General features: G+C 39.5%; 1 long non-coding RNA gene across 1 annotated transcript; it reads left to right on the top strand.

Annotated features, from left to right (window-relative positions):
• Nucleotides 1-25,266: 25,266 nt before the first annotated feature.
• LOC110483455 (uncharacterized) lies at nucleotides 25,267-58,070 on the top strand. Its single transcript, XR_002467573.2, has 5 exons — nucleotides 25,267-28,355; nucleotides 44,366-44,435; nucleotides 45,555-45,771; nucleotides 45,872-46,215; nucleotides 51,453-58,070. It is a non-coding gene; the product is annotated as an uncharacterized LOC110483455 (long non-coding RNA).
• The last annotated feature ends 14,019 nt before the right edge of the window (nucleotides 58,071-72,089 follow it).

Here is a 72,089-nt window from a genome sequence, read left to right as displayed (position 1 = left end):
TTTTTGTTGGTTTTTTTTTTGCTCAGTTAGTTGGTTGATTTTAAGTTTGGTTTGTTTTTTTTTTTTTTCCTACTGATATGTTACACATACACTTAGAAGATTGTTCTTTGCAGAAGACTTGACTCTAGCCCAGTCAAGATGTGGTCTGAAGTAGATGAGGTTTTGGCCTGTAGAAATCAAGACATACTACAGGCCATACATATGGCCTGTAGCAAACTGGCATACTGAATTATCAGCCCCATTTAAAAATAGATACTATGCATCCTAAGAACTCTTGTAAAGTAACATTTATGAACATGTAATTAAATGTATAATCAAATAGCACTTAGAAACCCAGGTAAGGATAGTTTCAGCTACTTCTTTCTGTTTTGTTTTTGCATCAGCTTAGAACTATCATCTCTCTTCTCCCCTTCCCTGGGGAAGCAAACTGTTGTAAAGTGTCTGTACAGCTGCAGGATAGGCTCTGCTCTTAAGCTGTGGAAACACGGGTGTGCTGGATCCATGCTCAGGACACTGATCCTCTTGTGGTCTCTGAGTAACTCCAGACTGGTCTGCCCACCTAGATCCTCACCTATCCTGTGTCATGCCACATTTGTCCTGCTCCTTAACTCTCCTGTTTCTTCTTTTGCTGTGGAGCATGAATCCTAACGGGGGGAAAAATCCAAGAATTCATAACAAAACATGGGGTAAAAAGACCATCTTCACTAAAGTTAATAATCAGCAGGGTCCAAATTACCTCTTATTAGCATTTATTTTACAAAATAGGCAGGGTATAATTTCACGATAGATTCAGATTTGGAGAGGGACTATAATCAGCCTCCTGAAGAGCTCTGCCTGAAGTACATGGCTGCTTATTTCTTTTCCAAATTGCACCGCTCTCTTTCCCCATCTCGCGCTTACCCCTCCCGCCCCGTTCTCTTTCTTGATCTCTTTGAATAATGCAATCACTTTGAATAGCCCAGACAGGCCTGAAGATTAGGGAGCCTGTTTGTGGAGCGGGGGGCCAGCTGAATAGGCGCAGGAGGCTGGCTCCCCGGGAAAACAAGGCGCTGGGAACTAGGCCAACTGTGAAGAGCATGTGCTGGGAGGGACTGAATAGGCAAGCAGCCGGCCAGCCCATATGTCAGGCTGTGCCACAAAGACTTCTCTGCACATCTACCATGACAAACAGGATTACCGAAGACAATTAATCTGGCACGCTTTATCAAAATCAAGCGCTGACCCCCAACCTCTCCCCCCAGCATGCAGCAGATGCCACGCTCCAATTCAATGGAGCTCAAGTGTTCCCTTTTTCGCTGCTGAAAGGCATCCAAAGCCTGAATAAGGTTGGCGTGGACTAATTGCAAACACTGTCTGATGGCGACAGTCCTAATCAAATGAGATGAGCTCACCTTTTCTGTAAACTTCTAATGGGAAGGCTGGTGGCAACTCCCCATCAGCTGCTGGCAGAAACGTATGGGGATGAAGGGTTTTTCTCCTTCCTTTCTCCCCCTTCCTTCTCACTGCCTGATGGAGGAAGAGAACAGCCACATGCATCCTTTCCTCTTGAGCCTTTTAGGTGCTGCATCATGAGAGGGATGGAGAAGGGAAAGCGTTGGAACCACCTTTGTGCAGTAGCTCTGCAGGTGCCACAGAGTGGCCAAAAGGCAGTGTGCTGACACTTACTGCCATGTTAGAAACCAGGCTTAACATCCATGCTGAGCCCTCAGCTGATGACTGTGGAGCTGTAAACATCCCCCTCAGTATCTGCCCCTGCCTGTGGGATGTTCCTGTTGGCTCTGCAGTACAGAGTATAAGTAATTTCTTTTCATGTCCCTCCTTGTTTTATTTTATTTACATTTCAACATATAGGAGTTTCAGAAAGCCTGCCCAGCTGACCTTAATAGAAAATGAAAAGTGAAGTTCAATAAGAAAGGGGGGGAAAGCAGTGAAAAACGAATAGTATTTTATCTTATTGCTTTTGTATTTACCTTACTGCTGTTCAAATAAGCAGCCCAGATTCTTGCTGCTCACCCTCGTATGCATAGGCATCTGTACTACAGAAATGCCTCATGGGCAGTCTTATCCTCACAAAAACTGTTTGTCCTCTTAGTCTCACTCAGATTAGAGCCAAGTGCCTGTGTTTCTATATTGGCATCCTCTTGCTTGTTAGTGTGGATGGAGTGAAGGTTTGCATAGGCATGGATGAATGGTTCTTTCAAGTATTTTTTCCCCCAAGTATTCAAATGAAAGTTCTACTTGTTCAAGTAAAAATTTGGTAGAACCTCTTCAGTTTTATTAGTTAAAACCTACTCATAAACAAATAAAAAAGGTAGTAGCAAGTTTTACAACACAGAACACATGTTTCACAATAGCCTTTCATTTTGTAAAATGTGCACACCTAAAACAATAATTAAGTTTAAAATATGCTTTGTAACAATTTTTCTTTCAAGAAAGAAAGAATTGGCAATGTGGAGAGCATTTTGGCCTGAATGGTAACCCTGTTATAAGGCATTTCTCTTCTGTTTTCCATCAGAAAGTTGACATCTAGATGTTACTTCCCAACCTACTTTCATGGCTATCCTGATGCTTCAGTATTTTGAATGATTTTAACTTTTATCTTAAAGAAGGGTAGTAAGGGACTGACACATTCCATGAGCAGAAAAGGCACTGAGGAGCAAGAGATTGTTGATTATCTTGATTTCTGAAAAGAAGCTGTGTAGGGTTGGGAACAACATGGTTCCCATTTTGGCTTTGGCCATGAGATTATCTCCTTCTGCACGCAAACCTGTGATGGTGGCTTCAGATTCACACATGTCCAGCAACTGCAGAGGTCAGTGCTGAGTGGTGCTCTCTGTGTATCTAGTTTCTAGAAGCCATGGTAACTTTGATTTACATCTTTCCTAAGTATGAATTCTCAGCACAGTGTGTCCTAATTAAAAAAAACCAAAACACCAGAGCTGAAATAACTATGTGGGCTGAGACCTGTAGAAGCCAGGGCTGTGGGAAGGGACCTCTCACTGGAGCAGTGCTTTCCCACCTCTAGCTGCAATATGCAAGGCATTCTTATCAGCTGTGCATTGCAATGATGCCCCTCAAATCTGCCAATGTTTCTTCCTCTTGCATTGTGAGAATGGGATGTTTAAATGATAGTTGCATATGGAGGAGCAGCTGATTTTGGTATTACAATGTTTACACTCTAGCAACATGTTCCAGGATTTGAGAAATGCAGCACTCAAAGAGTCTCCAAATGGGAAATCAGAAAACAGAGCTAATATTTCTCAAGGCACTGAGCAAAGGGCAGCAGTTCATTGTGTTAGTACTCTGACAACACTTTCCAGAAATCAAAGGCCAGGTTGTATTTTTATTCAGAGTGCTAAAGTTGATTTCTAAAAAATCTCTGGTAATGAAGTGATATATGGAGCTAGGAGAGAGCTAAACTGAAGGCAATTGGTGCTGTGCTAAAAATACTAATTAAAAAAAAAAAAAAAAGAAAATAGAAAGGAATGAAAAAGCACAACCACCCAGAAAATTCACTACAGGTTAAAGTAGCAACAGGTGAATGAAGTGACAAGGTATTGATCTGAACTACCTGGTGAAGAGAAGTTATTTGTGCCTCCACATTGTGAAAACAGCAACTGCCTGAAGGATGTGAACTCCTCTGTGGAGTCTTGCTGAGGGGTGATGGGCAAGAAAGCACCCCTGAAGCAGTCAGAGGCTGGCTGGCATCCCAGCTCAAAATGGTCACAAAGCCCTGGTGATACCTCTCTTTCTGTCTAGTTCAGACTGATCACTGGTAAGGTAGAGAATAATATAACATGGCTAGATTAAGAAAGAGAAAGACTGTAATCCTTTTGACTGTAGTTAATTAAAGCATTTCTCTAAAACCCAGGGGTATTTCTTGTATAATTTTTGCACTAGTTTTGGAGTAGCTCTGTAGGTCACAGCACCATATATCACTTCCAGAAGTACCAAGATGGCTAAGGGTCTGGAAGGTGGAGCTGATATGATAATACTAAGTGACATGGATGGGAATTTCTCTCAGCCATTAGCAGAAGGAGGAACTTACTCTTAAAAGAAAGACTTGTGTCAAATTGTATTTTTTAAAAATATGTCATCAGATTTGCAGTAGAATATCCACCGTTTTTCTAAAACACACAGTTTGCACAATTGAAGTGTAATTCAGAAATTATTTAGTATTGACAAAGAAAGGGTCTCTCCTTCTCCACTGACCCCAAGGAATTGCCATAGCCTGCAGAGAGCAGTAGAAATCTTGACCTACTTTATCATGCCTACTCATTGCTGTCAAGATGTTTCTTATATCTGTGAAACAGTAATCACTTACTTTTATTTTGAACAAATAATTACACAGTGATTTGGATCAGGATACAGAAGTTCCTACATTCTCCAATTCTCATACCATGATAAGATCAAATTTTTTGAAGTCCAAGTAAATATGTCTCACTTATTTTCTTTCATCTTTTTCTCTTGGACTCAAACAGGTGCCTTCATTTCAGGTGACACAACGTCTCTTAGAATGTATCAGAGAGTTTTTCTTCCTCTCTAGTTCTCTGTAGCTGCTGTCAGGTCTCCTGCTCAGTTCTTGCTGAAAGCTTTTCCTCCAGGCCAGAATATGGAGTCTAATTCAGATAACTCACATGTAGAAAAATAATTCTGTGTTGCACTGCCATTAAGTGTGGAGTTTTGCTCACTGTGGTGTACTTTTAATGTGGCCAAACAAATATAGCCAATATATGAAGTTTTATTGTCTTTTGCTCATAATTCTGTTAATACCTCACTACTTAGGAAAATGAACCACGAGTGCCTTGAAGAAAGGATCAGTTTTTTATCAGTTTTTATCATTTTTTTCAGTTTTTATCATTTTTATCAGTTTTTTATCATTTTATCAGTTTTATCAGTTTAATCGAGTAGTGAAATTAATTTTAGCATCACCATCATTAGAGTAATGTTTATGGTAGAGGAAAGAAAGTGTTCAGTTTCTGGAGGAGTGGAATGTTCATGTATGAATGCATAAAGACACCCTGGCAGAGTTTGGTGCTGTGAGCTTTGTTTAACTCGCATGTTTTTTCTCCACCAGAAACACTTTCCAACATGAAATGAAACTGAATTTCTTGTCTTAAATATCAAAGTGATTGGCATATATCGTAATAAGTAGCTCAGGCCAGTAATCTGCCACTCCTTTTGATTTATGGGCCCCTAAATATAGAGGTGTAGATCCTGCCTAAGTAACTTAAGCCAAATGACATGGGACTTGCCCTCCTCTTTGGGTTTGACAAACCTCTTAGCATCAGCTTAAGGAACACTACAAGTCCACATTCCAGTTTCTGGTTTAGCCCCTTGTCCCCAGCACACAGCTTTCAGGCACCATGCTGCTCGTGACACCTCCTGTCTTTATCTTTGGCCATGTCATACTAACCATAGAGGGCACACAATGGTGTTGCTTCCATCATGTTTCTGGGTTTGGGGATGTTTTACTTTGAAGCCACTAATTGCTGATACTTTCTGGCTAAGGTACTTTTGAGTGCTCAGTAGGAAACAAGTTTTTTCGGTTCAGCTGGAGTTTCAGAAAGCAAAAATAAGATGAGGATTTCAGCTTAACTGAAAAAAAAAAAAAACTTTCTGAATTTTTAATAATTTTTGAAAATTAAGATAATTAAGATTAGCAAATAATTGTGGATTGGCAAATCAAAGCCTTAGATTTAAAAAATGCCCAAAATATTCTGATTACTACAATTATAATAATTTGATGAATAATTTGATGAAATTTACAAGAGTTTGCAAAACATCTTAGTTGACTCAAATCCTTATCTCCTAAATTACACACTACAGCTAGAAAAGTTTACTTAGATGCAAGTACTTGGTCACATAAATAAGCAGAAGGATCTTTTTGTCAATTTTATATTTGAGAATGGTCTTAGGACAGTCTTGGCATTGCAACCAGAGGTGATTTATGGTCTACAGAAATAGAGTGATGGAAAATATGTTCTGCTCTGCTAAGCATAAAGCTGCAAACAAGGAGTAAGTGATGCTTTCTTGAGATGGGGCTTTGCGCCGTATCACTGCAGCAGTCATGCAACTTTTGATTTCGTATCTTCTAAAGAGGTCCAGAGAGCAGGACACAGGCCTTTCAGAGAGGCAGATAGGAAACTCAGATCTATTCCTCACTGGTTCACTTTTGAAGCCACTGCCTTGAAGATCCCACACAAGCTATCTCTGAGAAGATACAACTATAGGTGGATTTTTGAAGACATAAGATCTTGATCACAAATGACAAAAAATAAATGTGATCTACACCTATGTTAATTATCAGTCCACTGATATGTGTATGCTCTGAAATGCATTTGGAGCAAGTACAGAATGGATCTAAAATTCACAGAAAAATAATTCCACTTTTCTGTAGTTGGAACAAAACCAGGTTTTCTTTTATTTCTTTTTATTCCCCATCTTTTTAATCTTTAAATTGTTATAACACCAAGTGAACATTGAGATAAACTGCTGTTCAGATAATTCACTGTCAAAAATATTGAGCATACTTTAGTTGGATGGCAGCAGTAATGGTCTTTTCAAGTGCCGCTGCACAAAAGCTGAGCCTATCAAGATTTTTTGGCAGGCACTGCGTTTAACTTGTCATGTTATATATTGCAGCAATGCAGTTTAGGATCAGTATAAATCAACTTACAAGTCTGGAGGAAATGGGGAAATGTGCTTCTGCAGCCCACTGGCAGCTCACGTGTCTATCAGAAGGTGGCAGCATCTCAACATCATTCAGTCCAGTAGGGAAAAAAAACCCAAAAAAAACCAAAAAAACAAAAAACCACCAAAAAAACCCACAAAAAAACCAAACCAAAAAACCCCTCTCAATCTACATGTCCAGAAAGCTGAAAGCTCTTTACATTCAGACAGGATGTACACACTGCTGCCTTGAATTTATGGGTTTGATGAATTTATGTGGTTATGGACAGGCAGGAAGGGGAAGTTTTGATAACTCTTCAGTCTTCTTAATGTAAAAGTGGGAAGTAGGCTAAGTAGGTGCTAGAAGGAAGGGAAGTGAAAAATAAATTAGAAAATATGTCTGCCCAAAGGGTCAGAAACAACCCACCCCCAACTAGAGGAAAATTTTGTGGTAGCTGTGTTAGACATACTGAGCAACAAAACATGTAGTCTCTAGTAAATTTTTGGGATTTTATCTCCTACCAGTGTGACAGAGAATAACTTTCTTTTTTCAGAGCTATCACACTCTGTATTGTCAGATGTCATGATGTCATCACATCACAGGCTTTGTGGCATTCGTTGTTGTTTTGTTTTTTTTTTTTTAACCCAGCCTTTGAAACTGGGCAACTGGATAGGATGCCCAGTTTTCACTTAACCACCACAATAACCAAAAATAGCATGATTTGAACCCTTGTGGTTACTGGGAAAGTCAAAAAACATGTGCAAAATGCTCTCAGAATGTTCAAAAACCAGAAGGCAGGGGAAAAAAATAACAGAATTTAAAGTAGAAAAAATAAAAATGGCATTTCATAAGGTTAGCAAAAAGTCATAATGCAAGTCAGAATGCACTGATTGACAATAGAGTGTTGCTGATGGGAAGCCTGGACCCAGCACATAAAGCCAGGCATGTCAGTGTGTACTCTGATAGGGGTGGAATCAAGTGCCTGGCTTAGTGCATAACCATGAGCACAAAATGGTGTTCACTTCAGTGAGATTATTTGCTGATTTACCACTCAAATAATTGCTGAACTTATCTCTTTACTTGCTTAAGGATTAATCCAGTGCCCAGTGCAGTTTGATGGTAAAAATCTCAAAATGAGGTCATCAGTGTCCTTGTACAATGTTTTGGATTTTTTAAAATGTGGAACTGCCTCAGCTAGCACTTCATCTACCCTGTAAGATTATGGAGTACAACAAGAAATATTATACTAATGGTCACTGCAAGGACTCCACATGTTGCCAGAAATTACTACCCTAATACTCAGAGAACCATGGCATGTTATTTTCAGTCTTTCTATTTGTGGTGGGTTGATCCTGGCTGGACAGCAGGTGCCCACCATCACCACATTGTCATTCCCCTCTCCACTGGGCAAGGGAGAGAAAATACAATTAAAAGCTTGTGGGTTGAAAGAAGGACAGGGGGAGATCACTCATCAATTACTGTCATAGGTAATTGACCGGGGGAAAATTAATTTAGTTTATTACCAATGAAATCAGAGTGGGATTAAGGTAACTAAAACCAAATCTGAAAAGGCTTTTCCTGCACCCATTCCTTTTTCCCAAGCACAGCTTCACTCCCAAATTTTCTTCCTCCTCTGGCAGCCGGTTCATCACATCATCTGTGCTGCTCACTCTCTCTCAGGGCAGGACTCCTCACATTGCTCCATTGTTCCAGCATGGGGTCCCTCCCACAGGAATCAGTCCTTCCCAAACTCCCCCAACAGGCTGCAGCTCTTCACAAACTGCTCCAGTGTGGGTCCCTTCTACAGGGTGTATTCTCTCCGGAACAGGCTGCTCCAGTGTGAATTCCACACAGAGTCACAAGGGGAACTTCCAGCGGCTTCTCACAGAAGCCACCCCTGTAGCACCCCTCCTGCTACCAAAACCTTACCACAAAAACCCAGTTACTTGACTCCAATGAGCTTGTCTATGAAATCAAGTAAAAAGTGGCAAAACATCTCTGTGCAGTTTAATGTGGAGCAGTTTTAATTTACAGGTTTTACATATGAAAGATAAATGCTAATTTTGAAGATACCTCCCACTGAATTCACCTTGGATGCATATCTGCAGTGCAAGTGAAGCAGTGAGTGGATTACGAGGTAGTGACCAATTATGAACAGGGATTTCATCTTCAGAGGGGATCTGAAACCTTGCAAAAACAGATTTTGAGGGCTTAGCACAGAAAACTCTGGGCCCAGGCACAGTCATACTGTCAAAAATGGCATCAGAGATTGAGCCCCAGAAAGACTGAATGCCTTTCTGGACGTGCCAGTGAATTGATAGCATAAATAAGGATAGGATTGTGGCACCTTCCATTCTCAGATCGAGGGAGAATTTTGTCATACCACAATTTCACATCTCATACTGAACACAGAGCTACTATACTTGGTAGACTTGGCCAAATACACACAGGTCAGGAAGAGACCTGGCAGGCAGATTTAATTTTGTTTGGCTTTTTGATGTGCCTTCCTGGAGTTCCTATTTGCTCTGTTGTGGGTTAAATACTTAAACAGGAAATCAGCTTGGAGGACCAACTGACCATTTCAACCTTGTGGAAACATTTGTCCTTGCCTGCTTCCCAGAACAATTCAAAGAATGCCTTGTTTCTGATACACACAGCCAAAGTAAAAAAAATTCTGTGGAGAATAATTTATGGACAGAATGATTCAGTGGGCTGACAGCACTTACTCAAAGACCATGGAGTAAAGATCAGTAGAGATAGCTGCACACCTAAAGGCGGGAAGTTCTGCCTAATTTTTATTTTGTACTGTAGACAGTCCTCTGAGAGACTATTGTGCCTGAATGGTTATATGAATCTATTAGCTAATCATCCATTAGAGTGATGCTCTCAAGATTAATCTAGCCAAAACTTGACATAAATGATCTAGAATGACAACAATTATAAAAATCACTTTACAAAAGAATGACCTTTAACAGAAGAAAAAGCAAATTTAGACTAAATTTATTAAAATGGAAAACAGGCTATCAAGGAGGGATATTTTTCTTCTTGGTGTTGCAATAAAATTATTGCAATGCCATAGTTCATTCAGACTTACAAATGCCATGTTTCCTATTTTTGCCAAGGTTTTTAATTATTTCTGCTGTTAGTCCATGCATAAGGAATAAAACTTTATGCATGACTTCTAATGTCATTCTTAAGATCTTTATTAAAATGCATTCTAAAATGCATTTTATTAAAATGCATATTAAAATTCTTCTAATGTCATTCTTAAGATCTTTATTAAAATGCATTCTTTCATTGCAGATGCATTTTAATTGCCACTTCTTTCAGTTGTGCAGCACTGTTTATATTGCTTTAAATTAAACTCCTTCCCACTAATGGTAAGATCTGTTAGTCCTCTAAAAGGCAATGCATGAAAAATAGCAGGATTTATGAATTAGATGGAAACGAAATCAGAACTCAACAAAGGCAGAAGTATTTCATCAGGTCTTGAAGATGTGGTTTATTTCATGCCCCCCATATTTTAAAAGTCAAATAATTTTGATTAAAATTTCTAGTGATTTCAGGATAGATATTTATCTGAGAACGGACTGTGTGATCCCTTCAGGATTTTGTCTGAAAATAATTGCGTCAATGAGTGATAGACATTTCCCTTCAAATTTAACTATCAGGGATCTGACCTGCACTGAGTTAAATCTGCATTTTGGTTGCTTGCAGGCATCAATTGCTGTAGCTGTACATTTTCTAAATCTAAATCATGTCACTAAGGACAATCATTAGATGGGGCAACCCTCATTTCAAACATCATGATCCTCTGTGTATTTTCTGAAAGGCTTGCAAAATTTCTATCAGGTATCTATGGCTGATGCCAAGGAAAAACCCTGTAGAAAAAAAAGCCTCTGGTGATTTGTCCTCATGGGTCTAGAGTGAATCTGTATCTTTTGGTTTTTTGTTTATTTTTCAAATACTTGATGCTTTCCCCAGGAACTCTGAGGACTTCCCTTATTATCTTAGCTTTTGCACTTCCCTTGGCAGCCAGTTTGAGTTTCATAATTCAGATAATTTTAAATGAGGTGTGACTTGGGTAGACTTTCCTGACAGAATACACAAAGAGCCATTTCTCTGTCACTGGGGGAAAAGAACTAAAACATCACCCTCCTCTTTGAGCATAGGCCTTTTAGCTCTCATGTACTCTGCTGACACAAGAGAAGCAAATTGTTGCATTTTACTTGTGTTATGAGTTGATTTATTTAGCTTTAAGTCAAAAGCAAATATTTAAAAGTTATGGGCCTATTTTGAAAAATGGAACTCCTCAGACTTGCACAGGAAGCTGGGGTGTGAAGATCACAGTTTTATAGCCTGAAGGAGGTAAAAGAAGCACAGGCAGTGCACATTAATATGAGCAGAGCCATCCCATCTGTTAATCAGACTCATACTCAGGGAATGGACAATGCTGCAGCAACTGCAAACATTTTTTACAATTTTAGTACATATTTTTGAAAATCTGATTCTAAGGTCTGACAAATATTGCAAAGGTCATTGCTAGTCAGTGGCAGGGAAAAAAAAAAGATATGTTTGTCAAGAGGTACAGGGAAGAAAGACTCTCAAAGGAGTGCTTCTAAAGCCTGTGTGGGTTTTGTTTGGTTTTAAATGCATGCATTATGTACCTATGGATCTATCACAGGAGATGTGCTCTTGGATTTACATCCCCAGTGACTGTTAAAGTGCCTCTACAAGAGCACCAGTACATGATCCTACCTAATGAGCACCATAAAACTCACAGAATCTAGTTTAGGGCCATGAAGGCTGAACTCAGCATCACCAAAGGCAGTGGCAGAATGTTCTGGATGGTGTAGAAGAGAGGGACTTGAATGTGAATGCTGAACAGTTGCATTATCTATGCCCTTTAGTGGTGCACTGAAATGAAAGCCAGCCTAGGCCCCCTCCAGGGTGCCCTGGTGGGCAGCTTTGACGGAGATGGCTTTGCACAGCCTTCCTCAGCTCCTGTCATAGCTGCTGCAGGTGAGGGGTTGTTTTATTTCACTTCACTTGGGGTTTAAAAAGAGGGCTTCCACACACTCTGAAATGTAGCCGGAAATGACAGCAAGGCTTTCCTCAAGAGCTTGGCATGCCCTCAAAAGGGGCTGTGTTTCCTGCCAGGTGTGCCCTGGGCTGCAGGAAAGATTGCTTGAAGGCGCATCTTCAATATCATTGCAGGTTGTAACTTCCACAAAGTCCTTCATTTTGAATCAATGTATACAACAATGACCTTATTATCCTTCATCTCTGGATAGAAATGTGACTAACATCCACCAGGACAACGTATCATGAAAAAGCTGTTCTTGTTCTCCAAATATTTATTGACAAATCTAATTCTGAAGCTATTTTCTGCATGCCTAATCTTGTAAGTATATTAATATTCTGCCTAATGTGTTGTTTATAAGCAAACAAATCCGTTTTTTACAAAAGGGCATGAGAGTGGTAAATCTATAAACTGAAGATGCCTTTTTAACCTGGGCAGTAATACTTCTTAAAGCTTCTCACAAGTTTCTTTTCTACTGCATCTGGCTTTCACTTGGATAAAGAAATTTTTTGGCAGAGCTGTGGCTAGTATTCATGAGGACAAGTAAAATGCAGTGAACACCTACTGTGTTCACTGGATGGAATTGATAAACAGTAAGATTTTGGAAGGAAATAAGTAAATTTAACTATTCTAGGCTGCATGCCTTAGCACAAGAAGTACAGGAGGGACACAGGATAGCTTCATTCAACAACCAGTTTTGTCATACTTAGGTTGGCCCTTGGCTAATGATGTCCAAGAGTTGTGCCTCTAATCTCCCTCAGTAACTAATATGAGAGTAAACCTCCTTATTTCCATGGCAAAGTGCTGCTGAATGATAAATTTAACTTAAGCAAGGTGAGATCCCCACATTGTAGCCCCATCTGCACTGCAAAGGAGTAATGATACACAGGTTTCAGGTAAGGTTTTGGTAGGTCTGCGTATTCTCTGATTAAAAGTGACTGGGTGGAGCTGCTGGCAAATTTGCAAGGCTTTCTGCCTGCTGTGTCAGGAGAAGTCAGAGGCCATCCACAGCCAAAGACCATCCCCCCAGAAAGGGCAGTGTAAGCTTCAGCACATAATTCCATTTGCACACATTGAGACAGCTGGCAGATTTGCCATAGCATGGGAAGCATTACTGTAAGCAGTGTTTCCCACCCACTGGGAGAAAGATCATGAAATATGGGGGACTGAAAAGCCAACAGTTTCTTTACAGAAGTTGGAATCTATCTGTAACAATACTGGTGGGATTTGCTCAAATTTATTTTTAGAAGTTCATATTCAATCAACTCAATATTTCCATTAGGAGAACACAAAGCAGAGTAAATCTGATTTTTTTTTTCCTTTCTTTTGGCAGTGGATCCATACACTCATTATGATTTAGTAGGCAGGGATTTTATTTCCCATATAGATGAGTGGACTACTCACCCCTCTTTTACAAATTCCATGTCTGCTGTGTTTTTTCTAGGTAGTCCACCTCTGTGAGCTGAGAGGATAAAAGTAATAACTCAATAAAGTGGGCAGCAGCAATGTGGTTAGCTCCACAGATATTCCCCTTCTTTGAGGGGAAAAAAACCCCTCTTGATCTGTCTGAGATACAGAAGAACCAAGTGTCTGTAACAGTAAAGAAAGGCAGTATATATAAATATAGTATGTGTATATACTTTATATACACTGTGCTATATTAAATGTGTATATGTCTGTCTATATTAATTGAGGCAACTGAGCAAAGCCAGGACTCTAGACTGGTTTCTGTATTACAACAAGTTAACTATAACAGCAATCAATGAACTGTTCAGTGCATTACAGAAGTCCTAAACAGGATCATACAAACCTCAATTAAACTGTTCTTTGTGAACAATCCTGTGGAACTCTCTGAGGTACAAAAATACCTGGTGACAGACTTGCATAAGGAGTTTGGTTGTCCCATCACAGCTGCCCATTTAAGTGTGCTACAAGAGAGAGTGAGGCATGTCTTTCTCCAGGCACATGGCGAGTGGCTCAGCACCGTGCTCCAAAATTGCAAGGATTTTATTTGAGAAGGGATGTTTTGGATTAATGAAACTGCTGGTGTGGGGAATATAGCATCCTGTAAAGGGAGAAAAGGGAGCTTTATTCTTGCTTAAGTAGCAGCGCTTTCAGGGTGCCTGGGGCCATCTGGCGGATGGCTTCAGACAGAGCTTGAGAGATCATTGCAGATGTAAACTTGCAAACAGTAAGGAGTAGGTAACCATAATGATGTTGCTGTTATCAATTTGTGGATGGAATAACTTCCAGAATCAAGGTTTGGGTTAGGCACTTTGGCCAGGAGGGGTTGCATATCAGTTCTGGTCTGCTTGAAGGAGGCCAGAATAGCTGGAGAAGTGGTGTATAACGCCTGGGAAGCTGTTGTGTCTTCATGAGGCACAAAGTACAACATACTGTCAATGCTCTCTCCTTCTGGGCCCTGGTTCTGCCTTCTCTGAGTCACTCTCGGGGCTGTATGTATTTGTTGTAAGTCATCTTTGTCCTTCATGTCTTAGGAATGTTGTTTTTAACATCTGGAAAGGCTCCATGCAAGATTTCTGGATGACAGGCCCCCTTGCGAGAATTATGTTTTATTTACAACCACTCCCAAGAGTGGGAATAGTTTTAAACAGATTACCTACCTCACAACAAACACAAGCTTGTTATGTTTTAATAGCAACAAATCAATGTCCTAGGAATAAGCTTTCAAGGAGTTCCTAGAAGAAGACATTAGCAGCTGTCAGAAAGCAGTTTAACCTTTTGAAAGTTAAGATGCAGCTTAAAATTTCTCCCAGGAGTAGAGAAAGGATTTGCTGAGGGAAAACACCAAATCACCACATGAAGTGGTTTCCCAAATGAAGGCCTGGTTTTTGTGGGCTCTCAGACCTCACAACAACATTGTGAAGGTCATAAGGTTTTATGCTTAGTTCTCTTCACACATGCAGATGAGTTTGGGGGAAAGGGAAAACTGCCCAAACTAAGACCACAAGACAGTAGCTTTCAACCAACAGATTAAGGTTTCTGCTTGCACCTTTCCACCTTCACATTTTATTAGTTCATCACAAAGTGCTGTATCTTCAGGATGCCTAAAGTACAGTACATTTGGACACATGATTAGATGTTAAGGTGCTTCATATCACTGGCATTCAGAAAATGAAAACTTATTTCTAAAGGGATTAAAACTATTCCCATAGATTATTTATGAGTAAATTGAGGAAATAAGTTCTTCTAAGAGATTTTTCTCTGTGTGGGTAAGATCTTGCACATTGGAAATGGTAATGTAAATGTTAGAAGTGGTGTTTCTGCTCATTGTACCACTTTCTCCACATTCACTGATGCCATAGGGCTCAATACAGCCCCTCTGTCCTGTTGTACTCCCCCTGTTTCCAAGCCACATGACGCTGCTTGTTGTGGGCATTGCACACTGAGCAGCAGCAATGTTGATCTGATGGCATGACTGGCTTTAGTTTAGTCTCTTTGTGGTCCTGCTGTGTGCATTCCTCTTCATGTGCTCTTTCTCTGTCAGACTGGATTCTTCACGGTCATAGCCAAGCCTCCAAGCAAGCAGATATGGCACTAGTCTGATTTCAGCATCACAAGCTAAATAAGATTTTTATCTTTTCTTCAGTTGTCTGTCTCTTCACAAGCAGTAACAGCAGACTATTCTTTTCTGATCAGTTGTTGCATTCCTGACAGTTTCTTTCCCCTTTGATTAACTGGAGCAAGTATCTCAAGTTACTGTGGAATAAACAGTTACCATTTGTCATAAGGGCTGTCATAATAGGTCTTGTGTGTCATGATGACTTAAGATGATGCATTTTACCTTGCAACAGAGGCAGATTAACTGCATGGGCTGGACAACTTTACCAGGTCTGTTGACTGACCAAATTTTGTTAAGGAGCTGTAACTGAGATATAGCTCAGTCATGTGGCATAGTCCTCAACTCCACTGTGAGTGTCCACAGATGGTTAGCAGCAGATAATTTTGTTCAGAGAAAGCATCTCTTTTTATATGTGTGTAGATGCTGTAGTTCCTTCCACAAAGTTAACATAGAAAGAAGAGGGTTGAAATACTATTATTATTATTATTTTTGTTATTTTAACTGGATTGGGGAGAGGGTGAAGACTGACAATAAGGAAGGAAAGTAACAAAAGTAGAATCAGTAAAATAATTATACACCTGCCAATTCTTTTCTTTCTTGTTAAAGACTCACCCATCCTTTTGTCTGTGAAAAGTTCATTTAAATCTGTCTTTCCTATGCAATAGGAAAAAACCAGTTCATTCAACAGTATAATACAAATCCCAGAATGTTTTCAAATTTCCCTCTTTTGTGTGTTTTAAGATTGACAGCTATGTAATTAAGCATAACAAAGAGAGAAAGGATTTACAAGATTTAGCACAACTTGAGCTACTTGGGGCAGCAGAGATAAAGAAAGTCAAGAACAGATGCTAAATGAGTCTGTGGAGTCACTCAAAAGAGGTGTGCAGACTCAGTTTTAAGCACTATTTTAAGAAAGAAAATTATCACAGCTATATGAACAAAGCATGGCCAGCAATCAGATGCTGATGACGAGATCCAAAAAGTGATAGTGAGTGGAGGAGTCAGTCTGGTGATCCCGATTTGCAGAGACGTGTGCAACCCCTCTTCCTGCAGTTGTAGCAGAAAGCTCCAGAGCTTTCTGCTTGGTGCTTCCAGAAGCATTTTGGCAGTGGCTGCTCCATCTTTGTCTTTCCTAAGCCCCAAGGTGTGTAGAGATAGATTGAAAATGTATTCTGCTACATTATATTCTGGCCTGTGTTCTAAACTATGCTTTCCATCTTGAGTGTAGAGAGTGTACTCATCCCACAGGTCATATCAAGACCCAGCTCCAGATAAATCGAGTGAAAAACCTCTTTCATGAACTTGCTTTAGAGAAGAAAGGAAAAAAAATCACTTGTCTTCTTGCAGCTGTTTAATTCCCTTCACAGCCTCAGGCAGGTGATTAAACAAATTTGGTACATATTCAGTCCTTTCACTTGTCTAAAAATAAAATGTGTAGGGATTTGTGACAAAAAATATAAATATGTAAATAAGAATAAAGTTTTTAATTATTAGAAATCAATCTTTATGTTTTCTGACTAGACTAAGTATTCTCTTCCAAAGGTGTTTTGTCTGTTCAGTGTTTATTAAAAGAGAAAAATTGTGAACCCAAATAAAAGTGTGTTTCCAGCTTCTTTGTGGGAAATTTCAAACTATTATTTTGCTATCTGGATGTCCCATTGAGTTCATAGATGTAGTTAAATCCTGTCTAGACAAATTTCCATTGCTCTAAATTCCATTTGAGCTTAATTCAGTTTCTAATGATGTTGAAATACAATAGGAAAAGCACAGATGAAAACAGGTAGCATATCTTTACCTCTGTGAAAACATCTGAAGCATACAAGACAGTGGAAATTCTGAGTTTATCTGGATATCCATGGATGTTGTCCAGAGTCAGCAATTTTTGTTTATTTTCTTATTTTCATTGTCAGGCACTGATCCCACCTTAGAGTTGTTGTAGTATTTTCCCTCTTCCTTTCTTGTTCCTTTCACACTGCTGCCCTCCTAACTTTATATCATTATACTTTTTGATGTCCTTCCTATGTACCTCAGAATCAGACACCTATTTAATCCTCCTTACAATTGCTCCTACAAAAATTCCTGTGCATGGAATGCACAGATGGCTATGTGCTGCCAGGATGAATGGGCTGAATAACATGCAATTGTCATCCCATGTTGTTCTTGGGAGCTCTCCATGTAGTATGACAGCACTGGCTTCTTGCCAATGCTCAGCCAACATTACAAAGCAGGTTTCTCTCTCTCTCTCTCTCTCTTTAGGATATTTTACTTGCCACTTTTGCCATTCATCCTGGGACTTAAACAATGATGGGACAGATCTGCTCACCCATGGTTCCACTGCTCTGAGGCTGCAGCTGCTTTGGTCTCTGGTTAGAGAAAGCAGCTATGCCTGTGGCATAGCTTCATCCCTCACCTACTGCAGGCTCTGCAGTGAAATGACTGAAGGAAAAGCTGGCTCCACTGGCTTTGCACCAGTGCACCAGCACTTGGAATGCTGAATCCAAGCAGCTGCAAATGGATTTGAGACCTTTTTTCTACAATGACCCTGTTACTGTGCCTGTTACATACAACTGATGTAGGCAGACATCTCCAGGAGATTTTTGGCTTTATCATTTAACTTGAATATGAAGTTGATTTTGCAAATTTACATTAAAAAACATTAATGAATATTAACATTTTGCAAGTATGCTTTATTAAGATCATTATATCTTATAGCAGGCCAAATACTCCATTAAAAAAGGAAATCCTTTTCAAATGACCCAACGAATTCCTCAACATAATTAATGTTTCATTTGAGACTAGCCCAAAATATTTCCAGTACTTAACATTTCCATAAAAAAAGGAAAAAGAAAAATTAAAAAAAGAAGAAAATTTGTGCATGTAGCCACAACTGCCAAGCACTGGACTAATTAATTCTATCTATAAGGATCTTAACTTGAAGACTTCATTTAGCCACAGTCTGTGAACAAATAAAGATTGTGAGACTTACAGAATTTCTTGCAGGAAAGCTTCGCTTATGGTGGTTAAATATTAGCTTCATTACTTTTTCAATAAGACTTTGGCTGCAAAGTCCCAGGCACATTTGATAAAGTTGTTATGACCTATTCTTCAGAACTTCAGAAATTATTTCTTTAGGAGGAAAAGTGATACTGGAACAAGATGTTGGTTACCTCTGCTAAAGCTGAGGCCTTTGTGTACCTTGAAATGCCAGATTTGCTCTAAATTAAATGTGTATTACTTTCTTCAGTTCCAGCTATGAGTTGCAGTCCAGCTGCTTGGGTAATCCAAAATATCATTATTTTATACACAGCTATATTGTTGCAAAGGAATGCACCACAGCTGCCAGGTCTGACTGCTGGCGATTACATCTGAAATAGTAGGACTGAGTCAGTCATAGCTGATAATTGGTATCGTAGTCAGCTTCTTAATCAAACGGCATGTCTACACAAACTTCTTGTTGACCCTCAACAAATCTGCATCATTCTCCTAAATTTAAACAGTTATATGTATCAGTCACTAGAATTAGAATTTTATCATCTTGGTGTGGAAATGAGTAGCTATCTGTCTTTGGCAGAGCGGAGGAAACACAATATGTGGGTTTACAGCTGGTGCATGTACCATGCGCAGTAGCATGGATATGTTGTAGAAAGTTCTAGAATAATGACTCATGAAAAGCACCAATACAAACCTAATTAATGCAGAAAGAAGAATCTTCAGTCTCAGTAGCAGATCGTGTGTTCTTTGATGCCAGTAAGACTATCTGTTTTCAGCTGTATTTGAGCCTCAGCCGAAACTGTCCTGAGAGCAGGCAGTGGCCTCATTCCTCATGATTCTGAGAGGGCCTGGAAAATGTCCTGCAAGTTGAAGAATGATGGACTTGTCAAGAACACTGAAATATGAGGAGCTTTTAAACATACTACCATCATGCCAGTAGTACTGTGATATATAATAAAAAGAAACACAGACAAAACAAAACAAGCAAAGAATGAAAAATACATTTTAAAACTCTATACTTGCAAACACACAATGACCAGTGTCCAAGCTGGTAAGCCAAACACTCCTCATGGCAAAAAAAGTAATTTTATTGTAACTAAATTTTCAAATTTTTACTTTATGATCTGCAAAGTTCCATGTTCAGTGGATCCAAAAATCTATTATTATCACTTCTTATGATTATTGTTCTCATAGAATGCTGAGGCATTTCCTAGAACAGAGCTAAGGCAAAATGTGTTGTGCAGTCTGCTTTGTCCCTGTGCTCCTTTTAACAATTGTTATGGTATGGAGCAGAATTTTGAGTTAATCTGCCTTTCCTCACCTCCATGTAAGGCTATCCTGAAACTCAATATGTCTTTAGAAATTTAGTGGGTATAAATGAAACAGGCTTTTCTGGGTACTTACAGCAAATTAATTCTGTTGGAGTTTCCCCCCACATTAATTATAGTCCAATGGTAGCTGTGGGTGACTGCATTTATCTCTTGACCATAGTGCTACAATGTGCTAAAAATGCTGGAATGGGCAAAAGCTGGAGGTGGGGCAAGGGAAAGGTCTAGCAAGAACCACTACAATTTGAATCTGTGGGATTTTGGTCTCCTGGGAAAAGAAATGGGCAGTTGCCCAGAGGCTAAAGGTCCCTGATCTGAGAGGGTCTTGCAGTATGATGTCTGAAAAGTATTCAAAGAAGCAAACTGTGGAGAGAAGAAGGCAAAAGAGACCATAATATTTGAGAGGAAGAAGAGTAGAGCTAAGGCTGAAGTGGATAGGACCTGTAAGGTCAATTGTGTCAAGGAGCAATTGTGTCAATAATGGGAGGTTAAAAGGAATGAAAAGCAACCTGGTGATCAACGACCATGAGACTGGGATGTCTGAAGACCAGAAAATTATCTTGGCCAAGTACAAGAGGAGTGGAACAGAGAACAGAAGGCAAAATGTGGGAAAACCATTACAAAGACAGAGAGAAAGTGGGAAAGACTGCTCTCTCCTGTGGGAAGGTAACACTCTAACATCTGGGTAGCAATTGGTGGGGGCCAGAGGAGGAAAGGGCTGTCTGGCTTTCTTTCACAGCCCTTGAGGTCTGGAAGTAAATACAGCATTTCTCATTCAAAATGTAACTTCATCTTTTCCCAGATAGAAGTAATGTATGCATTTATATGTTTACATACTTACCTTCCAGAGAATGGAATATCTGAAATGCTGTAATCATCTGGTGTTTCACCTGCTCTCCTGGCAGGAAATTTGAATCTGGAATTTCTAAGATCACCCTGACTCTGGCATTTCCCAAAATGCAGCCTGATGTACTTCAGTGTTAGTTTAATGCAGGTATGCACATGTGCATCCTAGTTACTAGCCCAAATACACCTCAAGCCATTTATCGTTCCATAGTGCCATGCCTCAGCAAAATCCTACTAATTTTTATCCATGTATGATTTCTACATGAGTTTACATCAGAATGAAATAAAGTACAGGAATTTTTTTTTGACGAACATAATTTACAGGACATAAATTTTTTGTAAAGAGTGGTAGGTTTGTCATGATACAGATACTTACTTATTCCCTTATATTGTCATCTGCTTCTGCATCACTAGTCTCCAAAAAGACTGAACTACCTTTTCTTGGCAATCATCCGATTTGTTATAAGCCTATAAAAATATTATTTAAAATTGGGAAAGTTTTATAGTTTCATAAACTGAGAGATGGATTCCTGTACTTGAGAAATCAGTGTTTTAGCAGCAACTAATGGCCTTTTAAAATACATGCTTATACCACAGCAGTTCTTATAACAACACAAAAACAAAAGGCTTTCTTTAGACACTGTGGTTAATAAATTGCATGTGATTATGGGAAGGGTGAGTTTTATTACTGTTCCTGCATCCAAAATCCTGATTAGAATTGTATCATCTAGGTTATTGCTTTCTGGATATTCCTGTAGCTCTTTTACCTAGGATTGTGGCCAACATAGGAGGTTAGATATTAGTCGTTCATTTTCCAGTATCCTTGGCTTTAGCAAGATTTATTTTAGCAGGAGCTTCACTACCATTTTCTTTCCAGCCTTGGAAACATCCACTTCTCAGCAAAAACTTAACCACACTGGATGGTGAAAAGATGAAATTCTGAAAGGAAATTTGTTGGGCAAGAATCCACGGGACAGGTGGTGGGATGAAGCTGGGTAATGAACTTGGACATTGCTAAACCTGAAACTGAATTGGATGGTGCTGCCTCAGGAAAACGGAAATAATTTATTATATGTTAGCCTGGTAACAGCCTGTATGAGCAACATAATATATTTAAAGGAGGTGTGTTGCCACTCTGCTAGAACAGCACTACCCATGCTGCCTTCCTAAATCCTACTTAACACTGGTGCTTCAGCAGTGTGTTATCCAAGAGCTGTGTGAAAGAAGTGGGGGAGGAAACATTTAAGTGAAGTTTGTTGCCTTCCCATGGCTTATTTGCTATTTTGCCAGGCAGTGCAGATTGTGTTTGCAGTGGTGTTTCTACGAGACTATTCCTATAGAAGCTGAGTTAAACTCTTCCATAGAGGTCTGTGAATTGCCATCAGGCATTGCATATTAGGAACCATTTGTGAACAGAGTGTATTGAAAGTAATAACTAAAATGTAATATAATGTCTGGTTAGCAATTGTGCATTGGCTGTTAAATGTATTTTGCATGTTTCTGTTTTTACTAATAGTCTGTGAAAATATCAGTGTTCCTATATTTATTTCAAATAATTCTAAGTAAGAGCAGATATCTGTGAATCACATTCTTTTTCTGAATACTTGAAGTTGAAATACTAATTCCCAGGCTTAGTGATGATTCAGTATAAAAGCTTGTTCCTGAACAGAATAAATGTATCCTATTCCTCTAACCAAAGAATATGGTACAAATTCTCATGTGAACAAATACAGAATTGGACTTCTTTGACTAGTCTGCCAATATTTGTTTAAGATGAATCATATTAATGAACTTGCCACAAAACACATTCACTGTGACAAGGGTGTACAGCCTGGGCTTGATCCATCTTCCCCCATTACAGCATCAGGCTTTCTATAATGTGCAGCAGATTGGGAACCACTGTACTACAATATTAGTGGAAAATAAACAAAAGCTAAATGAATTCATTAAAAACATTAAACAAATATTTACACAAAATCTTCTGCAGTGTTTGCCTACCTCTTATTCAAATCACTGACCTAGAAGAAAATGCTCAAAGCCAAATGAGACTTGAAATAATTTACATCATTGTTCTTGTACTAATAACCTTGTGGATTTATTACTTTTGTAGCATTTTATTGTTTGCACATTACCTGGGGCTTTTCAAATTTATTACAGTTGTTATTATTCTATATTCCTGTATGAGAAATGATCATGTGCTTTTCTGGTAATCTTGCAACATTTCTTATGATAGTTCCCTGTATCCTATATTCTGTAGTTTGTATTAGAAATGAATGATATAAATAATAAGCAGTAAACCTTATTGTCATTCATTTGTGTGAATAGCAACTATTCTGCATTTGGAAATGCACAAAAAAAGTGCTAATAATCACTTGTACAAGCCAGACATTGGGTTTTGTTAGTCTTCTTTGTCACAGAAGACATCTGCATTTACATTTATATCTTCCTTCTTTGCTGCCTGCACAAAGAGTAGTGTAGACCCTGTGATTACAACTTTCAGTCCTACTGGAGACCTGGAGGCTTCTCAGATTCCCTGGTATTAAATGGCTTTGAAGCCAAAAGGTCACTCTGGGCTCACAAGGGGCAGATACCTCCTGGTTAGCACAGGACTCTGCAGTTTTACCTCCTTTTGAGGCTGTGGTGCCATCCTTGGGCATGACATCAGTGCGATGCCAGCAGCTTGCAGAGCAAAATAGCTTAAGGGGAAGCATCTAACCAGGAATTGCTGGGCTGTGCTTTGGCCAACCTGAAACCATTACAGGGCCAGGGCTTACATTACCAAGCCCTCTATTGATGCAGTGTGCCTGGCAGACCTGCAGTTGGATGTTTTGGGACAGATCATCTATTTATGAGAGCAGAGAGAGAATAAAGGGACAGATTTTCCTGATTCCCTTATATAAAGAATACTTCTGAACCAACCTTATTCTGCTCTGTGAGGGTGTCCTGGTTTGTAAGATAAGCTTGTATTCTATTTGCCATCTGTTGAAAGTTGGGCAAGTTTGTTATCTTTTCCAAGAACCGGTTTTGCTCCTAAGAGGTAATGGTTTGCTAATGGGCCATTGACTGATTCAATGCAGGGCTGGTAACGTAACACCATCCTATTGTGAGATGTTCCACCCAGAGGGGGAAGCCAAGCACTCTTTTATTGGATATAAGGGGGTACCTTTTTGGGGACAGAGCAGCTCTTTACTTTGGGGGATTGCCAGAGAAGCAGCTCTCTTCGGCGTCTCTCGCAGCAAAGCAGCCGAAGCGCGCTGAGGCGACGGCGGCGGAGCTCGGAGGCAACCCCGGTGCAGAGGAAGACCGGCCCCACTGCCACCAGATCTTCAGAGGAAAACTATACCCTTCTAAAGATCACCACTGCAGCTGCAGTTCATCAACCACTGCAAGGGGAGCAATCGTCCCAGCAGAACTGATACTGGCACCCCGAATCCTCAGGTTGTGGATTTTTCACTGGTTTTGTTTGTACCGATTGCATTTGCCTTTTTAAATTGTTGTCTAGTTGTCTCCTAGTAAAGAATTGTTACTCCCATTCCCATATCTTTGCCTGAGAGCCTTTTAATTTAAAACTCCTAGTAATTCGGAGGGAGGGGGTTTACCTTCTCCATTGCACAGGAGGCTTTAGCCCTCCTTTGCAGATTCCTGTCTTGTCGAACCAAGACAGAGGGTAGAGGCACCCACAACTGAAGTGTCAGCTAAGACACCATGTGACGGAACTGACACTTTACATTTCATTTAGAAGCAATTTCTTTGGAGAAATAAACAACCTTCATTACCATGCTATAGGTAGATATGAAAGTACAAAAACGAAGCAAGGAGAGAGAACAACCTCTACTGTAGCAGAGCCTTTTGCACACTTTCAGCAGAGATATTATAGATGTGGATTTTTTTTAGCTTTTCCCTTCCATAGAAAATGTTAAGACATTGCTGAGAAAGCTATTTTGTTTCTAGAAAACTTTCATTTTAGACCCACTTATTTTCTACAGACCTGCATAAGGCTTTCCATAATGGGTATAAATTGATACTTACCATGGGACATGTTGGACACTTTCTGCTGGCTGATATTTGACGCCATTTAGTAAATAAGAAAGCAATGGTATTTTCAGGAGGGAGAATTAAAAAGAGAATGTCTTTTACATCAGAAGGAAATTACTTTTTAGACAGATTCAGTCTTGGACATCCTGCCTCTAGCCTGAGACTGGAAATATTCTGCAATTGTTTTTTTTTTCCTTAGCACAGGTTTGCTAACATCATTGGCTATAAAGCATGCTGGCTTTAGAGTTGAAGGATAGTTGGTAAAGATAGCCAAGCTGTTATGTGTCTTACTAAAATCCAAGCATAGGACACCAACTTCCTTTGCTGCTTCAAGAGGTGATGAAGATAAAGCTTGTACACTTATGGAATTTTGCTTGTACTCCAATAACCTTGTGGAAAGACAAGCTGGATTAGTACCATTGTCCTTATTTCAATACCATTGTCCTTATTTCAAAGGACTGAATGTCACAGAAGAGCTGCAGAAGCAAAAGACCTTAGGATGTCATCCAGTCTGACCTTGCTGCACTTGGCAGGGTCAAATACAGCACATTGCTCAGTGCCACATCAACTTGGGCTTTGAATATCATCAAGGAGGAAGACTCCACAGACTCTCCAGGATACCTCTTCCAGTGTTTGACCATCCTTACAGAAAAAAAAAAAAAAAGTTTTATTTTACATTTAAGTGGACTTCTTTGTATTTCAGCTCATGTCCACCTCCTCTTGTCCCATAAAGACAAGAGGACACTTAAGTGTGGACACTTAAGCACTACTTAATTCCATCTTCTTTACTGACTATTCTCCCCTTCAGATAGTTATATGCTTTGATAAAATCCCCTCTTTTCTCCAGGCACAAGAGTCCCAGCTCTCTCAGCCCCTGCTTGTTTATGTAAAATGCTTCAATCCCTTAATTATGGTTGAGATTGTTTTGCAGGACCCACTCCAGTATGTTGAGTTCTCTCTTCAAGCCTAGAACTGGACCTATCAACACAAGTATATCTCAGCAGGGCTGGATAGAGGAGAAGGATCTATTCCCTAGACCTATTGTCTATGCTTTTTCTAAAGCAGGCTAGGTTGCTTTTGATGGTGTGCACTTAAAAGCTATGGAGAGCAATGTACAGTCCCCTCCCATCAATGCTATTTGACAGAATTTGGGCACCCATCTCTTGGGCTGTGTTTAATTCCTCCTGCACCTTCTGCTCATTCCTCCTTTTCTAGCACAGTCCCATAAGTACCATTGTTCCAGTTAACCTCACTAAGGATTAAGAGTCTGTTCCTGGGGAATGGCTGAAAAAGTAGCTTATAGGCAGGAATGCTGGAGGGTTCAGGAGTTACGGTGTCCATGAGATACTTTGTGGGGGGCGCTCTGGAATGCGCTACAGCATAGGGTGGCATTGTTCATAGCAAGAGTCTCTGTCCATATGTCTGCACATGTTGCTAGCATGCTGTGGGAAGGCTCAGTAATGACTCCATGAGGGAATTCTCCAGAAAGCTACTTTTCCATTCATATCTGATGAGTTTTTCTTGGTCTGTGTACTACAATGCTATTGTCTGGCAAAGCCTAAACTCTCATCAGCTGTCTCCATGATTCCAAGCCTGCATGCAGCATACGTGATCTCCTTAGCAAGGAACCCTGCTGCTTGTCAGGGCAAAACCCACTGCCAAAATTCCTTCCACCAAGTATCATACCCTTCATCTCCCTCTTTTTTTCCATTTTGCTCCCCGTCCCAAAATCTGACTTACATTAACAGCTGGAAGAGTTCATCTTCTAGAGTAGGATCAGTGTCTTTCCACCAGCAGTTTAATTTACTGTGCTGGCAAGCTGAGAGCACTTGCACACAAGGGCCTAGGAAGAACAAGCATATTCTCCCACAGTCTGCCACAAATGAATTCATAGAGCAGTACACAAAGTAATGCAACGTAACGAGCCATAAGCCAACCTGCTGAAATCCATACTCGTGCAGGACTAATCCAGCAGTAGGACTTTGCTCTAAGGCCTGCTTTACCTGCCCCAGATAAGTCTCAATTCATTGTACAATTAAAATATACTTACAAGAAATGCTGTGGAGTCAGTCTCGGGGACTGGCATCTACTCTGAGGACTTGGGTTGGCTGTGATCAAATATGTGACTTCAGCAAAGTTCAACCTGCTCCTGCATCCTCCCTATCCTGGTTTTTCTGCCTGTCTCATGGATGAGATGTCATCAGTCTCTGCTGGGTTTTTCTGCCATCATTCCCAGCAGGACTGTCTCTTCACTTATGGGAGTAGTGGAGGGCAGTCAGAAACCAAGAGTTTTCTGCCAGCCTCCTCATTGCTAGGTGGATGGCTTTTAAACTAGAGTACAACAGAAACCTTTAGCCTGTACTGCCAGTCTTGCAAGTAAATGAACAACAAAGTATGTGCTGAGATGAAATTATGTCTAGAATAGTCCAAAAAGTGCATCTTGTTCAATTTTAGTCATGTTAGGATAATGCCAGCTTTTCTTCTCCTAATATAAAAAAATTGCAAAGTTTCTATTAACATATATAGCATTAACAATTATGGCTTTTAGGCCACAAGGTACAGCCACACACATGTATAGACTCAAAATTATTTGGCTTTTGTGGACCCTGATTAGCAGCTTCTCACATGGGCATAATTGCAAATATTGTGGTGAATGAAAATGAAGGACTAAAGTCAGTCCTCAGAGTACTATGGCATCACTGATACAGGTTTATAAACGTGAAACAACAAATGTTCCCAAATACCTTTCGTGTGTTTGTTAGGCAGGATTGCTTCACACAACCTGGATGAGCTTTAAAAGTCTCTTAATAGCAGATGTACTGTGCATGGAGAGTGGAATAGCAGTGAAAGACCAACAAACTGCCTCTTTCAACAGCTATGAACTGGTAGGTCTTTATGATCTTCTTAAATCCATTTGCAATTAAGCATTTTTTTCCCCCTAGAAGGAAACACCCTTATTTGTTATCTGTCTGAAGATCAGGTTCAGTGAAGGGTAAGACTGATGATTACTCTGGGGCTGGCAATGTCCTGGAAACAACCAGCAGGAACATCTGAGCTCTGCTGGGGCAGCAGTCTCACTTCTGATCTACTGTTTTCATTCTTTGCATGCCTGAAGTGGGGTGTGGGGCAGGTGGAATAAAATAAAATTCCATTCAGGAGGCATTTTCAGCTGTAACTTTAAGCAAACCAGCCTTATCATGGCTGTGGATCAGTCCCAACCATTTTATCTCCTGGGTCAGCTGAGTAGAATGGAGTTTACAGGATGTGGCTTGTTAGAGATTTAAAATTGGACATCCTGTTTGCTTTGCATGGATGTCAGTCTGTGGTAGCACTTAAAGGCGGAGCTTTCTCAAGGGTCCTTGACTAAACTGTTGTCTTTCCTCTCTGCCCATGCACTTTCATTGCTTTGGGTGGCAAAATGCCAGATTACATCAGCTGAGAATCAGGCCCAGGCCCACTTTTTCCAGTGAGGAAAAAGAAGTGAAAATGGCAGTCAGTCCTGCTCAAGAGAAGTTAAATATAAATTCAGACTTTTTCTCTTGCATGCACAGAAATGCTGAAATTGCATTCAAGGAGGTTTTTTCATACCATCTGTTAGAGAATAAAATGCACCTGGCCCCATTCATTGTCTCTGTTAGATGTCCTTGCTTGGTTTAGCAGACTGAGCTTGCCTATTTCAATTTCTCCCATGTGTGCCAGGCAAACAAACGTGACTGGAGACTTGCAGCACTGTGGTGTTCCTGCATCACTGTTTTGTACCTGTCCCTTTGCATGGTTCTTAAATCTTGCGGGTGTCATGCTCTGGATGGCTGTCAGGTAACTTCTTGCTAGCAGAAACATTAAAAAATGTGTGGGCACACTTGGTTGGCATTATCCCTCAGTAACCAAAATACAAACAAAAAAAGATCTTCAAAATGCCAGTCAGTGATAGTGTCAGAAAACCTGTTTTTCAGTGATATCCTGAAAATCGGCATTGGAGAGAGTGTAGGGAAAGTATTTTTTCTAGACGACCATCTAACAGAATTAAAAACTCATCTCTGTGCTTCAGAGGGGAAGTATCATTGGTGGCATTTTGGGCAAGCATGCTGGTGGCTCACACCAGCACTGACCATACTAGTTTGTCAGTGGGATCTGTGACTCATGCAATAAAAGATCATTAAGCAGACTTGCTAAAAATCTGTGAGGTATTTTGCATGGTACCCTGTCTGTCTGCTGCCCAAAGGCACTTACCAACTGTAGTGTCATTTCTAAGTGCTAAATGTCAGTAATACCATACACTAAGTCCTCACATAAAAGCTTTCAAACCCATGCAACAAAACCAGTGTCTGTTTCTTTCTCTTTGGCTCTCATCCGTTTTCTTCTTTCCCCCTTTTCCCCACATTTTCTTTTCTTTTTTCTGACCACTTGTGCTTTCCATTTGAGCCACATCTTCATGTTTCACACTGTCTTGTGCAGCAAAATTTCTCTTTAGCCTCTGCACAGAGCTGGCAAGGGGATAGACTAATGCAATGAGCTGTCTTGGGTAGAAAATGTCTGCTTGCAAGGATCAAAGTTCTTCAAAGAGACAGAAAGTCAATGTTGTGTAATGTCTGAGTTCTTGGTGATCTCCTTGGCAGAGATTTGGGAAGAAGGATGAGCTCGTGATTATGAGGATTTAGTGGTTCTGGTTCAAGTGCCCTCTCCAGTGCACAATTCCTCTCAACAAGTCCCTTATAATCATCTGTATTTTAGGACAGGTATGCAGATGGGTACTTTTCAAAAGTGGATGATGAATTATGAAAATCTGACAAGGAATCATCTGGCTTGTTTAGCACCAAAATGGTCTTCAACTGGTGGATGTTTTCATCTCCTCGTTCCTCCTTTCTAAAAAACAGTGCTTTCTTGCTGTGTAGATGAGACAAAAATATTATTGGTGTTGGAACTGTGCAGACAGATCTGCACTATATGGTTGCCATAAGAGAATGTTTTGCTATATTTGGCTCTAGGGCATGGAGACACTCATGCATAACTTATTTAAGACCTAGTCTCATGAGCCTCAACTGAAATAAATGAATGGCCCTTGTATGTGAAAAATTAACATTATGTAGATTTGTTTAAAATGAATGGATTCTTTTTTGGTGATGAGAAAAGAATATATATTAAAATACCCAGGCACAAACACTTTTTAATATTTTTTCTGGCACCAGTGAGTTCTTTTTTTAGTTGATTTTGTCAGCCACATTTCCTTTCTGAATAGATGTTACATACAACAATTGGATGAACAATTGTTGAAAATTCTCAGGGGGGCATTCTTGAAGACATGCCTGCATGAGATCATGTTATGAGTGTGGCTTGGCTGTGCTTTTATTCAGTAGGTGATCTCATTCATTTAGACTACTAATAATTTTAACAGGGAATAACTGCAGCTATCCAAAAGTATAGCAAAAGAGTGATGTTGCAAGATTTCCTGTGAGTTTTGCACAGAAATATCCATTTCTTTGCTAGTTGATTTGACACAAGCTGGATGTTGCTGGTCAGATGACAAAAGTAAGTTTAATACAAGCAAATAAGATTATTCACTACAGTGACCACTTTACCAGGTTTATTGTTTTTCTCTAAATATGCTTTTTATAGGCTTCTTTTAGATTGTTAGCTTTCAGGAAAGAGACCAGGTAAACATCCACATTTCTAAAATTTCTAGCTCACTGGGGGTCTTGCTGGGGCCTCTTCATGCTATCATGATAAAAATATGAAATATGATCTAACAGATTAAGTATCCTGGGACAGGTTAGCGTATGATTACCCTTGAAATGCCTACAGAGCATTTTGTCCAGTGTTCCTCAAGAAATCCCTGACTGGACCAATTATTTTCAAGTTCAAGAAGCAGTACAGGCTCCTGGCTAGAAAACTTACTTGGGCACAATCAGTTAAAAACTTTGAACTCTCTCTCAGAGTAAAAAAATAAAAATGTTTACAGCCAGAAATAACAAGGCTGGGAAGTTAAATTAGAAGCAGGGACCGAGAAAGACTTTGGCTAATTCTGGTTTCAATCAGTGACTGCAGCAGTCATCAGGAGCAGGCACTGCTGTGGGTTTGAGAATAATGACTTTATTTTAAGTAGACAGAAGTTGTTGGCTTGACCCAATTGCTGACAACCAGTCTCCCCTAAACACCCTACATGGGGCCAGATCCTGAAGTACTCTTGTGGTTTTTATCCAAGCCTATTCTCACTGCAATCAAAACTTAAGCAGACACACACAGTATTTGGCCTACACCTATTGCAGACTCTTTTTGGTCTCTTAAAACCACCACAGAAAGATAATTCCCAGTGTCCAGTTTTCATTTTCAAGTCTCAAAACTCTTCTGCACTGTTGGCAGTGAGTTGAGAGTGGGATATAAATTACAAGTCTCTCCACTGTTAACTTCTTGCATCTCCTACACTCAAATTTCTACAGAATAATAGATTAGCAGCCTTGACCTAATGCAGTAGGAACAGCACATTTTATATGAGTTGATCCTGGCAGGGGTGGAGCAGCCTGGGAATATGCAGTCTCCTTCACAGAAAAGTAAGAAACTAGATGTTACTCAGCTTCTTGGAAGAGGAAACCATGCTGCCTTCCCTTGGGCAATCCTCCTAGTTTGGCTTTCGCAGTGCTTAGGACCAAGGTGTGCAGGCAATCACCACACTGGTAATGTGGAGGTAAGCAGCTGAAAAGGGAAGCAGCCTCAAAAGAGAGAGGCTACCAAATCCATGCACACACCCATCAGAGTATGAAAAAAAAAAAAATAACCAACACAAGGAAAGTTGAAATTGCTGCTTGACATCAAGAGGAAATCTTGAGATATATATATATATATATATACATATATATATATATATATATATATATATATATATATATATATATATATAATCTCTATGATTCAGCCTGAATTTCTAGTCATAGCATGGAGGAGTCAATCTGATTTAGGGCACTAGACTAGAATTTGGAAGGTTTGAGTTAATCAGGTTTTTTTAATGGCTTTCTAGCTTTTTGTCATCTGTTAGGGCATCTCAAGATGCCTCGGGTTCACCTTTGCTTAGATACATCCATAGGGAAGTTATTTCCTACTAGGGAGTCTGGCTATCCTATATACTAGTGAAATATGAATAGTCTCCATCGTGTGGTGTTTAATGTCTCCAAGTAACTCAGTGGGAATGAATTATTCTTTTTTCTTTAATAATGACTTCTCAGCAAACACAGAATGATTCTGAATTTTCAATTCCCACCTGATTGCTCTATTTTATTTTAATAATTTGCATCTGAGCTTCATTAGGTATCACAGTGTGATCTCTCTCTCCTAAACAGCAGTCAAGAAAATATTAGGTTTGTACAGTAAGTAGAAGTATTTTAAGACAAACTTTAATTTGAACCCATGTGGCTTCTCTTTCCATTGGCTTGAACTAGTTCATTTAGAGAAAGTAATAATCTGTTGTTATGCACAGATCTATCCTTGTGAAACTTCCTCTCTGCTCTGAAAGTGTTATTCCACAATGATAATACATCTGCCTGTCCAGATACAAGGAAAGTCTTTGTCAAATCTTGAAAACAAATTTCAGTGTTAAATGAAATTTGCCTGAGTGTCCCCAGAGATGATGTCTGCAACATATTCAGCTGTATGCTTCTAAAATCCTTCCATGGATCTAGGAGCCTGAGTCTAATGGAACTGTATTGTGCTGTAGGTGAAGGAGTTTGAAAGCAAAATATACTGAGCTGTTGGAACAAGTACTAGAGGATCTTTTAAAGACAGAGGTATTACTGCCAGCTTGATTCAAATTACTGCAGCATGCGTCCCTATGCACATTCCTTTCCAAAGGAGTACTAATTAAAGCTGGTTTTGGCTTGTTCACCCAACCCCATCTGTTTCTCTTGGTGAATGAAAATATCATAGGGCAAATTTACTTGCTTTCCGCAGCAGTACCCAGAACAGCTTTTTTTCACGTCCATCCCTCTCTGGATCAAGCTAACCTCCACCTGAGGCTGTGGTGGAAGTGATCTGGCCCTGTTCAGTTCAATTGGCTTTTATGATCAGTGGCAGCATGAGAATGTGCTGTTATCCCAGGCCTGCCAACAGCTTCAGGACTCTGCAGGTGGCACCACCACCTCCTCCCTGGTTTGCTCACACTGGACCGGACATCCTTGGAAAGTCAGGTCTTGAGGTCTGACTGTGCTCACAAGCTCCTTCTTTGGCAGCAAAAGAAGTCAGAGTGCTGCTGTTCTGGCACTAGTGCTGGACATCACCAAAAACATCCCAAATAGGAGAAAGTAGCTCCAAGAGAGGAGCTCTGCTGCTTTTAAATTTTGCTTTGAAAGTGTGACCCTAGGTAATTTCTGCCACTGCCAGCCTCAGAGGATGTCTAATCTTTTCACCTCTATATCACAAGATGAAAGACATCAATCAAGTTTGTCAATTGCATTTAAAACAGGTTGGCAAATCAAGGGAAATGGGCAAATAAAACAAATGTCTATGTGTTTTGAGTACTGTGTGCTCGTGCAGCTTCATGTGCAGGGTGCTCATGCAGCTTCTCTGAATGCCTTCTGAAGTATGACTACTAAGGAAAGGAGAATAATTAAATAAGCTATTAATATCTCAGGGAGACTCCTTGTCTCAAATGTACTTTTATCTTATAAATGGAAGGTCAATCTTAAGAGTGAAAATACATTAAAAATTAATGCTACAGAGAAACCTTGTCCCTTGCCACTACTCCAGCTGTGTTTGAAAGGTAGCACTTATTTTCTTTAATAACAGAGCTTCAAAAGAAGCATAATCAAATGAAAAGCTATGGAAATACATGGAATATTAAGGTCTAACCTGAACAATTACCATTACTTTCAGTGAGATTTCCATCATGCCAAAGGTGATTCTTGAAAAATAAACATTTGCATTATTTTAGAAAGAGAGAAAAATTCTAATTCCACTAGCAGTGCCTTTAATCATCCACCTAATATTAAAAAATATTATTTTTGGAACTTCATATGTCCTTTTGAGGATGCCATACAAAGCATGGAAGCAAAGAAACGAGAACTGATTTTCTATGATTGTTATGTTGTTATGTTAAATGTCTTGGCTCAAAGGAATTTTATAAATTATTTTTCTTCAGTGTTTTAAAATATTTTTTTTTTTTATTCCTCTCTGTGTCTTTGAAGTAACCTTTGGAGTTTAGAAAGAAAAGCTGACTGCTATACTGATTTGTTGTCCTTTTGCTTTTCATTCACAAGTCCTCTATTCATCTTCCTTCTTAAATAAATCTGGAATCAACTCAGCCAATTCCAGGCATCTAATTAAGGCACCTAAATTCAGATTATGGCTTGTCCACTTGTCTTCTACTGCTAGTTGACACAGACAGACACATTCTGGGGTTAGTCTCAAGCCACTTTAATATTTAAGTGTCCTCTGGAAGTATCCTGTCTCTCTGTCTTGACAACACAGGGTACCCAAATTGGCATTGTACATACTGTGTCTCATTTATGTACCTAAAATTAGCTACAATTAATCTAGACCTAAGAAGCTTTACAGTTTAATTTGCTGTTCCATAGTGTACTGATTGGTTGTTGGCAAAGAAATACATTCCTTTATTTTCTTAAAAAATCCCAAACAAACCAACACCAACAAAAACAAACAAAAACCAACCAAACAAACAAAAACAACAACAAAAAAATCCCTAAAAATAAAATATTTTAAAATTTTAAAAAATCCCCAGGAGTGTATGGGATGTGAGTATATATTTATATATCTAACACCCAGCTGCAGAGATAGACTTGAAAGGGCATGCATCCCCCTGAACTTTCCTCAGTGAAGCAGAATGGCAGGAGGCTCTGCTGATATCCCCCTTGACAATATACCCTGCTCCTCCATTAATATCTTTTTCCCTTATAGCATTTTCTCACCTTTAGTCACTTGTATTTTCAAGTGCAAAGCACCTGCCAGCTACAGAAACTAATAATAATAATAAAAACCCCTAGTTCTCATTTTTATTTCATTCTCTAATACAAAAATTGCTGAAAAAATCCCTTAAAATCCTAGACTGGAGATTTTTTGTAGCAGTAGTAGTAGTAGCTTAAACTCCTGCTGGAGTTCATGTGCCAACCTTCACTCTGTGGTTTTAAATCACTTACCAAGAAAAAGTCAATTTATTGACTAACCTATATTCATTTCCATGTAGTGAAAGTATGGATTACCTACTCAAGTCTTCCTCTGCACTCTCAGTGATATTGTCACAGCTGCTTAAGAGATGCTGCTGTTAAGGCATCCCAGGTCTGGGTAGCTCATATCCCCCGTGGCCCTGGCTTGGGCAGATAGGTATCATGCCAAATGATCTTGCCTTGAGAAAGAGGGAGAAATGGACTTTGAAGAGGAAGTTGTCATCTAGACCACGATGCCAACGCCCTGTGACTCCCTGGAGTCCTGCCCCTGGGTTGCATACACTTCCTTCTGCCACACCTAGACTACGAGGTCCTGGTGTAAAACCCAGCTTTGCTGACAGCAGCACAGACTCTGGTTGTGCTGAGCACCTGGTTGCATAAATTACTGGGTCTGATAATCAAAGACAGAGATGATGGGTGATGCTAGTGTTAACTGGCATGGACAGAGTAACTGGTCACTTGAACAGCAACAAAAATGCCCCTCTATTTCCCCTGAAATTTTCCTAGGAGAAAAATACATCTGTTTCTATGTAGAAATGTTGGAGAAGAATGCAATAATTTATTGGCAAGAACCCTCCCTAATACCCATATTACTGGTTTTGTATATCTGTGAAGTGTACATCATCTGTATAGCAAATATAAAACTTCTAGAAACATAAGTTTCTTCTTTTCTTGGCTACTTTTTCCTAACCCTTAGAAGTGGCCCCTCCAAAGGTAGAAACTATTGGCCTAGATACATGGAAAAATAAGTTTCTTAAAGCGTTACTTAAATCTTTTAATGTATTGTCGTATATTATCGCTGAGATGAAAACAGAACCAAAATCGAGATGGATTATTTTAGACAGCTAAGCACTTTTAAAATAATGAATTGCTTTATTTGGTAATGAACAGTTAATAAATACTTCATAATAACCATAGAATTTCCAAATGTGATTATATAGTTTGGATTTCAAAATCACATTTTTAGACTTAGATTTGGCAGTTGGGAGCTGAAATATATTTTAAATATGATGGCATTTATTTCCCTCATGTCTGTGTCACTTTACAATCTGAATGCACTCTATGTATCTTATATCATCTTGGATTATCTGTTTTAATCATAATGGGTCCAGAATTAGGATTTCAGAAACCAAACCTTTCCAGGGCTGGAAAACTTCATGATCTGAAAGAAGACAAGCTTTATACCCCAGAATCCTTTCCAGCAGTATCATGTGTACTCCACTATGAGGATTTTGTATAGTTTCATCACTGATTCTTTTCCTGCTGGCACATAATCCTTTCTCAGAGCAGTTTTCAGAATTCCCACCTTTAACTTGTCTTACCATGCATCCAACAGGCAGAGGAGGTCTTCTTCTGACACTATTTTAGTATTGTTTAGGTTCTGTAGGAATGGTAGAAAAGTGGACAAGTGTTCTCCAAAGTGATATATTACACTCTGCTGCAGTCTGGTAGGGGAGGAGTGGCATGATACCTATCAGGTATATGCCCAACTACACAGTTTTGAAAGTGTTGCTTTGCTGTCATGGTCCAGGGGCTCCACTGTTGGGAAGGATGGATAAATATAATTATTCATAAATAATACAGCCCGGATGAGAACAGTCCTCTCTGCTAGCCGGACAATGCCCTTGCCTACGGATGGGTCCAGGGGTCAAGTGGAGTGTTCCATCTCACCCCCTAAAATGTATGGCTCACCCTGCACCTGTAACCCTCCCCTAAAACATCAAGTGTCTGTAACCCCATTGGCCCAAGCCTTGTTCCAGTCCACCCTGAAGCCCCCTGATAAGGGGTCTCTGAGGGGTCAGACCTCTTCTTGGAACTTCCCCTCCTCTTGGAACTTCCCTTCTCCTAGAGCATCCTTTTGTCTCTCCCCTCCCCCATCCCCTCAAGCCCTGCCACGTGCTGTGTCTGGCAGCTCGAGGCAGGACCTTTCTCCATCCCTAATAAACCTCATTCCCCAAGAGCAGCCTTCAGAGATCTCTCTCACCTAAACCGTCCTGGAGCCCCAGCACTCCTCAGCACTCCAGCAGTGTTGACAATCTCTACCCAGCCCTCTGGGAGTGTTCCCACTCTGTCCATGGCTCAGAACCCCATTCCAACCCTCTAGGTCCATCAGTCCCTGAAGATGTGGTGCTGCAACAATGGCAGTTTCCATTTCCCCTCAGCCTTGCCTGGCCCTGGGTTCCATTGACAGAGGCCCTGCCATGGGCTGATGTCCCAGTCCATTCTCAGGCAGGGATTTGTGGCTGAACCTGGCTGCAGTCTCTGGGTCTGTCCCTCTCCTTTGCTGCAGGACTGTGGGGCTGGGCCCTTGCGATCAGGTTGGGAGAGCCTCCAAATTAGCAATTAGCATTTAACTTTCCTCACCACCATCATCTGGTGTTTGCCTTCTTTATTGCTCTTCTCTTTTAATCAAAATACTCACTGGCAAAGGAAGGTTTAAAATCTTTCATGATTCACCAGCTTGTTAAGACAAGCTGGAGTAGACTCTTTTCTGTTTATTATTCTCTTCTTGAGACACTTAGTGCAGCTCACAACATATTAGGGTATGGTTTTGGAAAAGTTAAACCACGAGCTAAACTAGAGTTGTTCTTATGGGTTGGATAAGAAGGTTAAAAAAATCCCTGGTGCATTTGTTACCTTCTTTGCAGTAACATCAAAATGGAATTTGACCCATAGAGACAATTTTCCTGCATTTGCAGCAGCAATAATATCCTTTTAGTAAATCAATAATGAAAATATATGCTACTTATGCATGAGTTATCTCCATGGAGGCATTTGTCATGTAAGTCTTTACACGAAGATGTCTTAGAAATGTAGTCTATATCAATAATTTATCCATCACTATATAAGCCAGGCCATAAGGCCATTTTATTCCAACACATTATTGCATTATCAAAATACTCTATGGAAGTTGTCCTTGTTGACAAGGCTATTCCCTGGCCTCCTTGGTTTATCAAGGTTTATCAGCACAGCATTGCCAAGAAGCATATTTTGATCCTAGTGCAAAACAGGGCTTCATTGCAGAAAAAACTTCTCAGAAGTCCCTAAAGTGCGGTGTCTCTCTGTGTCAGACAAATTGGTTGAACAACGGAGTTAGTATAGTGTGAATAAAGACACATCTTGAATTTTAGAAATTTAAGGATCTTTTACAGCATGATGAAGAGTACCTCTACTGGTGTTTGTAGGTATGTATGCCTTATGTTACTAATAGATGCCAAAATCAGTAGGTGTCAATATTGATAGCTAGTGATACATATAGATATTGAAATCAGCATTGAAACGAGTAAGTATGGATGTCTAAAAATGCCCATTAATATGGATAAGTGTCAATACCTATTGATATCTATCCTTATCATTACCTATCATTGATGGGAATCAAAATTTATAGGTTTTGAGTATCTGTTGACAACTATTGATTTCAAAATATATTTATATATGTAGGCATTGATGCTTATTAATATAAAAATCAATCTTTAAAATTATAGATATTAGACATATATATATATATATATACATAGTTATGCTTATCAATACAGGTAGGTAGTGATGAAAAAGCCTGTCAATAATGGCTGGCCTAGGTGACTATCAACAGCTATTGATACTGATGGGTAATGATAGGTAGCCATACCCATTGATATGCTACCTGCTGATAGCTATACAAATACATCAGTATTGATACTTATCCATTGTTTACAATACCAGAAGGTATCAATGACTACCAGTGGCTATAAATGTAAAGATATTGTTGCTACTGATGTTGATACACTTCAATTGCTCACTGTTTTGAATTTTCTTGATAAATATTATCAAAGTGTTTTGCTATTGATATTTAATAGTGCATATTGAGACCAAAATCAATATCCAATAAAATAGACATAGATACCCATCATGATAGATAGATGTCAAATTGAATAGGTTGATGCCTATCAACAGGTATGGATATTTGGACATATAAATTTGTATCAATACCTACTCATATCAGTAACCAGGTATCCAAGTGAATAAGTATTGAGGCCTATCATATTGCTCTAAAAAGGGGTCTATGTTGGTAGGCATCAATGCCTATTGACAGAAAAATGTCCCAATGCTTATTGAGAGGTATTACTATTATCAGTGACTAGTGATAGGTATTAATATCATAGATATAAATATTGATATATATCAGTGCCCATTAATATAGGCATTGTTTATAGGTATATAGGTATTGAGGCCTTAATGCCAAGAGGTATTGATGTCAACTGCTATCAATAGATATTCAAATCCATAGGCAGTACTAGTTATCAAGTCAACAGGTATTCGTGCCTATTGATATCAATATCCTCTAAAAGGATCTGTACCTTTCAAGATCTGTTTGTATAAATAGGTAATAACATCTAGGAACACACATTGATAGTGTTACTTATTGTGAGCTCTGAATATACATATTCCTACATACGCCTATTTATATTGAGATATATAGATATATTTTTATAAATACATATATAAACATGTATCAATATAGATATCAATATGGATAGATATAGGTACAGACCACTGTATAATTACATTGACATATAGATGTATATAAATACATATAAAACAGAGAAAACAGTACTTTATCCCAATTTCTTTAGTTAGAGTTGACACTGGAGAAAGAAGGAGTGGATTCCTTTTCACAATAACCAACATATGAGTTGCATAAAAAAGCTGTGTGTGGCCTCCAAGCAAGTTTAAAAGATATTACTTTCTTTCAGCATTTGTGGCACTAAATTCCTGATAGTATATCTTGTACTTTACATCTATGGGAAAAATCATAAGCATTTATGTTTTTAAGAGCCATCTTAGATTGTGGGAAAGAAAATCAAGGACAAAAGACCAAAATTTCCTTAACCTTCCTCAAAAATATTATACAATGGGGACTCCATTGTTGAATGCTAAATCATTCTATATGACAAAGGCAAACTCAGTCAAGAACTTCCATGGTATCTGGGTTATAGAAAATATTTGAAATTTGTAGTTGCAGAAGACAAGTAAGTTGACCAGTTCACAAAAGCCATGTGATCTCTAATTTTATAAAACAAATTAATGGCTAAAATGTAAGGATTTTCTCTCACCCTGATAGCTCAAGGAAATCAAATAGATCTACAAGCACATGACACTCACATATATTAACTTAAAAAATAGACCTGAAAAACTTGTTGTTTTGACATGAGTCTGGGGATGGGAGAGGAGTGGAGGGTGTGGAATGAAGGGGGGAAAAGTGATCTAGATAATTGTGTACGTATAAAAGGCCAAATCCTTAGGCCATAAACTAGGCACACACCCAATGATGTCAATGTGTTTGGCTTACAGGGGAAATAAAGCAACATTTTATTACATGCTAAGTGAGAATCTTTTCTTGACCAGAATGAGGGAAAAGTGCAAACAGGTGCTGGCTCAGCAGGAATGGAAACTCAAGAATAATAGCAGCTTTTCCTCAGGCTCATAAGCATCCTGAAAGACTACATTTCTGTCAGTACCTTAATAAAGCATTATCTACTACCCAATCCACCTATGTCTGGGTTTGGGGCTATCTGCAGAAGCTTTTGATTGTGAAGCTGCTTAACATTATTTCTCCATCCCTGCCTTTGCTTGTGCACAAGCTTTTGCAAAAACAACCCCCTTCAGTCAAGAAAGCTGGGGCCCCACTCTCCTCCAGCTTGTGGGGAAAGAAAGGAGTCATTATTGACACATGCAAGTGATTTGAGAAGAGACTGCCTACCCCAATAGAAAAAGACGTGGTTGTCTGGTGAATCAGGAAATGTCAGACTTTCTGAAAGGTTAATGGGAGGCTTTAGAAACACATTAAATCTAATCTTACAGCATGAATGCTGATGACTTTATGTTGAGATCCTAGAAATAAGAAAGAGCAAGAAAGAATATTTTAGGTGAAAGTAAGTTTTGACTGAGGAGCCAGGAGAGAACTTTATTGCAACATATTGCTGAATTTCTCCTCCCATATAGGGCTGGCAATCTGCCTAGTACCATATGCTAAAAAAAGGATATAATATGAGACCATTTGAACTGAAAGCAAATTTTTTTTATACTTGTTGAAGTTTGATTAAATGAATGACCTGGTCAACTCTAGAAGGGAACGAAACTGATTTCGTTCAGTTTTCTAAATGGGTTGCATAAAACTTCAGTCACTGCAGGGACTGGTAGGGGACTATATAGTGCTGTTAGCATAACCTTTCAAGTTCAGTCAGAATCATCTGTGCCTCTTCTGGTTTAGCTGAGGAATCATTGAATATAGAATTCATAAATAAGACACACTTTGCATGCTGTCTTTCCCTCTGAATTTTACACTCTCATATGCATTAACAGAAGTAAGAGCATAAAATATGGGGGCAACAAACAATGGATGTTGTCAGGTGGATTTACTTGCATAATTCACACTTTTGTACATAGCTTTTTAAGCAATGTTTTCTGTGGTATCTTCAGGTTTGAATTTTACTTTTAGGTCATTAGTCTTTTGTTTGTGACTTTCTTTCATTGCCTGGCTGCTTTGGGGAGATTTGCCTTTGGTAGTTGTTAGCTGGTTTTTACAACGTGGGCACAATTGTTTAATCCCATAATAGAAACCTGCTGTGCAGAGAGTGCTATTTTTACTGTACATACCATATCTCATAGCACAAGGCAGTTTTAGAAGGCGATACAGCTGCCATTAAATCTATACATCTCAAGGAGGGCCATGAATAGCTGCTCCTTGTATAAGGATGTGTCCTGCGGTTCTATTATCCCAGCTCAGGCTCTGAGTAACACTTTTCTTCAGCAAATCAATATCCTTACCTCTCCTTTTTTGAGTCTTTTTGCTTCTTTCACTACATTCATTGTTCCTGAAAAGAAATAGTGCCTGTGTCTCTGATGACCTGTGGGCACATGTGCTAAACTTAAATGCCAGCAGGAACACTGTGGGGCCCCATCTTTCCAGGGAAGCCAGGGTGCCAAGGGAAGAGATAAGGTGCAGGGCAGAGAGATCCATGCTGGTGCAAAGCTGGTGTCTGAACAACCTCCAGGTCAAAAGTAGCCACTGTGAATTTGGGGTTTTACTGCTGTCAGAGTAGGCAGCCAAACACCCTGGATGAGTCTGCACATTATGGCTGAGCCTCATGTGGCCCAGCAGGATGTCTGTGTGATGAGAGAGCAGCCTCTCTCTTCACAGCCTCTCTTCACACACAAAATAGATGTGTCCTGGTTCTCCCTCATCCCTTTTCAGTAGCTCCTGCTGTAAGGGGCACTTTGGGAACATGCTGTGTGCACAAGTGTGAAGTTTGTGGGGTGGGGGGCAACAACACGTACTCTGCAGGTTGCTCATTTGGTGCAAAATCTGTCCGTGTAGCTCCGCCAAATGCAAGCCACTCAGATCCTAGTGCCACTGAGGTGCTAGGGTTTCGCTCCTACTGTTCTTCTCCCAACACAACATAATTGCAACTAGATTAAACAAAACATGAGAAAACGTGCTTATGGACTAGATTTATAAATGTCTGTCTGCTCTGTTCCCACGTCAGTTTGATGAATGCTGGGCTTTAGTCCATATGTTACTTTTAAAATTAAAGAGGCAAATACAGAAAACAGTGGTCTTAAGCAAGAGCTACATTTGTTAATATATCCTGAAAAATACACTTTTTTTAGAGATTGGACATCTATATCAAAGTATAATCTCTCAGGAGCAAACATCCAAGTATCATTCACCTACAAAAACCTTGGCACATCTGTGCATTTATCAAGTCATAAAAAAAATCCTTAAGGCGGCTGTCATGTTTCCCATGAATTATCCCAACCTGCATGCACCTCAACCTGAACCCTCTGGGAGAAGGCTAAGGTGACTGTTGCTGATTTATGGAGGCAGACAGCTTGGAGTCCCTGCCAGGGAGTAAGTAAATCGTAGTGACTGTGATAAAAGGGATAAAGCACAGTCATTTTCAAATGCTCATTCATGCAATTCTTCTAGAAGGGATCTGCAGAAAGTAATGAGGGAGTTTATATTCACTCCTACTGACCTACACTTCTATTGGAAAAAGTTCCAAGGTTCCTAAGTATATGAAGATGGAAAACACCTTCAACTCCAGCTGGGTCATGGGGATGTACCTAGATTTTTCGGTGTTAGCACTACAAGGAAGACCAGAAGATTTCTGTACTCTCACACACATGCACACACATGTGCAGGAGTCACTTCTCTAGGATTAAAAACTAGAAGCCAAGAAAATTTAAATGAACACAAAACTAGTGACAAGGACTGAAAATTGATTTCTCTTTTGAAGAGATGTCCCTTATGATTCCCCTGGGTGCTGTACCCTTTGGTGGTGGGTTGCTGCTCCTAAGTGTGGTAAGGCAGCAAATTTAATAATTATTTAATATATAATGCAATATTAATACAAAATTACCACCCAGCTGTATCCACTGGGACACTAGCAATTCTGTGTTTCATGCATTACTGATTCAATGTATGTCAGTACATTTTGTTCAGCATTCTCTAGTAACAACACTATTTCTTCTTTTGAGTTAGGGTCATGGGATCATATTTAAAACTATCTATAGAAGAGATTGTAATTAAATTCAGAGATTTGATCCAATGTGTTCTATGTCCACTAACTAATGCCACCACCTCCCCCCTCCAACTATATACATGTAAATATACTTATTCATGTGTGCCTCATGTGCCTCTCTAGACTTATGTATGTGTGTGTTTGCTTGTGCATGCTAATCACTGTACATGCAGTAAACTTTCTTTGGTTATTATAAGTCATAGTTCAATATGATCTCTATGATCATAAAATCTGCACTCAGTAGATAAAGTCATGAAAATCTTATAATTATGTCAGCTTTCAAAAGATAGCCTGAGAAACTAGAAAAGTAGATGATGGTGAGCATGAAGACTCTCAGTTACACTGGGACTCCCCATGCCTAATTTAAACCCCATTATTTTGTCATAAAATCATAATTTTTGTAAGGCTCTTTTAAAATCAGATTCTTTAAAACAATAAATATGCAATAAAAACTGAGAAAGTTTTCAACACTAGAATTATGTCTACATTTTTTATATTGATATATGTGGGGATTTTCCCAGATATAAATGTGTTTGCCAGTAGAGTTGTCTCAAATCTCTCCATGTGTAATCAAAGGCCTTGAAATATTTTTTCAAGTAGTTGGAGGATAGAAAATATAATAATTTAAAAATATGAAAGCCCGTTAGAAAGCAGAACTGCATCTGTTAATGCACTCTGAGCTAAGCCACCATCACCGTACTTTTTTCCCCATATATTTCAAATCCTGTTTTCAAACTGTCCTATAATTTAGTCATTATTTACATATTAAGGTCTATTCAGACTGTGTCCCTACTCTAACTCTTAGTTAGAATCATAAAGGAAAATGAGGTGACAGTATTTCACAGTGGATCAAGTTGGCTTTTTTAATGTCATCAATGAATTTTGATTTAGCCTCCTCTAACACTAAAACAAAGCTTTAGTTTCATTTTGGAGGGGTGTGGAGATACTCAGTAGGGTGGTGATGTGTGAGCAGATTTTACCACCCCCTTTTTATTCTGTTATTACTTTCCAGTATCTCCAGGTTGCAAAATATTCCTTGAAAGCAAACACTTTATGCAAAGCAGCTGTCTAACAAAATTACTTTTACTTTCTCTTGCAGGGTGGCCTATTGAACATGATTAACTTGACTGATGGAAAGAGAAAAATAACCTGGAAACATCTGGCAAATAGTAAAGCAATGCCAAGCATGTTTTTTCCCTGTAGGATTTAATTCAGAAACATACTTAATGGATCCCTATTTACCTAAATGCAGGGGTTTGGGGGATTTGGATTTGGTTTCTCTCACCCCACTAACCGTAGCTCTGTAATACTTTATCTCATACTCCTGAATCCATTAGAAAAAATGTGCAATTACAAGGTGGGCATAGTGATGTGTTCAAAAGGTTTTTACTGTTCCAGGCTGGTTTGTTGTGCTTTGTATGCACATTTGAGTCTTGAAATATATGAAAATTAATTTCCTGTGTTCCATATGGCTAAAATGACAGTTGAAACAAAATTTAGGGACTCACACAAGTAGAAATTGTCAAATGATTTTTAAAAATTAAAGGAATATTGGTAAAATTTTTAGATTATTTAATTCAATTCACCAGGTCAAAAAAAATTGTGAAATTATCTGTGTAAAAAGGCATTCTTACTTTACTGTTTTTTCTTTTTTAAATGGAAATATTATTAAAAAAAAAAAAACAGAAAGAAAAGCACTGTGTTCACTTTAGATGTGTATTTTTTATTCAGACATTTTGTCACATAATCCACAGAAAGAGCGCACTCAACAGAATTAAGTATTTTGTATTCATTGTCTCTTACATATGTTTTCTCATGTGGTGTTATTTTGTGGAAAAAGAACAGAGAAAATTGGAGGAATGCATAACCACTGCAAACAAGTGTCAGCAAAATTCAACCACCCCAAATTAGGTTGACCTGATGTGAAACATTTTTATACTGGCTTATCTAAGTTGTAAATTTTAGACTTTAGAAAAAAGACTTCATATCAAAAATCTTAAACATTTTAGAATGAAAGTTCACTGGGATCTGAATATCTAATAACACAACAGCTCACATTAACTAAATTTCATTTAATGATACAATATCTGTTCTAATTTTAGCAAGCAGCAAAATAAGCCCATATGTGGATTTCTTTGGCAAAAATTTGTGAAAACAAAGTTTTCAGATCTAATTCCATCAACAGTCCCTGAAAAACAAGAAATGTGTCACCTTATGGATTGCTATGATCCACACAGGTCATACAGACAACATGTTTTTAAAGCATGTTTCTTCTTCTGCACCAATAGGTTAAAGGTAGCACCCACAGACATGTCCATGGATTTGTGGCCCTCATTATATGCACCAACCCCTTTTCTTCAGCTGGAGTGTTAAAATTGCCTGATGTTTTGATATTTTAAGCACAGAGCTTTACTAGAACCTACAAAATATGTACCTTGGCATGTCTACTGGCTTTTCTTCAGAGGCTTCCTTTGTGTTCTTCTGAATGCCTCGGAGGACTAAAGGGTATGTGACCACTTCTTCAACATGTGCCACGACTCCAATTGGCAATGCTCTGAGCCATTTGCAGTGAGTTCATTTCAACTCTCTCCCTCTCCATTTTCAGGCATTGCATGAACTATTAGCAAGATTACAGGGATATTATCTCCAGATGCACTCTGGTTGCTCACACGCTGTACGGAACGGAAGCAAGAATACCAGCAGCACAGAATATCAGTGAATTTGTGACAGCTTCTGATAAGGCACCAGACTGAAGTGAAGGTTGAACTGACAGTGCAGAGTCTCTTCCACCATTTATCCTGAAGTGTCTGAATGACTTTTGCTCAGCCTCTAACCCAACAAAACTGTTGATTTCAAACAATACTTCTCATCTCACTTTTCATCTTGATTGAAGTAACAAGTAGGCCTTTCCAGATCAAGGATCCTAATTGTAGCATTACTTCCCTAAGGGTATGTGTAAAATTGATTTTATGGCTGCCTTTCTGTCCATATCTGTGACCTCTCTCTCTTTAACTCCTTCCTTGCATATTTTTCTTCATTTTGCTTAGGATTTTTGTTTGCTAGCATCCTCATTTTATTAGTTTATTTGTTCTTTTTTTTTTCTCTATTTTATGATGAATCCAAACATTTGTAATGGCAGATGCTTTTTGGCGAATTTACATAAGTTGAGCAAATGCTCCACAGGCTATTGTGTTGAGTTCTCTGAGTTTTATCTGTCCTTCAAGCAGCAAATTGCTCACCACCTTCTTAGGGATAAAAATGTGATCTTTCCTATATTTGTCAACTTGTGTCCATTATTAAATTGTTATAGGTATCTAGGTAAAGAAATAATGGAATCTGTGAATCACGGAACATGTGAATTACCTTTGAGAAAAGTTGTATGGGGAATTTCTGACAGGATACATTAGATAACAGTCCATTTTGAAATACAGGTTAAGTGACTGATGACTGTTAGGGATGTAGTTGTAATGGAAACATTTTAAGTCTGGAATGGAAACATTTTAAGTCACAGTCTCTCTACTGTTCAAGTGCTGACATCTAGCTTGGTGCTATACAGAAGGTCCCAGCCTCAAGCAACAGATATCCTTGAATTAAGCCAAAAGGGTCTACACAATTCATATCAAATTACAAAGGCTCTCTCACAGTATAGATCAGAAATGACTTTTATATATAGACTTTTGTTTATATGTTTGTCTAATGTAAGAAAATGGAGAGCACAGCCAGCAGCCAGCAGTGGCCATGAGAATGGAGGTGTGAAGGAATACTCCTGCCCTGCTGAGTTTCATTCAGTTTTAGGAAGGAGGCAAATGCAGTCCAGTGTCTGTGTCTACATTTCACCAAGAGTAGAGATCATGCACAGCGTCACTGTAACACCACCACATGAACCCTAGAAGCATTTTCTTTATTTCCCAGAGATGTAACCCAAACCTAGGGACACACCATTGCCTTCCTGAGGTGTTACTACAGATTTCAGCCTTTCTTGCATGAACTGGATATGTAATGCTGAGTATGCTCACTTTTGCTCTAGGAATATATACAATAACATAAAATAATTTTGTTTGGGCTTTAAAGTAGTTTTAAGAATAAAATTAAATGTTTGTAGGACTTACTTGATTGTCTTTTTAAACCCTCTGCATATTTGAAATTTCTACTAGTATGCAAAGGGTAAGTAACACTTCTTTCCCAACATTTTCCCTGTCTCAAATGGCATTGAAATTTAGGCAACAACATGCGTAGCACATGATTAATGAAGCTGTGCACTGAGGACAGGACATCTGTGGGATCACACAGAGCTATGTGTACATATTGCTCAATGTTCAAGAAACTCCACAAATTGATAATTTCTTAAATTAATTTACTTTCCCTGTGTAATGTTAATGTAACCTTCAGTTTGAAAAGTGCACAGATTTGCTAGCAAGTAAAACAGGCAGGTAGTCAAATCCCTAGAGAATTACTTAGGTTTGCAGCTCACCACTTTGTCCTTTACAAAGGATATTAATATTTCTCAGGAGTTCTTAAATGAAACTAATCTTGAAAAAAAAAATCCATTTTTTAGGCCATTTACAACTGAGTATAATACAGAAAATGTCTAGCATAAGTGTCACAGCAATAATGATATCTGTTCTGTAAGGAGATACACAAAAATTGGGAACAGTCCAGACAAAAGTGTTTTCTCTGATCCAGCCAATGAAAAGCACAGAAAAAAAAAAGTTGGAATCATTCTCAATTCAGTGATTTCTAAGAAAATTCAAATTTATCTTTGCTAGTATCTCTGAGCCATTGAACTAGAACTAGAAAAGTTGTTGTAGACCTGAGCATACCTGGCTGAACTTTGGCCCTTACCACTAACCAAAAAGGGAGTCTCCTGTCCTAAAAGAAGAGTAAAGAACATTTTACATAAAATATAGGTCAAGTGGGATTAGGCTGACAAGTTGCCATGACTGCAGAGGTGCTACCCTTTTTACACCAAAGAGAATGAATTGCTTTGCAGGGTGAGAAGAATCTCTCTAATGAAGGCTATTATTCTGGAGGCTATTATTCCATGTTGAGACAAAAGGGAAGGTGGTGCACCTGACTAGTGACTGACTAGTCCTGACTAACACCTGACTTAGTGCTGTCTTCCAAAACTTTAAAGGGTCAGAGCTCTTCTTGTCACTACATCTAACTCAAAGACTTAAGGTAGTGCATATAAGTTAGGGCCTAAAGCCACATTAAATAGGAAAATGTGTCTGTTTGAATCAGAGGGAGAAATTATGGCATTCAGCAGTTCCAGTGACTGCTCGTATTTGATAACTGAGACTCTGATAATATATATATATAGTTAATCAGGAGTGCATTTTTAATAAATTAGTGGGAAGAAGAAGATAACAGAGTGGTGGTTTAGTGTAGACCACACAAGTTTTCAAGCTTTCTTTGCTTGAGGCATTGGGATGGAGTCAGAATTATGACATAGAACTTGAAGTTGTTTGGCTCTGAGTACCTTAGAGCACTTCTGTTGCTGCATAATGATGGCTACCTAACTCTCTTTTTCACTCATTTGGTCAGATCACATAATTACACTTTAATGTTTTAGTTATCATAACTAATTAATGTAGAATTTAGGAGGAAGAATCAATGAAAACCAATTTTCCTTGCAGGAGATGCAATCCTCTTCTTGCATGCACTCAAAATCCAAACATTAACCCCTGCTTCAATTCATCAGTGCCACCAGGCTCTCTCTGTGAAACCAGTTATGGGTGCAGAGAATTTCCAGTGGGTAGAATCTATTCATTTTGCATTTGCCTAGTAAAAAAAAGTGTAAAATAGAAAGTGTGGCATTTTCTGGTTTACAGCTCTGGATAGGCTCCATTTGGGAGGAATTTTTTCAAAACATAACCAAATCTGGGTTTTAATGGATGTCATCAACACACTTGATTTTTTCAAAAATGGTAGATGCATGAAAATGTTACAAGGCTTAGAGAACTGATGAAAAAAACATTCAAGTCACACTCAATTTCAGCAAGGCCTAACTTTGGGGCGTGTAGTCAGTGTCATGTTTGACCTTGACACTTCACGTCTGCAACCATTGCAGGCCTGCAGATCACAATCCTATATGGAGCCATAGGAAGCCATCAGAAAATAAATCTGGTTTCCCTAAGAATATCAATATTTAGTGAGTTCTTACATAGTGTACTGAAATATATGTATGATATACATAAAATCTGGAAACTGCTACAGTGGGAGAATCACAAGGCCACACTGATATACTGTACAATGTAGAAAAAAAGTATGTTACCTAATGAAAATGTGCACCTCACATAAAAACCAGCAGGATATACTGAAATATTTATAAAACCACCACATATTTGGTGTATTATATTCTGGAATCCACTGTGTACCTGATTATGAAATGTCTTTGTCAAAATAGTTCAATATACAAGGAATACAATGCCATAAATCTGGCTTCCTTTACCATGAGATGAAGCTTTTACATGGTGGAGTTGTAACACTCATCAGTCAATTATCATTCTAAATCTCTCTTCTGCTTTTCCTTTTGTGCTGAGACATCGCAAGTTACTTGACAACTTTCCACAGTACTTCTGTTTTCCATCTAAGTCTGTTGGTAATACTTTAAGAACTAAAATTTACTATAAATAAAAGCAAATCATAGGTAATTATTTGCTACTGTTGCATACTAAAGAAAAATTTCCTTCACCTCTGAAAGAGTTTCACAGGTTTTAGTACACTGAAGACAATGACAGAACTTTCATTATAAACCAGAGCCAAATAAATGAAACTAAAATAAAAATCCCAGAAGGTCAGCAGTTTTTAAAATAACTGGGGTAATTTGGCAGCAAAACTAAGTTATGAAGAAGACTTGTGGCTAGATTGTGTCCAAATGAAATCCTTCTAAATTGCCTCCTGGTGGGTAGCTAGGGTCAATAACCACTTCTGAATATCTTGGTCAAACGTCTTGTGGGCAAACCAGAAAAGACTAGGACAAAACTGTAATTGTCCATGACTCAACTAACATAATGGGAAATGACTGAAGTTAGAGAATTTCACATTTTACTGATGTTGCAACAGTTTCCCAAATTGTTTTGTAAAAAGTAAACACATTTTTCAAAGTGATTTGATAACATCTTCTGCACTAGCAATGGAATGATGACAATTGCAGAAAAGAAAGGAAAAAAAACCCAAAACACTTCCCTGAAAAATAAACATTTATTGAAAATCTAGCAATACATCAAATTCATGGAGACCTAATTCATTATCAAGAGAGAATTCAAATAGAATGTGTATGTTGAGTTAATATGTGATAGAATTCTAGGATTCCTGCATCCCTTTTATTTTTCTCCTATAAAAATCAATTAATTTTATAAAGATTTTTAGATATGCTGAAGAGCTGTCTCTTTTATCACTTAAACAAGGACTTCATATTATGCGTGCATTTATCTACAAAAGACCCACTTCTCTTTTTATTCAGTGAGATAACTAAGCTTTTTTTTTGCATAAATTAGAAAGAGGATTCTTTTCATTTAGGTATAATGTGGTGGCTAAGAGCTATTTAAACATTTTGTCTTGGTTTGATATGCTTTCATTGTTAACTAGCACAATCAGGTTTTTTAGTGAATTGAATGGAAGAGAAAAAGAAAATCTTCATTGCTTGTCAGGAGAGCTGAACAGCAAGCATTATTGTCAAAAGAAAAAGCACTTTTGGTAAGATTTGTTTGTGCTTGGAAGAAAAAGTACATTTCAGAGACAGGCATAAAATGAACCTTGTTTCTCAGGGCTTTTCTTCGAGATCAGCACATGATTTGGGGCAACTGGGCAAAGTGCAAAAAAGCTGGGATGGGCTTGGGCTCAAATGGGATGGACAGACCATGGATGACATAAGTAAAATGTGTGATACAGCACATTTTAGTGGAAGCCAGTAAACTTTTAGATGTAATGAGTGCATTTAAGTATGTCACATTTTACAGAATACAATGCAGAGAGTTGAGGGAAATATTAATATTTCAGTGCACATCTTTTTATATGAAATATACATCTTGTGTATGCAAAGTACATTTTCAGGAGCTCACAGAATTCTAAGACTAAGATATAAATGTCTCAGCATTAAGCTTGAATATTTCATTACATCATAAATATAATATGTTTCAGTATATAATGGACGACAGATAACTAAATATTTGATTTTGTGCCAGTCATAGTGAGCCTTCATAAGAAGAGCTGTTTTCATCATTGTGACCCAATTGTGAGCACCATGAAGAATTCTACAATAATGTCAAGATTCAGCAAGAGGTATTCTTATATTTTGGATATTCAAGATCCTTTTCCACTGAGTAGCTTTCCAGCCACTCTGCCCCCAGCCTTTAATACCTCTTGCAGTTGTCGTGAGCCAAGGCAGACGTGGCACTTGGCCTTGTTGAACCTCGTACAAATGGCCTCAGTCCATTGATTTAGTCTGTCCACATTCCTTTCTCCATCAGATCAACACTCTTGTCCAATTTAGTATTGTCTGTGAACTGAGGGCGACCTTGATCCCCTCATCCAGGCCATCAATGGAGATATTAAATAGGGCTGGCTTTAGTACTGAGCCTTGGGAAACACCGCTTGTGACCAGCCATCATCTGGATTTAACTCCATTCCCCACTACTCTCGGGGCCTGGCCATCCAGCCATTTTTACCACACAGTAAAGAGTCCATCCACCCACACCAAAGGAAGCCAGTTTCTTCAGGACAACAACGTGGGAGACAATGTCAAAAGTTGTACTGAATTCTAGGTAGACAATATCCATAGTCTTTTTCTCACCCTCTGAGTCACAGAAGAAGATTAGGTGAGTGTTGCAGTTTAACCCCAGCCATCATCCACGCCCCATGCAGCTGCTCACTCACTCCCACCAGAGGCATCAGGTAGGGAAATGGAAGGGTAAAGGAAACTAGTGGGTTGAGAAAAAGACAGTTTAATAGAAAAAGCAAAATCTTTGCATCTCAGAAAAGAAAATTGAATAATTCATTCACTCCTTCCCATGGGCAGGCAGGTATTCAGCCATTCAGGAGAGCAGGGCCCTATCACATGTAATGGTTACTTGGGTTGACAAATGCCATCACTCCAAGCATCCTCCCTTTCCTCCTTCTTCCTCCCACTTTATATACCGAGCATGATGTCACATGGTCTGGAACACCGGTTTGGTTGGTTGGGGTCACCTCTCCTAGCTCTGTCTCCTCCCAGCCTCCCAAGCATCCCTATGTTCCTTGCCAGCATGGCAGTATGGAAAGCAGAAAAGGCTTTTGCTCTTTAATATCTACATTATCAACAATCTTATCAACAAATTTGTTCAGCACAAATCCAAACCACAACCCCATGCCAGCCACAGTGAAGAAAATTAACCTTACCCTAGCCAAAACCAGCACATCTGGCCAAGCAGAACCTGACTCTCATAAACCCATGCTGGCTGGGCCTGATCCCTTGATTGTTGTCTAACTGCTGTGAGGTGGTACTCAAGATAATCTGCTCTGTGACCTCCCTGGCATCAAGGTCAGGTTGACAGGGCTATAGCTCTCTGGATCCTCCTTAGGGCCCTTCCTCTAGATAGCAGGTCTGCTGATAAATGATGGAAAGTGGCTCAGTGAGCACTTCTGCCAGCTCCCTCAGTACCCTGGGGTAAATCCCATCTGGCTGCATAAACTTGAATACGTCTAAGTGATGTAGTAGATCACTGAGCATTTGCCATTGGATTTGTGGGCTTCTTTCTGCTCCCTCTTCCTGTCTTCCAGCTCAGGGGACTGGTTACCCAGAGAACAACTAGTCTCTATATTAGAGTCTGAGGCAAAGAAGGCATTGAGTGCCTTGGCCTTTTTCTTATCTCTGTGTTTTTCTCTGCATCCCCTAAAGGATGAAGATTCTCCTTTGCCCTCTTTTTGTTGTTTATATTATTTTATAAACTTTTATGACAGTAGTGAGATTAAGTTCTAGCTGGGCTTTGGCCCTTTTAATTTTCTCCCTTCATAACCTCACAAAAATCTTGTAGTCCTCTTGAGTGTCCTGCCCCCTCTACCAAAAGTCATAATCTTTTTTCTCCTGAGTTCCAGACAAAGCTCTCTGTTCAGCCGGGCTGGTCTCTTCCCACTCTGGGTCAACTTTTGGCCTATGGGGATAGCCTGCTCCTGTGCCTTTAGGATTTCCTTCTTGAAGAATGTCCAGACTTCCTGGACTCCTTTGCCCTGCCAGACTGCCTCACAAGGGACTCTCTCAACCAGTCACCTAAACAGACCAAAGTCTACCCTCTGGACATCAAAGCAGAATGGAGTTTTAAACCTTTATCTGTGAAGAGATCCATAGGCTCTAGCCTGGACTGGCACTTCATTCCTCTGCAGGAAGAGAGAAACACGAACTCTGTTCCCTGGGACATGGGTCAGTGCTGTCACAAAAAAGGATGAGCACGAGTTTCTCTCTCATCCACATTTGGGCAGCTGACTATGGCCTGAAATGATGAGGTCAGGTTAAACCAGCAGAGCTAGCAGAGGCTTAGCACAATTTCCCAAAGCACTATATATTTATTTGTGTCTGAGTATGAATACACAAGGCTAACTTTAGTTCCTGTTTTTGAAAATGTTGGCCCTAATCTACATAGACCATCATTTATTCCCTGCCCTGCCCCCTCCACTCCCTCCCATTTTTTAACAGATGGAAATTTCATTTTCCAGAGCTAGTTTTTTCCAGGTGGAATGCCTCCAAACTATAAAAGTGGATTTCTCACAATCATCCATGGACAGAATTAAAACCAGGACTTTAAATGAACTGGATTTTGCTGTCAGAAAATTCCAGTTAGGGGCATTTAGCTTTGTTGTTGCTGCTGTTGTTGTTGCTGTTATTCAGAAAGCACAGCAGAAAAAGAATGGAGAAACAGTGGCCCCACTCCATCTTTGTTCCTTTTGCATAAGTTAGATCTTAATTATAGCACAGGGCAGACACTACACCTCCAGAAGTTCAACTACCCATTCTAATAATTTTCAAGCCAAAATTATGTTCAGAGGAACGTTGCTTAGGCACAGCACTTTTAAGTCATTCTGGCAAGTATAGACACCTGCAGAGTCACCATAAGATTACTCCTAATGCAAATAATCCAGCCCGTGGCATGGAGTACATCACAGAGATTTAGTTACCACCATTCTCTGGTAGGAAAACCAGAGATCTGTGGCCAGAAATATCACACAGATGGGCCTGTTTGAAAATCCTCTGCATCCTGGGCTTTCAAACCTTAAAAACAGATGAAGTGATTCCAGTGTGACCCCTGCTGTGATATAATGGATCCTGTCTGTGCGTGCAGTGTTTGTCGTGATTTACCTCTTGCAATTCCTGGCTTGTGGAACAGACGGCAATTCTGAAAATGAATTACTATTGATTAGACATCCTGCACTATTGAGTTCCAGGCAATTTTATGAATTTATTTATTTGAATAAAAGCTTTTAAAGACCCCACTAATTTCAAATGGCTCTAGCAAAAGAGAAATTCTGCTTTCCTTTTTTCCTGTTTGCCAATGGTAGATACATAGTTTAAGGTCTTATTTATGCCAGCTATGACTTGTCACCTTCACACAGACAGAACTACCTGATTAAAATGACAGCGTGGGTTTCAGGGGAAGCAGGAGAGATCCTCTCCCGGGGACACAGTCTGCACTCAGAGCGCAGGGGGAGCTCTTGCCTTTCTGTGGCAGGTGGATGGGGGGTTGAGCCCCAGTCCCAGAGCATCCCTGGGGTAGAGCATCCCTCAGGCAGAGCATCCCTCCTTCTGCTGAGCACAGCAGCAGCAGCAGCCTGCAAATAAAGGACTATCAACAGTACAGCTGGGGGCTGGGCCTCTTAATTACCCCTCACACCCTCCCGACAAAAAGAATGTTCTGCTGAGAAAGGAGAGGATTAGGTGCTGCTCCACTAAAGATGGGATTGTACAGAAACGGGTGAAGATCCTAAATAGGCAGCCTAGCGTTTGGAATGGGCTGTGATTTAAAGTATAAATCTGGCCAATGTCTTATTAGGCATATCTTCTTACCATAGAAATAAACTCTGTGGTAAAATATAATCTGGCACTGAGTTGTGCTTTGATGGAAACAAATTACAAAATACTCCAAGGAATTAGGCTCTCCATGCTCTCTTTAAAAGCCTAACGCCTTCTGCAAAGGTGTTCCCAGAGCATGTATATTAATGCTCTTTTAATAGGGATTTTTACTGAATAACCTAGTGCGTGCAAATAGCATGCCCATTTCAAAAATAAACAGCCCACTTCCTCCCATCAGAGGAAATGGATTAAGCAGTATTTTTGGTAGTACAATGGAGCTGAATGAAGGAATAACACAGTTTTGATGTATGATAGTTTCAGGAGACTGACACAAAAACAGGCTGAAGAAAGTCCTCAAAGGCACCTATGCAGAACATTTCCAATGCTTGGAAAGAGCTTGTACACAGAACATTCTCCTTTCATTCAGGCAAAGAGAATGTGCTTACATGGCAGAAAGGACAAGGAGTGGGAGTTATGCATGACTTCCTGAGATTATTTTCAACCCTAATCAATGCAGCACTAATGCAGCAAGGTATCAGTGCTGTAAACAGCCTTGAGTATGCTGGCTATGGAATGATAAAATTTTAAAAAGAAGGAGAGAGAATGTGAGAGTCAGAAAAGGAGGAAGTAAAGGAGCTCACGAAGGGCTGACAAGCAGAAAAACAGGTTCCCGTAAGATGGATCTGGGATCAGGCAGGCACTTAAGCCTTTAAACAAGCTCTGTAAGGAATTAAATTCTCTACCTTATTCTAAAAACATGTAGCAATAAAACTGGCTGTTTATGGCAAAGAATGTCTATGATTTGAATAGAAATTTGTCAAAAATATCTCCATTAATGGATGATGAATTTAACTGCTCCAAATGAAAAAAAAAGCCCAAACTAGACGGTACAATGTAGTTGGTCATCCAGCAGTCTGTGAAAATGAAGGTTTTTTTCATTTACTTATTAAGTAAATATTTAATACCCTAAAAGCAGATCATTTCCACAAGAATCACAGTAAGTTTTGACTGTAAAAATGCATTTGTCTATGGATTTCTGTAGCGTCTCCCTTAATTCTTGAATGAGCATAAAGAAGGCAAGTGAGAAACCTGTGACTTTTCTGATACCTTAGCAAGCTGTTTTTCTCTCCATGATGGTGGGTGCTGTCACCACCACAAGGTGATGGTGCAGTCCCTCCTACTTCCTTCCCTTCTCTCCCCTCTGTCTTTCCCCCTCCTTTCCCCAGCATTCAGAGTCTGGCATTCAAATCAAAGGTTTGCTTTGAAGTTATAAACTAAAATGGGAAGCTGATAACTATTTTCCTCCCAGTGCTTTAGTGATGATGAATTGCTGATCTGGAAAAGGAAATGACTTTTTTTTTTTCCTTTTTTACATTTACATTCAAGCAGTAAAAGTCAAGGCTTGGCACTGCAAATATGTGCAAATTCATCCACTGACTGTGTGCTACAGCAAATCCTATGGAGATAAGGAGCTAAAGCAGCAGGGGTGCAGCAACATAAGCTTCAAAGCTAGACATGCAATTTACTAGGCAACAAACTTAACAAGGGGCAAAGGGATATTTAACAGGGAGGTGAAATATTCCAACCATTAAGCACAGCAAATTGTAGTGATGGCCAGAGCATGCTGCACCTCAACATAGAATGTGTATGTGGGAAGAAATACAGAGTTTTACCCAGGAATTAGTTTAGCAAATGATTTTTTTTTTTTTTTAAGCAAAGGGATATTCTGAGGGATTGGAAATGTACCTGTTACTATGAACAGAATTGAGTAAAATATTATTTGGAGGAAGTGGGGTAACAGAAGGTTTAGTAATTGGTGCTGAATGCTTAAGGTAGTCATCCTGTTCATCATAAATTACTGTGTTTAACCATAAGCAAATTAGACCATGTCAATCTTTCAGGAGACAATTAAAGCAATAGATTTTCTGTTTTCACACACATGGGGTCCGATCCAACTCCCATTACCTCTCCTGGGCACAAGAATATATCTTGTATTCAGTACAGCTATGGCTGACTTTTACCACTGTCAGTAGTAACTGGGTCAGGCACATCTTCCAGGGCAGAAAGGTTCTTCAAAAAGAAAAAAAAACCTCAAACTCTCTTCTCAACAAGTATCAGTCCTTATTAAAAAAAAAAGAAAAAAACAAAACAAAACAAAAAAAACCCAGTTCTGTTAAAGAATTGATTCTGATCCATATTCTTCACACTTAATGATGGAAATTCTGGAAGGCATTTAGGTTTGCTGAGCACTTGCAGTAATAGAAGTTGATTGGCCTTTTTTCCACAGCCACTTTGGTCTTCAGTTAGACATATTAAAGAACTGCACCTACATTGCAAACTGGCTTTTTTCCTTCATTTTCTGCAGTTCATTTGTGTCCAATCAGGTTGCATCAGGATTCATTGCATTTAATGGGAAATGCGCTCTTCTGGATCAGATACCTGTTTTCAATTTGGAGAGTATCTGATTCCAATGGCAGAGGTGACAAGAATAAAGAGGAAAGGAGAAATAAGTGCCTATAGTATAGATTTCTGCCACACTAACAGAACTGCCAGTTTCTGAATCACTGAGACCTTAGAATTTACTTCTGTTTTTTCAAATTACAATGGTGAAACAAGTGAGAAATTAACTGTGTTTTTATTTGAGATTATTTGAAAATTAGCTGTTGCCTTTCTCTATGCAAAACTGGGTTTTGACATAAAAGTTCCCTTACCACAGTGTTTCCCCAGAGCCACAGCTGCCTAGAGAGACCACTACTCTGCAGTGATGACCTGCAGAAATTATTCCTGACATACTGCCTAAGTCAGCATCAGGTTCACTACTGATTAGAGTGGGATGCAGTTTAGTCCCTATAACCTGCTATTATCTTTCAAGAGTCAGCTTGAGGGTTCAACACTGAATGATGAACAATGTTGCTGTGTGGACTTTTTTTTTTTTTAATTAAAAAAGCTCTGCTTCAATTTTTTTTTCCTCCAAAATAATGTTATGGAGACAGCATATTTTCTGTACCAAGCTTTGATGTAATTCACATTTAAAAAAACACCAGGGCTAATTTATCTATGGCAGAAATGTCTGTGTACCTTTTTCCTAATAAGCAGAAGGAAAAAAATTTCTGGCATCACAATGTTAATACTGTAGGTCTGTTCTTCAGTTCAAAAACAGACTGCTGAGATTTATTTCATCAGCTTGAATTATAGAGAAGCTAGATCTGTGCAGATTACCATTTTCAGCTTACTTACAGGCATTTAGATGTTCCTATATAGAAACAAAACTATAAGTAAAATTTGGGATCAGTTTTGGCTCATTTGCATCTCAGCATTGCAGGCACCCCACCTTGAAGGTCTAAAAGAAGTCACAGTTGGAGGAGAGAACCAGGAGGGCAGGAAGCAAAGTGCTACAATGAATGTGAAAGAATAAGCCAAGAGAGGTTTCTTGCTGACCTCTAAAGAAAATGTTGAATCATACCCCAGATTACTGAACACCATGAAAAAATACTTCATCAGACTTGGATGGCCATGGCACATAACCAAGCTTAATTCTAGACAAGGGCCACTTCTACTTTGCCAATAAGATCATGCATATTCAGGGAGATTTCCAAGTGGCATAGACCAGCTTCTTTCCACCCAGCAATGAACAGCTCAGCTATGCTGGCTGAATTCAGTACTTACATTCAGCTCAGTTGGTAACAAACATCCTCAAGGAGCCACAACCTGAGCCCTGAGAAGTGGCCTATGCCCCTCCTCAGCCTGGGAAAGAAAATGCTCAACAGCTGGTGCCACTCCAGAGAGCAGCTGCCTGTGCAACACTCAAACAGAGGGGCCTCCTCCTTCTGACCATCTGTTAGTCCAGTGCTGAGGAAATCTACATTGTAGACCTCATTTCTGGCCAGCTGGCATCCAGACTTAGAGCTCTGAGTTTATCCAGAAGCTAGCAAAAGCCAGAGTCAGGTCTGATGTAGGTAGCATCACAGAAGTTGTTGGACCAAAGGAGAGGTGGATGGGTATTTTACAAATAAAGCAATATTTCATTAGAGAACACCTTATAACTAAACCTGATCTATTATATGAAAAGAATATAAGCTTGACCAAACTTTGTGAATGGTCAGTAGGCTTGCAAAGAGCTACACTTGATGTGGTGTATTTGGTCCTAAAGAGCCCACAATTCCAGCCCTATCTAAACTCTGACACTTAAAAGCCAGAGGCATTAGCTGGATCCTGTTGGCCCCAGTGTATGGATATACCAGATTCCATGAGTGAACCTGTAAGCCCTAAAGGGCTGTGGCTGCTCTTGAGGTTCATAGCCCCACAGCCCTACTTCCCTGTGGAAGATGGTAGAGCAACCACTCTTGATGTGCCATAATGTCCTCAGTTTGCTTGGAAGACAGGCAAAGGCTGGAGCCAAAGTGGTGGGAAGGAAGCAAACCCTTGCTATTGCCTGGGCAGGGGTTCTAGTGGCAGCAAAGTGACCACAGCCATGCAGCCCACTCTGTCTGTCCCAGACATGGGGGGAGTCAAAGCTGCTGCCAAAATGTGAGGTCAGTAATTGCTCTCTGTTCCCAACACCTGTCCCTGAGGAGACATGTGAGGCCTCTCTTGGATCTGCTTTCCAACACTGCTCTCCCCGTCTTCCCTTCCCACACCTGGATCAGCCCAGCTCTGACAACGCCACTCCAGGAGAGAAACAAAAATTTTGCATGTGCTGCCAAGGTCTGAGTCAGCCCTGCCTACAGCAGTGTCCCAGAGAGAGCAGAGACTACCATAACCTCACCAACATGGCTGGCAAGGTGCATTTTCACCTCCACCTGCCTCCTCAGACACAAATACCTGGCAGCACACATGTTTTCAAAAATCACACTGAAACAACACTCCTTCCCTGGGGAGACAAGGAAGATAAAACCAGCCTATGACAGATGGTAGCTCTGTTGCTCAAGGCTTTATTAAATGGCACTTGCAAAACAGGGGATTGTCACAGTACAAAAACCAACATAGCAGAGAAGAATTAGCCACTTCACTAGAGAATGCCAACCCCCAAACAAACTAACTAACTAACTAACTAACCAAGGGAGCAAATGGAGTTACAGTCTCTCATCTCAACATGTCCAGTTTAAAGCATTTTTGAGCTGACATAGCTGAGACAAGTAAGGGATATTTGTTACAACACTGGAATAAGAGCATAAGGAGATCTAGATCTGAAGAACAGCTTAAATTGTCCTTCCTGACTCTGCCTCAAGTTTCTTACATTTCCTTAGGCAAGCATTTAATCTCTCTATAATGGAGTCCACTTTTGTAAAATATGGGTAATACTTACTTTCTCCCTCTTGTGTAATTAGTCAACCAGGGCCAAAGCCATCAAAGAAATTAGCTACCTGAAGTAAAATTTAAGTGATGGAATTAAAATATAGGTCCTCCGCATATTCTCGCATCTGCTGCCTAGAGCTGGAGACATCTGAACTCTGTATACAGTAAGGAATGGAATGTACCCCCATGCTCCCACCTTGGCTGTAGCATATTGAATCTTTGAGGTACCTGAATTTCCTTGCACATTTAGCCCTCACCCCTTTGAAGTTATTGTTTGAGGGTTTATTGCAGTGACCATCACAGTTGTGATCATTTTGAAGACAAAAATATCCAACTTCCAGAAAACATACAGTGGAGTTGAAAACTTTTCTTTTTTTGAGGAGCAATCATTACATCTGACAGAAAGAGATGTCAAAGAGGTAGGGTTTAGTGCAATTTAGTGCTGAATGAAAGATGCTGTATAACAAGGACTGTGTGATCACAAAGGCTTTGAAAGAGCGGGAGCATGCTTATCCTGTTTGACAGCATTACCCACAATGTGTCATTATAGATATTGATGATTATATAGCCATAATTAAAGTGTTGTGCTTAAATAGCTAAATGTAGAAAGATGTGTCAGATCATTAACACAACTTTAAGTTTAATCATGTCTGGTTACAGAGCCGAGACAAATATTTAAGCTTCCTTGCTAAAAGAAGAGCTACTATGTCTAATCATCAAAGCATAGCTGCTTGCCAAGAGCATAAAAACCTAATGGGTTTTGCAAGAAAATTATGTCACCTTCAAATTAACATTCATAATACAGATGGCATTTATGAAAGGTAAAGTCATTCATATTGACATAGTCTATCTCCAGTGACTGTCATGAGAGATTATGAACCCTGTGTCCAGAAAGACGTTTTGCCAAAGCAGGGTATTGTTAGAATAAGACCGGTCTGGCAAATCTGGCGACTTTATCTTTTTCCTGACAATTTCTTCATTTGGACTTAAACAGTGACATATGGATGCCTTGTTTTGTGCAAATAATCAGGATCATTCAGACATCTACTGCTGCTATACACGATTTTTTTGTGGTGCTCACTGGATCAGCACTGACTCTATGCATTAATGCAGGAACAGACTTTATAACACTTGAAGGGAAAAAAATGGTTTTTTCAACATAACACTTGCTATGAAGAATGCAAAAAGTCTGAAAACATCATTCCCACCAAGTTTGCAAGTCTACTTGATGGTATGGCTTAGCATAATAACAGAACTACCTAAGAATGCTGCTACCTAACTATCAATTACTGTTGAAATAAACATGGGATGGGAGAATGTTCAAAACCTTGAGCAGAATGGAACACACAACTATTATTAAAAATAATAAAATTAAGACAGATTCTTAATTAAGAAGGATTCTTAATTAAGGATTCTTAATTAAGAGGGATTTTCACATCTCTAAAAGAAGAAATAAAAAAAAGAAAGATCAGTTTAACTATAGAATTTTCATTGCCTTATTTGGATATGCTTACATTTGTCTGAATTCTTCACAGTTTATTTTCCGCAATCTTTTTCTAAAACATAAGATAAATTTACAGGAGAAAGTCTAGCATATATCAAAAGTTGTAAAAGACAATAGTAAAGTGTAATGATGAGTAATGAAGCAGGGAGTTATTAACATCCTGCATTACACCACTGGACACAAAAAAAGACCCTGTCCATGAAAATTATGTGATGTGATTACTATTACAAATATGCATTACTTCATACTGGGAAATCTAGTACAGAAAAAATGAGCATAAATCGTGATATTTTAGAAAATATATGATCTGATGGACACTGGGAGATATAATTCCAAACACAGAAGGAAAGAGGACTGGGGATTGTTGCTGATGCCAGACAGCCATTGATGAGGCTGAGCAGAGAAATTAGTGTGAGCTGACATGAGTTAAACAAAACCACCCTAAACAATCAATGTGTTTCAGAGGCAAGGGAAATATCTTATGCATCAAAGTTGTGTGAGAACATTCATCTGAATATTGGATCATAGAGCAGATACACTATGTATGGGAAAGGTGCCCAGGAAAGATCAACAGAATTTAGGAAGGGCCTGAATTTAGGAAAAAAAAAAAAAAAAAAAAAAGATTATTTCATGATAAAACTAATTCTGAAAAAACAAAGATAAAGACAGGATATTGTGACATTCCATCAACATTTTAAAAGCAAAGATGAATTTTTTACTATAGCTAAAAATCTATGTACAACTAAATAAATGGAAGGAAATTAAGAGTGAAATTTTAAGAGGAATTTCAAGAAAAACTTCTTGACAGTGAAATATATTGGATTGTGGAGTAATGTCCTCGGGGAAATAATGAAAGCACTGTCACTTGGGACTTAAAATCGCACTGAAAAAAACCACAATAGAGTATCTAGGAGAGAGAACAGTTTTTGAATTGGCCTCAGGGAGTCAAGCTGAATGACTTAATTGGTCTTCTCAGTCTCTAATTTCTTCAGGACAGACCATGCCTTATGTGTTTTCCACTCAAGGGAAAAACAAGCTCAGGCAGTCCCCAAACAGGGTATTGAGTTTCCCAATGCCTGTGCTGAGGTGGAGAGGGGGCTGAGCTCCCCAGCATGGCCCTTGTGGCTGGAATCCTCCCATTCACCCCATCAGCCCCTCATTACTTTCTTTGTCACATCCCCATAGCTTGGTGAGAAACAACAGTGGGACCCAGATTAATTAATTTCGGTGTTGCAGTCTCTCATCTGGGGGATTGGTGAACAGGTTTGTTGTTGTTTTTTTTTATTAAGAGACCTTTATGGACCACATTCTTTATATTTAGAGGATTCTCCTGTATCAAGATACTTGCAATGGAGAAATAATGAACAAAAGCATCTGTGACTCTTGGGTCCTACCTTTCTGTCTAATCTTTTAGAAGATTCTTGTCTTTGAGCTCAGCATCTGATTTTCTTCTCCCTGTCTGTTGGTGTGACTTCTCTCATCATTTGATCATCTAGAGAAAGGTTCAGTTCATGTTTCAAGTTTCTGCATTCCTTTTTTATTTTCTTAAGAGAAACAGCAAAAAAAAAAAAAAAAAAAGAAACAAGAAAAACAGCTACTTAAGGCAATAAAGCTATAACTGTGGAAAAGTTTTTCTAGTGTAAAATCAGTAACCTCAATTCTCTGATGTAACATGACTGTTTTCTAAGATGTGCCAGCATAGTAAAGAAGGTTCAGCTTGTGATTTGGGATTTGATGGAGAAGAGGAAGTGTGACTGAAGCATAGGATAGTCTTGGTATGTGTGTAAAAGGCTTTCTTGAATTAAATCAATCTTAGATTAATCAGCATAAATTCAAGCAATCTTAAATTGCACTGGATTTATACTAAAGCCACAGAGAGGCAAGTAGAATGACAGACCTGATAAAACTTCTGCTTCAGTCCATGATGCATGCAATGGCAATTCAGCAAACTAATAACAGATAGGAAATTTTAAGCACATGACATTCTGCTTCAGCAAGTGTTTAATTAGTCTTAATTTACAGAATGCATACAATCAGCTCAACATGATCTGGCCATTATGGAAAGTAATAACATTTTTTGTAAATTAAAAGGACTGTCTGTTCCTCGGAAGGATTTGGTTGCATCTGACTCAGAACCATAAAATATAACCATGCAGAAGACACACAGCAATGAGCACATTGTTGTCTACCTGAGTTTCTCAATTTTAAATTAGAGGAACAGACTTTTCTGGCAAGACAACACCCCTTCCCCAGAGCTGAAAGTCAGGTTCTTTTCCTGCTTGGTGTTTCATAGCCCTTTTGCTATATTTTTTAGGTTTCTTCCTGCTCAGGTGTTACAGGCTTTGTTCTGAGTAATCCCATTTTTGTCTTTTACAGATGTAACCCTAAAGTGCTTAGCACCTTGATCTGGATCCCACAGGAGGAACAAGGTGCCAAGATGCAGCAGGAATAACCCTTAAGCTGTCAAGTCTGAACTTTGGGCAACATCTTCAAATAAAATAAGGGTATGTTTGACACACACCTTGTGTTGGAAATTGCCACTAACTTTATGCATCTTGTTTTGAACTGCATACCAACACTTTGTTATCTTGGCGCAACAGGCTCTGCTGGTCTTGCCTAATGCTTTTTTAAATCACTGGAAGCCCTTTCCTTAGTTTCAGTCTCCTTCCAGTCTCTCCTCCTCTATATGTTAACAAACATGCTAAAAATATGGGATCAAAGTAGTACTTGCAGTCAGACCACCTGGATCATTTTTTTAACATCAAATATGTCTTAAATGGCTCATTTATCCTGAGGGGTTTTTTTTTCCCTTTCCACCCATTTCTCACGCTGAAGGACATCAATGCTGTAAAGTGCTCGAACTTACTGCTGAGTTTATAGATGCAGATAGTAATGTTACTTGGCTTTTATAGGCCCTTTTTTAGGTGCCTAACACTGTACAAAGGAGGAAAGTGCTGTTTGCCATATTTTACCAGTGTCAAATTGTAGTACTTGCACTGTGGAATGACTGAGCTGGGAAGAATACTAAAGCCTCCAGCAGGTATATTGCATTTCCAGTGATTTCTGTGAGCGTATTCATGTGCTTGTAGTTAAGTAAAAGCTTTACCACTTCCCCTGATCTGAAACAATCCCCCCCTCCTCCTTTCCTCCTCCTAAAGTCCAAATCAAACATGCTTACCCCGGATTGTTTGCTGAAACTAGACTGATAAAAAATAATAATAATAAAAAAAGGACATGAATGAACATGTGAAGCAGGCTGTGGAGTATTAGCAGAGCTTGTCTTTGTGGGCCTGAAAAGCCCATGATAATGAGCTCCTCCACTGGGAGTGGAGAGGAGCACACATGCAAAGGAGGGTCTTGGTCTCCGTGTTTCATTAAAGGAAGGTTTCAGCCTTTTCTTTTGGGAAAAAACAGCTTTGAAAATGGAAAGCAACACAAACTGATCATTATGGTTGAAAGCGCCATCATTAAAAAATCTCTCATCATTCACTGGCTCCTGACAGCTGGTCGCTGGGACCTGAATAAACACAGCCAGCACCATGTGAATTTTGGGGAAGAAGCTCCATATTTCCCTAGCTGCAGGGGGGGCTGTGCCTCCAGGGCCACCTTGGGCCCCCCAGAATACCTCTCAGCTGGCCACCTCCGGGGCAAGCAGCCCCTGGCCCCCACCAGCAGCAGGACCCTCGCCTGGGGACAATGCCCTATTGAGGAGTTTAGGATGCCTTGAATACCCACCAGCCTGCTTTGTCCCGCTCCCCTTCTCCGCCTCCTGCTCCCCTTTCTGCCCTCTCCCAACCTCTCCCTTTTCTCTGACCGAGTATTCCCCAATCCAAAAGCCTTTTGCTCCAGCCGGTCCCCTTGTCCTGCCATCATGCCTGGCTGAGCCTGCTGGCCCAGCAGAAACCGCGCCCCTTGGAGACTGAGGGGAGATGCTGAGCTGTATTCAGAGTGTGACATAAAATAAGCCACACGGGCAATAGCAACACCCAAATGCTTAATAGGCTCTTAATACAAGAATAGAGGCCCGTGTCCTGTTTGTGGAGTAGGTTTCTAGACAGGGGCACCCACTTTTCCCTTCTGTGCCTTGCTGGCTTTTCTTCAAAGGGATTTTAATTCTCCCATCAGCTGTGTAACCCTATCTGTTCTGTGTGGAGCCAGATTATGTGTCACTGTTATTCTAAGACATCTGCAGACACTTAAATTGCCAACAAACTAAATATTGCAAATGCTTTGCACAGAAGAAGGGAAAGGGAAACAGAAAAAGAAAAGGGAGTGTTAAAATGGAAGGGAAATCAGTACTGGAATGGACTCCCCAGCATGTTGCTTGCTAGTAAGCAGGGGCTGGAAGTCAGGAAGAGGAGGAAGAGATGGGGAGAAACAGGGAAAGAGGGGTGGGGAGAAAGCCAGTCCTATAGTCAACATTTAAAAGAATCTGTAAACAGACATTTGCTTTGAGCTGTTTAAGGAGAGAAACAGGCTTTGTGCAGTTGAGAAAGGCAAGACTATTTTATGTGTATTTAGTGGTTTAGGCACAATGGGTCCAGGAAAAGTTACTGAGAGCATTAAATGTCTTATGGAAACAGCAAAAGATGGGAGATTTAGCTGCTGAGTTACTGTACCCTTAAAAAAAAAAAAATACAAACTAATAATACTCTCCCCCCACCCCGGAAAAAAAAAAAAAATGCAAGCCAAAAGCTTTGGTTTCTTTTTAAAATAAGTGTTTGCAGTCAATCAGAGGTAAATGCATATTTACAAAAGTTAGAAATAGATTTTTCTGGGAACTTCTACATGGCAAGAGTCACTATCCAGTAGGCTTATGGCTACTGTGAAACGACTGTTAGGATGACATATCAGTGACACTAATGTGACACCATTGTCATGCAGAATAGAAACAGAGAGGCAGGTTTACACTGCAAGGTTACAACAACCTCTACCTCTTATTAAAAGGTGGCAGATTAAGGCAGGGCAATGAGTGAAAATCAAGACCAGGTGCTGGGCACAAGATGCATCACAAATTCTGTTCTCAAGCTTTTTTTTCATGCTTTATAAAATTACAACTTCTCTGAAATTGTTCCTCTTTTTCTTCCTCTTCTTCCTTAATAATTGTATGGTGATTTGGAGTTTTTCTGGTTAATTTTCATATTGCAAATTAAATCAGACTTCCTCAAAGCACATTCTTAATTTTATGTTACTTCCCAACTAGAATATTTTCTTTGACCTAAGAGAAATGAACTGTGATTAAAATGAAATATTTCATTATTTATTTAGCACTTTATAATGGAAGGAATCATGACCACTGTTCCCAGTGTTGCCCTGAATTTCTTTCCCAGTGGCTGGCTCTAGGGAAACCCACAATACTTTGCAATTTTCATCATGTGTGGAAGGATGGAATAAAGGAGATGGAGGCCAAAAGAGATGGAAGAATATGTGCAGGATGAATTAAAAGTCATCAGCCATGCTGAGATGAGACTCTAGAGGTGAGGTCTTGTATTCCTGAAAGAGTTCAGCTGATGGCATCAGCGAAGCTTATTTGGAACCATTGCCTTCCAAACCCAAGTCAGCTAATATTTGATCCACATCAAGTGCACTCCTGCTCAGACCAGGGTGTTTCTCAGGGGAGTCATCTTTCTACAAGGAGAAATAAGTTGCTATTTATTTTTTAATATTAACAACCATTGCCTTATTTTTAATCATTTACAACTGCTTGTTTATTACATGTATTTATATATAAATGCACACTTATATTGGAATAATACATTTCAGAAAAATACTTTGATGGTTCTTAGATTCTGCATAAATTTGTCTTCTTAAAAATCAGTTTATATGTGAAGTTTGACTCAATAGAAATTGTTTATAATAGTTTATTCAAGTCACAACTTAGTGCCAGAATTAAGTTTAAAGAATCAGTTCTAAAAATTAATGGATCAAATGAATTCTGAAGTATATGAATGACAGTTTTACACAATAGGTCTGGGGATCACCTCAGCAATTTACAGTAAGGAAGGGAAGAAGCACTTGTGATAATGCTAAGTTGTATTTTCCTACAAGCTCAGCATGTAAATAACCATGACTGGTGTCATTACAGAACTGTCATGTAACTTGCTTTTTAGAAGTCAGTAAAATATACTGACACATAGACAAGGCAAGTCCCCTCTTTCTGCCCAGAAACCATGAGGGCAGAGTGAAAAAACACTCAGCAGAGGGAAAAAACTCAGCACCTGCCAAATACAGACCATATGTTTCAAGGTACAATGAGAACTATATTTAAGAAAAATGAGGAGAACAGTCTCTTTACAAAATGAAACCACACTGTTTTTGCAGCCTCACAATGAGCCATGGACACATTTTGCATTCAGGTAGCAGGTTAGAGAGCTCTGGGGCTATGGGATCAATATCTGCTGATACAGGAAAATGGAGAGCCCTAAAAAGTGATGTCAGAAAAGTATGTAACTAAAGAACTACCAGAGGCACATGACAGGGTGAGATTTCTAGCTAGTGATAAATCACATCTGCTCTTAACATGACGATATCAGCTCATCCCCTGTGAAAATACTTCCAAATCTTGCCTCAGTAGCACCCCATGTATAACCAGCTGTAGCTGGTTATCAAGTTACTGTGCCATAAGAACTCCATGACTACTTCATACTGTTTCTTTTTACTTGCCTACAGGTAATAACTGAGATGTAGGATTTCTCTCTTTGGTTAAGTTTCCCCCTTTATGGAAATCACAGAGGAATTCAAACTCCTTCCCAAGTCAGTAGTCAGTCCTCAGTATTATCACTACTAGTACAGCCTTAGGAAAGGTCTGCTGAAGCCAAGTACAGACTAAAAATTATGCTGACTTAGCATTTAGATACCATGAAAAACGTGTTGTCTTCTCCCCCGAGAATGCAGAATTTTTGGTTGCTGAATGTCCATGAACTCCCTTTCCACTGCTGCATGGGGAACCCAGATTTCTGCTGTGTGTGTGTGGCTCTTCAGCTTCGCAGAGCTGAGTCTCTCTCTGAGAAGGATTGTCTGTCACTCAAGCAGGAGAAAAGGGAAATTAAAACTACTTGTGATCTGCCAGCCCCCGTGGGCTGCCCAGTTGCTGCCTGCCAGGGGAAGCCCTACACTCTGAGACTTGAAGTTGTGGGTTGGGGGGAGGGAAGGTTTGGCAGAGAAGCTGCCAGCAACTCCAGAAGTGCAGAATTATTTCTCAAAGACTACTCCTGCTGCTGAGCTCTGATAAAATATTCAGAGCCTGGCAAGAATATTGTGTTATTAATGCATCATTGCTATAGGTTTTCTGCAGGAGGGTGACCATGGAGGTTTGCTCTCTTCAGTCGGCATGCAAAAGTTTTCTGGTGCCACTGTCTCAGTCACAGGGCAGAGACAACAGCAGGCACCACTGGATCTGTGCTGATGCCAGACTCAGCTGCTCCAGAGTGAACTCTAGAGTGCTCAAATGGCACTCAAGGGCAATGTCTTCAGAGGCACAGTGCTCACTGAAAGGGGAATGAGACTCCAAAAATGCAAAAATAAAATAAAATTCTAGGTGTCTGGGAATTCAGTGGCTCTTGTAAAAAAAAAAACCCTCAGTCAAAATTCTTGTCATAATTTCAGTAGGGCTTCAGAGAAACAAACAAACACACTTGCAACAATAAACAGAAAAAAGCAAAAATAATGCCCCACTGGCCTGGCAAACAGCCAATTTGTGACTACAGCAAAGTTGCTAATTTTTGATGCGCTGCCCTTCGTTACTGTTGTACAACAATTATTCACACAGGTCTAGGGTTTGCCCTAGCTTATGACACATCTGTGTCTAATTATACCTAAGGTGGAAGGTTATGTTAATTTGGTAGACATAAACAAAGTAATTTTTGTTCCAGCTCTGCAGAACGTGTGTGAGTGTGATGGATGGGATGGCAGTGGGAGTGCAGGCATACACTTCCCAGCTGCCTGAAGATGAGGCTCTGGAAGCTGGTCCAGGGTTTCTGTCCTACCCATTTCTGTGATAAGTGTGCACAAGTACTGCTTGCTGCCTCTCAGAGCTCCTGCATGTCAGCCCAGTCAGGAAGGCATGCTGGGCATCCCAATGAGTCACTTAAACACGCTCAGGACATCCCGCTGAAGGCAGGGCAGGAAAAATGATAGCCAGTGACCACCAGTGTCCAGCCAACACAAAACCACCTCTTGTTTCTGCCAAGATTGAAGGTACTTGGTGAACTTTATTTTCTGTGTTTGTCAGAAGGAGGTGGTATGAGAAGTACCATGAAGCTTAGTGAATGTTTGTGAAGTGCTCCATAGCATAGAGAAAAATTCTTACTTCTTAAACTCACTTGTCAAATGTCAGGCTGTCAGCATCAGTCAAGCATGTGCCACCTTTCTTCTGCTACTCAAATGCGTTACAGACTCCTGTGCCTCATTTGACAGTGACATGACATTTCCCTGACTTCAGGCACAGGCTGGTATCTGGGCAGCAGGGGAAGAGGCAGCTCTGACACTGAATGGCACATGGCATACCCTGGGATGCGTCCTTCATGAAAGACCCTGTGTTTCCCTTCAGAATCAATTAGCTGTTTCCCACATAGAGCGCTAGAATCCCCAACTCTGTGCCCTGAAATACTCAGGTTGACTGAGAGGTTGCCAATCACCACCTGACTTGCCATCCAGATAGAAGACAGAGCTTCAAATCCTTACTGTGGTATGAAGGCTGTTATGGGGGGAAGTCATCTCCTTTATCACTGACACTTCTTGAAACTGCAGAGAAGCCACTCAGTGGGGTCTCTGAAAGTGGTCCCAGAAGGAGATTTCAAGTGCCAGTTACAGGTATCAGAGGTGAACACTTATGGGGCAAACGTCTCATCCGTGCAGACCATGTTCTCAAGGGAAGTAATCTGGATGGTGTGTCATGTGGTTGTGACTGACCAGAGGCTGCATTCATATCACTTTTCAGAGAACCTTACAGCATCCTAGGCCCTCTAGTAAAGCCCTGTCCTAAGGAAGGATTGATCTATTTATTTTTATTCTTGACCAATGTTTGTCTAATGTATCCTCAAAATTTTCCAAAGGTGACAATCCTCTGAGAGCAATCTAACCTACTGATATGTTATCCTCACTGTCAGAAAACACTTTTAACCTCTTTGCTTTAATATTGTCCTGCTCCATCTCCTAGCCTATCCCTCTTTGATGGAATCTGCCTCCTGTCTGGAGACTCTTCTCATGCTATTTCTCCAGTTTTCTCTTTAGGCTTAATAACTTCAGCTTGAGCAACTTTATTCACAGTTCATGTTATCAAGACTAGCAAATAATTTGGATTCTGCTCAATTGATCACATCTTTCTTAAAGGAGCAGAAATCTCAGCTGAGGCTCTGGGAGAGCTGAAGAGAACAAGAATATTATTTTGTGTGTTCCATAGGCAAGACTTCAGTCCCTGCTTTGTCATGACTTCTTCCTTTTCCACGACATCATCTCATTTCAGAATCATGGTCCGGGACATTTGCCAAAGCAAAGGTGCATGCACACTATATTAATATGTATATCATTATATAAAGTGGGTTGTTTCACAGACACATTTAATTCTTATCTCTGGGAAAAACCCAAAGACTAGGCTGGTTTTAGCTTGTGCGTCAAAGTGATCTTTTTCATTTGTTTTCTAGCAGGAACTACCTTGAATGGCAATTTTGAGAGGGCTGGTTCTCTGTAAAGTTACACTAAAAATTATGCACTTCTTTTGTACTTGGATCTATTAATGAGACTGCATAGATTTAACCAATGGTATTCCAGAAAATAAAATAGTCTGTGCATTTTGTCAAGGAGAAACAGTCAGCTTAGAATGTTAACATCTTCTTGCAGGAAAGAAAATAAAACACAAGTTTCCCAAAACCTCTGGCAGAAAACTTTCTTTACTTAAAAAAATCCTGCTGTGGATACACTGAATAACAAATTCCTGCCTCTCTGAGTAGGCACAGCAACATGCACAAGGTCCTTTTCAATAGGATC

This window comes from Lonchura striata, chromosome 2 (assembly GCF_050655825.1).
Source record: "Lonchura striata isolate lonStrDom1 chromosome 2, ASM5065582v1, whole genome shotgun sequence".
NCBI lineage: Eukaryota > Metazoa > Chordata > Aves > Passeriformes > Estrildidae > Lonchura > Lonchura striata.
Note: the sequence above shows the minus strand (reverse complement) of the source record. Positions and strands in the feature narration are given on the sequence as shown.